We start from the raw sequence: 72,089 nt of genomic DNA, 5'->3' as shown, positions 1-72,089 counted from the left end.
AAGATTGAAGAAGGGTATGGGGCTTCTATCCCAGGGAATCTATGTTGTATTATATAAACATGTAGGCTGTCAGTTACTGGATAAAGTACCTGAGCAAAATCTTCTTATGCCTTGACCCCCTGAACTCACCAAGCCTGACCTTTTGGTGAGAACAAGGCCGTTCAAGTGAAGCTGATACTAAATTTTTTTGGCAAGTCCTCTAATCTCTGCAAAGATCATCTGTAGTTCAAATATTTCAGGTTCTTACACCTTTTTTTTTGACACTGTTTTCTGGGTCTTTTTCTCCAATACTTGGCCATTTTCTGAAGGAGGAAGTCCAATGCCAATTCTTTTGTTTTCTATGTTGGAACCTCAACAGAGTTCCTGGCCTTATTCAAAGAATATGTGTCTGAAGTCTCCAGAAGTTGGTTCCCTTCATCTGCAGCACAAGGCATTCTAAAGCTGTAAAATTTTTGCCTCAGAGCAGGTATAACAAGAACTCTTGTATTTCTTCAATAAAGTGACTTTTCATGTGAAATTTTAGCAATCATGTAGTTTCATATTTGTAGAAAAGGAGTTTCAAAGCCACTAATAGAAGATGAACAGAAAGTAGCCATTGTCAGGGCTGTCGCTGCATGTTGTCCTCTCTGTCACATGTTTTAGGAGCTGTTGCAACCATAGATCTAGGAAGAACTGCTAAGTAAAGTCAATCAACAACAAAATAGGTATCTATAAAACTTCCAGTTTTCCATGAGTCTCTCTAAAATCTTGGTTCAAAGAGAACAAAATACACACTCATAAAGTTATGGTGAGCCCAGAGTACCTAGATGACCAATTTTAGAGCTTCTTTATCTATTTCCTTGTGGTTCCAAGATTATCACTGTTCTATTTTTATTTATAATGTGGAAATAAAATATTTTATTTTAGAGTATATGATTTTCCAGGTTCTAGGGGCTTTATATGCATTATCTTATATAATGTAAGCTTTACAGTAAGCTAACTATGTAGCTGTATTTTATAGACGTGAAATGAAAGCTTGCAGAAGTTAAATGCTAGACCAAAGGTTACAAATAGCTAGTGGTAGGGCTGAGCCTATCCACTGCAGAGAAAGAAAATTGACAGTGGTAAAGGAGAGGCCTTATCAGAATGCTATTTGATTTCTGAAGGAAAGATGTTATGTAAGTCAAGAGTTACTAAAATTACATGTGCCTTTTCAACCTTACACAGATAAAAGCAACTTATATTACTTCAAATGTCAATCTGCTTCTGGAGACACACGCTTTCTGGAAACAGAATTGCTTAATAAAGTACTTGGCTACTCCATTTGTGACAAGTGCATTTAAAAATGTCGTGAAATAGCCATAGATTATGAACCTCATCACACACATGGCTATTAATGCAATGAGACATGACAGAGCATGAAATGCGCAATATTCATTCACATTGAAGGCTAAGTGTCATCAGTGCATCTATCTGTGAATTAATATAGTATAACACACTCCTGGCTATGGAATGTCACACAGTGATGGTGATTGGGATTGTAAAATGCCTTAATCAAATATTATTTGGAAAGAACAAGTATATGCTGTCACATCAATGACAAGGTTTAAACGTGTTCAGCTAAATAAATTATGCTGCACTATAGTCACAGCCCATTAATCCCATCAATTGTGTAATTATTTTGGATTACCTTATTTGAACTACATTTCAATTCTGAAGTCTTATATGAAACACAGGACATTGAAAAGGTAAATTAAAGTCAGCAGTATAGCTTTTTAATTCCATGCTCAGAAATTTAAGCATATGTAAAATATAAATTGGATCATATTCACTGTTATATATCTGAGGACAGAGCCACGCTCCACTGTAATTTTGCTTTTCTCTCTCTCATATTTGAGATTTCTCTTTTTTTATTAGCTACTTCCCCACAGTCTATGTATAAGTGCTTCAGTAATTTTCATATTTAAAATTTACCTCCTTAGGTCAGACAGGGCCCATTTTTCTACTGTTAACAGGAAACATTCTCAAGTATAATTCCCATTGACTATCATCACCACCTCACCTCCCACTCCATTGTCAACTGAAAACAATCATCTGTCTACCTAATACCTCTCCTCCCATCTCAAACCCCAATCATTAAACTGAAATTGCTTTAACTAAAGTCAACAATAATTTCTCAATTAATTATTTATGAGGAATTACCTTCAATTCTGTGAGTCTTGTTTGACCCCTTTTGTGTTTGACAATATCCATCACTCCCTTCCTGAAAAATTTCTCCTCCTTGGTTTCCATTACACTACTTCTAGTAGGTCCCCTTTGGTATCTTTGGTTATTCCTTCTCGGCCTTCTCCTCTTCCTCTTCACATTCTTTAAATATTCCTGTTTTCTACAATTCTGTTCTCACCCTTCTTTGTTATCTCACTGCACTCACGCTGGGAAAGTTTCTTCATACACTGAGTTTTTAGTGGTCGTTATTCAAACATGAACACTAGCCTACAGCTCTCTGAGCTGTAGTCTCATATATTTGCTGCCTATTAGACACCTCCATCTATGGGATCTTTAAATTCAACATGGCCTAAATAATTATCCTTCCATTTATCACTTCATTTATTTTCCTGTAATCCCCATCTTGATGAATTGTTTCACCGTTAACCCATTTATCTAAGCCTAATATTGAAGACTCATCTTGTTTCCCACTTTCTCTACCTCCTTCACCATAAAGGAGTCTCTATTGGCTACTTTCTCTAAGTAATGGAACATTAGTGGATTTGTGCTTGTACTCGTTAATCGATGATTTTTACTAGCTCTGGATGTCATGACTTGGCCTTTTACACAAGTAGAAATATTTTTGTGGTAGGTAATTTTTCTTTCAATGTTTTAATGTATTTTTAAATTTTGGTTAGATTCAGTGCATTAGATAAATCTATTACTCAAAATTAGGTTTTACATACAGCATTCCTAAATTCCTTATAGTGTTTTTTTTATTGATTGGTTATACTTTATCAAGGATATATTTTCAAAGCTAACTCAATGTTTCTCAATATTTTGTATTCTACCCAGTTTGAAAATGTCATTTTGTTGTGTGTGTGTTTGTGTGCGTTTGGGTTTTATACAATTTTATTATATGTGTAGGTTCATACATCTACCAACACAGTCAAAATACAGAACAGTTACATCACCAAAAGGATCCTTCATATCACTCTTTTATTGTCACACTCATGTACCTTCTTCTCTTCTCTGTCTTCTTATTCCTAAGCCCTAGCAACTATTGATCAAATTTCCATTTCTATAATTTTATCATTTCAAGAATGTTGTATAAATTGAATCATACAGTATGTAAATTTTTTAACTCAGAATAATTCCCTTGAGATTCATCCAAGTTGTTTTATATACCAATAGTTTATTACCTTTTATTGTTGAGTAATCTTCCATGGTATAGATATATGCTATGTATTTTAATAATCAGGAGCTATAAGATATTATAATATTTGCTAAGTTTGTTGTTATTATCATGATGGCAAGTTGCATTATGGAAGAAAATCACCAAAACATAAAATAGAAAGAAATGTCAATCATATAAAATTAATTTTCACATTAAAAATAGTGCATTAATAAAGAAAAATGGAACTATTACAGTTAAAATACTAGTTTTCAATATAAAATTAACAATTCCCCCCCAAATCAGTATGAGTCAAATATAAACACAAAATAAGAAATCTCATTTAATTTTTTTCATAACAATTGTGAAATTTAGGTAAGAATACTGTATTGTTTTTCTAATGATGTGTAACAAATTACCAAAACTTAGCAATTTAAAACAACCCTCATTTATTATCACAGTTCTGTTGGTCAGAAGGTCAAGTGAGCTCACCTGGATTTTTTGTTGTAGGTGTTACAAGACCAAAATCAAAGTGTCCACTGGGCTGGGTTTTATCTGGAGATCCAGGTGGAGAATCCACTTCTAAGCTCACACAGGTTGTTGGCAGGATTCATTTCCTTGTGGTTGTAGATGTGATATCCCATTCTCTTGACAGCTATCAGCCAGGCTCCACCATCTCTCCTAAAGGTACCTCCATTTCATCTCATGTGGCCCCTTCCATCTTCAAAATAGCAATGGCTCATTAAGTCTTTCTCACTCTTCAAATCCCTCTGACTTCTTCTGCTACCAGAGTGAGAAAACTTTGCTTTTAAAGGGACTTAAATTTAAGTTCCGTTTAGTGCCACTAACTGACAATGGGGTTAACAGACACCTTATATTGGGTGGGGCTTCTAATAAATTTTGCTTTGCTCAGCCTTAGCCCTGAGAACATCTGCTGGTCCGGAAGGAGGGACTCACTTTTCTGAACTTGTAAAATAGATCTTAGATTCAGGACAATAAGCTACATCTGATATGAAAGGCAAGGCAATCTTTAAAACTCCTCAGGAATTTGCTAGGGAAAGATGGAAGTAGATGGGATATCAGAAGAGAGTCTTAGAGTTCTGTGACAGATAGGGCTGCACAGGAGGGAGAATTGTGAGAGGCAGTCATATTGGCCATCACCCTCATGCTTTACCCTTCAGAATGTGTCCAGGTGTGTGTCAAGCACAAAATAGGTAAATCTACTGGGAAGGGAAGACAGGTCCTGGAAATGGAACGGTTAAACAGTAAAACTCCCAAGTGACTATAGCAAAGGTATATGTTTAATTATTTTACTTAAGAAATGGAATGTTAACCATGTTTTTTTGAATTGTGGGGAAAGAGTTTGAATTTCTGGACCAGTCCAAGATAGTCTTCTAATCAAAAATTAAGCAGGTAAGAGACCTGTTGTCACCACTGTGGGGAAAAAAATCAGACGCAGCTGCATGAGGAGCATAGACATATGACTCTTCAGGGTCAAGCACATAGGGAGAAGAGTTATGTCTGGATAAAAAGAAATGGACAGTACATCTTCTAGAGGGTGACTGAATCTCTCTGAAAATACAAGTAATAAATAGTATGACTTTATTTTGAGCAAATGTTTAAATGGATCTAAGAATTTTTAGCTGAATGTAAGACCCATAAGGCAGCAGTCCTCGACCTTTTTGGCACCAGGGACCGGTTTCGTGGAAGACAATTTTTCCACGGTTGGGGCGGGAGTGGGAGGGGGATGGTTCAGGCAGTAATGTGAGCAATGGGGAGCAGCTGATGAAGCTTCGCTCACTCACCTGCCACTCACCTCCTGCTGTGCGGCCCAGTTCCTAACAGGCCTCTGACCAGTATCGGTCTGAGAACCAGTATCAGTCCGAGGACCAGTATCGGTCCGAGGCCCAGGGATTGGGGACCTCTGCCATAATGTATAACATGCTTACCTCACTTTCCTAGTAGAGAACAATATTAAGCTGAAAAAAAAAGATCCAGAATATCTAGACAATATAAATGAGAAATTAAGACAGTAAATAGAGATATTGTTTAAGTTCACCTTGCTAAAAGTTTTAAGCAATTCCTAGGAGGAAAACATTGAAGATAGGAAAACATAATAATTCTAGGCTTTTAAAAAATTTTTTATTGGACTATAGTTAATTTACAATATTTTGTTAGTTTCTGCTGTACAGCAAAGTGAATCAGTTATACATATACAAATATCCACTCCTTTTTAGATTCTTTTCCCATATAGGACATTACAGAGTATTGAGAAGAGTTTCCTATGCTATACAGGAGGTCCTTATTAGTTACCTATTTTATATATAGTAGTGTGTATATGTCAATCCCAATCTCCCAATTTATCCCTCCTCCCTTTTAACCATAAATTTGTTTTCTGCATCTGTGACTCTATTTCTGTTTGGTAAATACGTTCATTTGTACCATTGTTTTAGATTCCACATATAAGTGATATCATATGATATTTGTCTTGCTCTGACTTACTTCATTCAATATGACAATCTCTAGGTCCATCCATGTTGCTGCAAATAGCATTGTTTCATTCTTTTTATGGCTGAGTAATATTCTATTGTATATATATACCACATCTTCTTTATCCATTCCTATGTTGATGGACATTTAGGTTGCTTCCATGTCCTTGCTATTGTAAATAGTGCTGCGGTGAACATTGGGGTGCATGTATCATTTTGAATTATGATTTAATCTACTGTTTTTGAAAACCTATTTGTTTAAAATATACAAATAATGACTATAGCATGAGTTAGTCATTCTCAACTACACTAAAGCACCCATGTATGTCTTAATATAAAACAAAGCTAATTGAGAGAGCCAAAGCTATCCTGGAATGGTCCCTGTGCCACATATATCCTATTCATAATCCAGTGTGGAAGGAAGCATTTGGGACCACTGAAATATGTACCCACACTTCCTAGATAATTTAAGAAAAGACAATCAGGATAAGTCACAATTTGCTCCATATCCTTGTTTACTTCAGTCGCCAGAAGATGAAGAACACCTGTGTCCACACCAGGGTCCAGAAAGGGGAAAGAAACTATACCAGTTATTTGAACAATGGGGATTCAATATAAATAATTGTTAACTAGATACAAAGTTGTTAATGAGATAACTGAAAGAGTAAAAAGAGAAAAAACATGTAGCAACTATAGAAGCAGCTATCAACTTGAGAGCTGAGGGAACAAAGAGAAAGGTTTGGAATTACTCTTGGTAATTTAGAACAATTTCCTCTTTAAAACGAGGCTAATATTCTCTAAAATATATGCTTTAGAATTCTGTGATTCCATAAATTACGCTCAATTAATCATTGTATAATAAAAAAGCTAGGGTCATTAAAACCTAAAAAAATAGTTAAAAAAATATAAGGGCTTGCATATTAGTATAATGCTATCTAATGCATGAAATAAACCCAAAATTATAATTGCCCAACCATTACTGAAGCATATTTCTTGCTCACTTAAAAGCTGTAAAAAGATATCTCTGGTTATTGAAGAGATACTCCTCTATTTACTGACTTAGGGACCCAGGTCCTCTCATCTACGGCTCCCCTATTCCACCAGTCAGTATGCTCATCTGCATCAAACTGGGAGGAGAAAGAATACCTAGGATTTATACATGGTTAATTTTTATGATCATGCTTTCAAGTGGTGCTCATTATTTCCACTCACATTCTATTAGTGAAAACTCAGTCACTGTCTAGACTAACTGAAAGGAATGTAGGATAATTTAGTCTAGCTCTGTCCCCAGTAGGAAAAGAAACATGTTTGGTTATCCCCTAACAATCTCTGCTACAGCTAGCTTTATGAAAATGTCTGAAGAAATTATATTTTGAAGTCTAAAATGTCTTAGTTAAAAATGTATTGTGTTTTTTTTCCCAAAACATATCCAAATTATTTTATTTTTTAAAAATTTGATTATCCCTTTTAAAACTTTTCTTTAGAATTCAATGTTTTACTTAAAAATTAATCACTATACATCAACTAATTTTGTCTTATTGTATTCAAAATGAAATGATTTTTAGTACCAAGTTATCACATTATATTGAAATATTCTATTTCTATATTAATCTCTCCTACTGAAATTTAAGCCATTCTGTTCAGGGACTATATCTTTCTCATCTTATGTATCCTTAGCATCAACTAATGCCAAATAAAACCACTTAAACTGTAATAAATGACCTTAAGTGAAGTAAATGCTTTAAATCTTCTAATTTATACATTTATCAAACATATTCAAGACTATTAGTGCTATAAAAGGTATTTTAAAAAAATGAGCACCATGAAATTAGGTACAGACTTGGAAACAATCATGGAATACAAACAGGATTGTCAATACATCTGCAGGAAATGTGTTCTTTCTTTCCCTAACCAAAATCTGGACCCAGAGCCAAAATTAATATGATACCTTCCCTCAGTCTCATACTCCATTGTGACGGTTAATTTTATGTGTCAACTTGAAAATATCACTGGATGTCCTAGTTCTCCAGTTTGTAGATGCAAGATTATAGGACTTCTGGGCTTTCATGATCACATGAGCCAATTCCTACAATAAAATTTCTCTCTCTATATATATACATATATGTACATCAACATACTGAGGAATCAACATACCCAGTAGGTTTGTTTCTCCCCAGATAAGGATCAAGAATAAACCTATTCACTATTCTTGAAACTTAACCTTTACCCTCATTGTCTAGGGTTAAAAAGGGAAATGGAGTTCCACTTCAGTGAAGGTGAATGAGTGAGCTGCCAGAAATGAGCAGCCAGTAGGCTCTGACTCTTGAAAGGAAAGTGTAAAGTCTAGAGGCTTGAAGGATGGGTTTTATCTAAAAGCTTTGTGGATTTTGGCAAAAAAACTATCTTTGCCTCAGTTTCTTCGATTTGGACTAAATAATTTCTAAGGTACCTTTATTTCTAAATTCTAATAAATGTAGTAGTTAAGAACTTTTGCTCTAGAGAGAAAGGACCTGGATTTGAATATTGACTCTCTGTAAGCATGCGTGAGTGATTTCATCTCTCTAAATCTTAATGTCCTCATTAACAAAATGGGGATTATAAAAGCACATTCCTTATAGGTTAGCATACTGACTCACCTATAAAAATAGCTGAATAAAATTTAGTTATTAAAATTTCTATTACTGGATGTCGATCTCTCCACCTTCTCATAAAGTAACACTTTTTCAAATACCTCATTTATGTAAAATCTGAAAATCAATAAGATTGTTATGAGGGTTACAGGGGAGAAAACATATGAAATAATTCTATAAAAATAAAGTATATGCATTGCTATTAACTGCAGAGTATTTATCCTTCAAGAATATGGCTTTACATGTAATTATAAATTTAGTCATCACTTTCTGCTCACCCCACATATATGTTATACTTGATGGGGAGAGTTTTGTAAAGATCCAACCTAACAGTTTGACTCAAAATGATTAATTTTTTTCTTCACTAGGATCAGAGACAAGAATTAATTGGGAGATACAAATGAATTATAGTCTTTCATTCACATAGGTGAATGTTCAGATGCTAAAATATATAGTCTTGAGAATAACACGAAACACTGCAAAATAGGTGGAAAATCTGAGTGGGCCTTTTGGGATAAGTAACACTTCCATAGCTATAAATGTTAACAATACTATAATAGAGTGGGGAGAGAGAAGGGAGTGGTGGCCGTGGAGAACATGCCGTGGCCACGAGAAAGCAAAGAATAAAAGGGCAAGACACACTGAAGAGAACTTCTGAAAGTAATTACAGTAATTTTCAGGCTGGAAATTTGTATTAAATGAAATCAAATCCCAACTTATGATTATGAAAAATAAGTGGAGTTTTAGGAAAAGCCTTTGTGGGGAAGATAAAAATGAGATTAGCAAACCAGTGCTGCTCAAATGAACAAGCAGGAAAAAAACAAGTATATACCAATGCTGTTTCTTACCTAGAAATTAATAGGTGTTTCAGTGAAGCTTTATCTCCAAAATGCTAAATTCCTAACTTTTAGTTTTGCTATTGTCACATCACAATAAATATTCACCAAACAGGAAATTTAAAAGAAATGTTGTGTGAATTAAACTGTACTTTCAAATCCCGGTTTTTGATACCCAGATGTATCTAATTTTGTTGAATGTACCAGGTACTCTGAAGTTAGATTTCACAGGAAGTTTGAGATTCTCCTTTCTTTCTTGAACTCAGTGAAATTCTTCAGCACTGTAAATCCCTTTGAAGTCAGGTCGATATGCCAATGTTGAATCAAATTTTGTGAACTTCAAAGCTTACTCTGTTGTAGAGGATATCTTGGTGAGGCTAGATATTGCAAAAAGAAATGAGAATACGACCTGAACATTTTAACTAACTCGGTTTCTAAAGTAGTCTGTTAGTTTCTTACTTGTTGAATATTCATCTTTTTTTATATACTTAAAATATCTAATACTGAAGTATTATTACTATCATATTCAAAAATCTTACTTTGTACTTATTTTATGCCATACAAGTCTGATGAACTTACTTTATATGGGAATTTTACTTTTTTCTTACATGAAAGGGTTTTGGAAGGAACATAGAATTTAGAATCTTAGAAGCTTCATGAAGACTTCAGCTATGCATTCTTGGGTAAATTCATTCAAAAATTAATAAAAACATATAATTACAAAAATTTTTATAAGAAAGAAATAACGTGTGTGTAAGTGTTTAGCATTCAATTATAATACATTTAGAGCATTTGACTAAAGTTAATTTCTTTCCTTTGTTTCCTCTCCAGGAAACACTGAAAATTTTCAGGGCCATGAATGTTCAGATTAGGTTACTTTGATTAACCACCCAAAGTGACAGATATTTGGGCAACATACTTCTCCCTTTTGTATTAGAATGAGATGCTATTATATTAAAATGCTATTGTAGGGCCATCATCAAACAAATCGAAAGCTATTATAAAAAATGACATTAAGCCTTATTATACCACTTGAGAGCAAACACTTGTTATTTAATTAAATGACCAGATCCATTCTTTATCATAGAAGTATTGAGAGTCAATTCTGTACTAGGCACTATTTTTGTCAAAAATAAGTGAAACAAACACCCCTGTTGTTGTGGAGCTTATATTTTAACTGTGATAAGAGGCAGTAAAGAAAAGAAGAAGAAATAAATTCTATAAAGTAGGAACGCTATAGGAAAAAAGTGCCCAGCAGAGTTAGGTGGATCAGTAGTGGAGGGTTTCCCTTGAATGTGGGTTGAATTTTGTATAAATTAGTAAGGTAAACATTACTAAGCCCGTAATGTTTGAGCCAAGACTTGAAGCTGAGAGAGCAGGGGCAAGCACTGTGAATACCTGGTGGGGGAGTCCATTTGAAGCAGAGGCAGTGACAGTGTGAAGGCCCTAAAGCAGGAAGGAGTATACTTCTAACGTTTGATGAGCATGGTTTGCTGGAAGCGAGGAGAATAGTAGGAGATGGGAAGGGGGGCTAATTATGTAGGATTAATAAATCTATTTTAAGAACTTTTAATTATACTGTAAGTGAATTAGCAAGAGCCGTGGGTGGGATTTGTGGAGAAAACAGAAATGCTTTGGTTTGTATTTTAAAAGGACAGCTCTGACTGCTGTGTTGAAATAAATAGTAGAAGGACAAGGATGGAAGCAGGGAGTGCTGTGAGGTGCTACTGCAGTCCTCAGAGGGGGGGATGAAAGTGGCTCCCAGGAGAGTGCTAGCAGCGCGGGAGGTGGGGAAGTAGTCGTAGTAGTCAGGTTCAGTACTACATTTCTGGGATCATAGAGTATTAATAAACCTACAAGGAAAGGCTTATATCTTCAGATAAAACTTGGCACAAAGTATGGTTTCTCATAGCTCATATTGAATGTAATTCTATCAGGCAAATTCAAAATATTATCTCAGATTTTTTTTCTTTATTAATGTTAATAGTTGGTATTTAATTAGATGGATAGGTGTTAGAGAAAGAATTAAACGTGTTGAGAAAAAATGAATTACTTGCCATGAAAGTGAAGTTTTAGGTTATTTTAATATAATGTAAAGTGTCTTTTGGATGGTATTGTATAGAATAAGTGAAATAAAATATCAAAAACAATTACTAATTTTTAAAGTCAGTTAATGCTAAAGCCAGAATCTTACAGATTATCAAAAGCAATTCAGTTCATAGTGGGTGAAGTAGTGGTTAAAAACTGTTTTTCGAGCTAGAAATATTTTGGATAAAACTCAAATGTTGGATTATTTAGCTATTTTTAGCTTCCTTCTCTTAACAAATGAGATGATAATGATCACCTTTATAGGATTTGGTAAAATTATTTGGTATGCAAATAATTTTAATAAAATTGCATGTAATTATGTGTAAGATACATATAAATTACTTGGCACAGTACATAATATCTAGAAAGTGGATACCCCACAACCAGCCTTCCTTTTCCTTATAAAATTAAATTCTGATTTTCTTTTGGAAGGAGAATCTGTTAGCTATTGAATAGAATCTGTTGAAACTATAGTCAGGAACTGTTTCAGTTAGGGCTGACTCAACTTCTATAAAAAAAATAAAACAAACACAAAAACATTAATAGCTCCAAATATAGTAGAAGTGTATTTGTCACTCACATATGAGTCAAGGGTAGGTGTTTCAGGATGTGAGAAGTTCTCCTCAAAATAGTGATTTGGAGATTCACAGTATTTCCCATTTTGCAATTCTACTACACCTTGAAGGTTGTTGGAAATCTGTATTCAGCCAGCAGAAGGGTAAATAGAACAGAAGGTCTCCTAAGAGACCACGGCTTCCTGCTTATAGTCCATTGATAAAAGCTAGTCATATGGCCACACCCAAGAGTAAAGGGAAGCTGAAAAATAGAGCCCTCAGCTACTTTAGCTATTTCTCAGCTATAATTTTATATACTGTGGAAATGGTAAAAGAATTTTGGTGGATAGTTTGTCATTGCCAAAGTCATTGAACCATAGGTCAAATGTCAGCACTCGAACTAATGTTGGACAAGTGGACGCTATTCTCTTTCTAGCATATGTTTTTTTGGAGTTATTTTCTTACTGGTTGATCTGTGGATTACAGCATACATCTCAATGTATCCAAATCTACTTGAGATTTACACGAACAATTGCAGTGAGATGTAGACAATTTGCTCACTATAGTTTTCTTCACTTCCCTGCCTTTGTGCTAGCATTGTCAAATATCTTATATCTATACATGTTATTAATCCAACAATACAGTGTTATAATCATTGCTTTATAAAATTTTAAGTTTCTTGAAGAAATTAAGAGAAGAGAGGAGAAAAATATATTTATGTTTCTTTTAAATTTACCTTTTTATTTACCATTTCTTGTACTCTTCACTTGTTCCTGTTGAATAGTGTTACTATCTGATGTCACTTCCTTACTTCACTGTAGCTTATACCCACCCCCCTCCTTTGTCCTGTTATTGTCAAAGAGGATATATCTCTATATGCTATAGGACCAAAAATTTCATTTTATAGATATTTCTTATCGTATTATTTTTAAGATCAATTAAGACAAGAAAGAAGAAGAAATATGTAATTATACTGTCTTTTATAGCTACTATGTAATTCTATGTAATTATCTTTATTGATAGTCTTTATATCAACTAGAATTACTATCTGGTGACACTTCCTTTTAGCACGAATAACTTCTTTTAGTATTTTTTTAAGGCACATCTACTAGCAACAAATTCTCTCAGTCTGTTTCATTGTACCTTCATTTTGAGATAGTGTTGCTGCATATAGGATTCTTGCTCTTTTCTTTAAGCACCTTGAATATGTCATCCTACTGCCTTTTGGCTTCTATAGTTTCTGATAAGAAATCAATGATCAATCTTATTGGCATTCCCTTGTACATTGTATGTTGTTTTTCTCTTGCCGCTTTTAAGATTTTCTCTATTTCATTAGCTGTCAACATTTTGACTATGACATGTCTAGATACGGATCTTTTAAAATTTATCCTACTTGAGATTTGCTCAACTTCATAAATGTGAAGATTAATATTTTTATCATATTTGGGAAGTTTTCAGCCATTATTTCTTTTAATAATTTTTATGCCTCTTTCTCTTTCTCCTTTTCTTCTGGTACTTCCATTAGGCATATTTTGTTATTCTCAGTGGTGTCCTAAAGGTCTCTGAGGTTCTATTTATTTTCCTGCAACTTTTTTCTTTCAGGTCTTCACTGTATGTTCCGAAAATCTGTCTTCAAATTTGCTTGTTCTTTGTCCTGCCAGCTCAAATCTGTCCTTTTAGTGAACTTTTCATTTCCGTTATTGTAATTTCAACTCCAGAATATCCATGTAGGTCATTTTAAAAAATAATTTTCACCTCTTTATTTATAATCTCTATTTGATAATTCACTGCCATAATATTTTCCTTTAATTCTTTAGATACAATTTCCTTTCGTTCTTTGAACATATTTATAATATCTGCTTTGTAGTCTTTGTCTGCTTAGTCTAAAATCTGGCTCCCCCAAAGCAGTTTCTATTGCTTGCTTTTTCTTCTGTGTATAAGGTACGCATAATCCTGTTTCTTTGTTTCATAATTTTTTTCTTGAAAACTGGACATTTTAGATAGCATATTGTAGCAATGCTTCCCCTCCTTCCCCCAGGAGTTGTTAATGTGACTGTTTTATGTTAGTTTATTTGTTTAATGACTTAGACTAACTCTATGAAGTCTATTTTCTTTGTAATGTGAAGCTTTAGATGCCACTGCTTTTTTTTTCCCCCCCTAATTTTTATTTTTACGCTTGGCTGCCTAAGAGCCACCCTAGGTCAACATAGCTTAATGTTCACCCAGTGATTGATTGGTCAAAGGTTGTGATTATGTGTTACTTTTTGTTATGATTAATTTCATTGTGCTATTAGCCTTCTCTTAATTTCTCACAACTCAGATCTCTACTGTTTTTTTTTTTTTGACCATGCCTTAAGGTATGTATTCCTCCACACTCTGTTCCAAATAAAGTAATCCACCTCAGCAAAGTTGTAGAGCTGCCAGTTCTTCTGTCTAACCTCTTACCAAGGCAGAACCTCTGCACTATTGCACTGGAAGTGGGGGTCATGGCCGGTTCCTCCCTCTACCCTATAACCAGGAACCAAGAAGGGATGGTAGCCCCTGACTTCTAAGCTTGCCTCTCCCAGCATACAACCTATGCTCTACAAGTAGGTACTGGGGAATGTGGGCAATCAGGAACCCAGTATTCTTGGTCACCCTGCTTGGGGTAGAGACTCTGCCCTGTGAGTGGAAACTGGGTGGGGAAAGGCCTTAAACAGTGGATATTTTCTATCACGAATCTGAATCCTTATAAAACTTGAAATTTCAGAATACTCCTTTGTTTACATTTATTCACCCAATTTTGTTTGCAAAACATCATCTTCTTTTCTCTCCTTTTTTTTTCTTTAAAGAAAAAAAGTCTGAAAATATGCCAACATTTTAATGCCAAAGGAAAGAATTTTAAAAGACGGAAGTTATATCAACTGTTTAGGTGAACACTATATACAATTGCTACTTTTTTTTTTTTCTCCAGATGTCTCATTTCCTTTAAATGAAAAATACATAATTTGCATACATTTGTCTCTACATGTTGCATCTTTATAAACAAGTTCAATAAAATATAAACCTTTCTTTATTTTACTAGATTTTAAATCTGTGAAAGAATAACAAAGCTTTTCAATTCCATGGGATATCAATTAAGTGCCTGCTGAGATTCTGCCCTAGTAGCCAGCTGAAGCATCACTGCTCTGAAAATTAAATGGGGCCATTCGCTCTGGTTGTAAGTTATAACTCTATGCCAGATAAACCACAAGTGATTGGCTCTTAAGTTATACAAGGAAGGTTTTGCATTTCTTTTGTGGGATTGATTTTCACAATTGGCTATTGAGAATAATATTATAAAGTGCCATTTGCAATCTTTCTTAATATAATGTGGTAATTTACATTTCTATCCTCAGGGACCTGAAATTTGAAATTTATTGAGAAGTTTTTGTAATTAACAAAGGATTGTATTATTTGAGAAGAAAGAAGCCAGTCATGGTTTTCAGATTGCTGTGTGACTATGTAAAACATATTTTGGGAAGTGATAGGATGTATTTATTAACTAAAGAATGACAGCCTGCTTTTTAAATCCACGATTTTAGCTTTCATGTTAGTTAAAGCAGTATGCACACTTCAACCAACTGAATCATCTGTGGAAGCAGACAGCTACTGTCAGACACACAGTATGGAGCCCCAGGCCCTTTTCCTTGCCAGCAGACCTGTAACTCCTTAGGCATTAAGTGTGACGGGAACACCTGCTTCTTTCTTCATAATTGTCCTTTCCTTAATAATGACATTCATTTGCAATATCATACCATATAAAACTTTGCACCCAGTAAAACACAGAGTTGATTAAAAGAAATGGAGATGAAGTTTTGTGCTACTATAAACTGTTTAATAGAGTATGAAAGTGAGGTGAATCTCAGTTCTGATTTTTATTATAAAGATTACATATCTCATGACATGATTTCAAAGGTTTAGAGCCAATAAACCTGACCTTGTCTTCAACGTGTCAAATAGAGAAGCAGCACATATTCATACTTACAGCCAAGGGCATAGGAGGCAAAGTCCCTACAACTCATTTCCATTTTCTGCTTACATAATTTTCTGTTGGCCAATTTAGATCAGGCGTCAATAAAAGTGAACACAAAGACAATCCTTCAGTGTGTGTGAGGTTATTAGAGATGGGAAATTGAGAGTCAATAAAATTAGTACCTTTAGTTCTTTTGTAGTCAAACAGAAACCTGAAGAACACAGGTATATGTGGAGTCCTTTCCATTTCACAAAGTCAGGCACAGTTGCATCCTCACCATGCATTAGGCATTGTAAAAAGTGAAGAGATAGAGTTCATTCAATGAGCTATCCAGTTACCTATTTTTTAATTAATTAATTCAAGCCAGATACTGTTTGTTCTTTTTTTTTTTTTTGACAGACCATTTTTATTTTTAATTTTTTTTTTATTGGAGTATAGTTGCTTTACAATGTTGTGTTACTTTCTGCTATACAGCAAAGTGAGTCAGCTATACATAGACATGTATCCCCTCTTTTTTGGGCTTCCTTCCCATTTAGGTCACCACAGAGCACTGAGTAGAGTTCCCTGTGCTATACAGTAGGTTCTCATTAGTTATCTATTTTATACATAGTAATGTATATATGTCAATCCCAGTCTCCCAGTTCATCCCACATCCCCCCCACACCCCCTTGGTGTCCATATGTTTGTTTTCTATGTCTGTGTATCTATTTCTGCTTTGTAAAATGGTTCATCTGTATCATTTTTCTAGATTCCACATATAAGGGATATTATATGATATTTATTTTTCTCTTTCTGACTTACTTCACTCTATATGACAGTCTCTAGTTCCATCCACGTCTCTGCAAATGGCACAATTCCATTCCTTTTCAGGGCTGAGTAATATTCCATTGCATATATGTACCACTTCTTCTTTATCTATTCCTCTGTTGATGGACATTTAGGTTGCTTCCATGTCCTGGCTATTGTAAATAGTGCTACAATGAACATTGGGATGCATGTATCTTTTTGAATTATGGTTTTCTCTGGGTATATGCCCAGGACTGCTAGATGATATGGTAGTTCTATTTTTAGTTTTTTAAGGAACCTCCATACTGTTCTCCATAGAGGCTGTATCAATTTACATTCCCACCAACAGTGCAGAAGGGTTCCCTTTTCTCCACACCCACTCCAGCATTTATTGTTTGTAGATTTTTTGATGATGAAAATTCTGACCAGTGTGAGGTGATACCTCATTGTAGTTTTGATTTGCATTTCCCTAATAATTAGTGATGTTGAGAAGCTTTTCATGTGTTTGTTGGTCATCTGTATGTCTTCTTTGGAGAAATGTCTATTTAGGTCTTCTGCCCAAGTTTTCATTGGGCTGTTTTGTTTGATATTGAACTGCATGAGCTGTTTGTATATTTTGGAGATTAATCCCTTGTCGGTTGCTTCATTTGCAAATATTTTCTCCTATTCTGAGGGTTGTCTTTTCATCTTGGTTTATGGTTTCCTTTGATGTGTAAAAGATTTTAAGTTTCATTAGGTCCTATTTGTTTATTTTTGTTTTATTTTCATTACTCTAGGAGATGGGTCGAAAAAGATCTTGCTACGATTTATGTCAAAGAGTGTTCTGCCTGTGTTTTCCTCTAAGAGTTTTATAGTGTCTGACCTTACATTTAGATCTTTAATCCATTTCGAGTTTACTTTTGTGTATGGTGTTAGTGAGTGTTCTAATTTCATTCTTTTACATGTAGTTGTCCAGTTTTACCAACACCACTTATTGAAAAGATTGTTTTTTTCTCCATTGTATGTTCTTGCCTCCTTTGTCATAGATTAGGTGATCTTGGTGAATGGGTTTATCTCTGGGCTTTCTATCCTGTTCCACTAATCTATATTTCTGTTTTTGTGCCAGTACCATCCTGTCTTGATTACTGTAGCTTGGTATCATAGTCTGAAGTCAGGGACCCTGATTCCTCCAGCTCCGTTTTTCTTTCTCAAGATTGCTTTGGCTATTCGGGGTCTTTTGTGTTTCCATACAAATTGTAAAATTTTTGTTCTAGTTCTGTGAAAAATGCCATTGGTAATTTGATAAGGATTGCATTGAATCTGTAGGTTGCTTTGAGTAGTATAGTTATTTTCACAGTATTGATTCTTCCCATCTAAGAACATGGTATATCTCTCCATCTGCTTGTATCGTATTTGAATTCTTTCATCAGTATCTTTATAGTTTTCTGCATACAGGTTTTTGCCTCCTTAGGTAGGTTTATTCCTAGGTATTTTATTCTGTTTGTTGCAGTAGCAAATGGGATTGTTTTCTTAATTTCTCTTTCTGATTTTCGTTTCTAGTGTATAGGAATGCAAGAGATTTCTGTGTATTAATTTTGTATCCTGCAACTTTACGAAATTCATTGATTAGCAATAGTAGTTTTGTGGTGGCATTTTTAGGATTCTCTATGCATAGTATCATGCCATCTGCAAAGAGTAACAGTTTTATTTCTTGTTTTCCAATTTGTATTCTTTTTTTTTTTTTTTTTGTCTCTGATTGCCATGGCTAGGACTTCCAAAACTATTTTGAATAATAGTGGTGAGAGTGGACATCCTTGTCTTATCTTGTTCCTGATTTTAGAGGAAATGCTTTCAGTTTTTCACCACTGAGAATGATGTTTGCTGTGGGTTTGTAGTATATTGCCTTTATTATGTTGAGGTAGGTTCCCTCTGTGACCACTTTCTGGAGAGTTTTTTTTTTTATCATAAGTGGTATTGAATTTTGTCCAAAGCTTTTTCTGCATCCACTGAGATGATCATATCGTTTTTATTCTTCAATTTGTTAATATGGTGTATCACATTGATTGATTTATGTATATTGAAGAATCCTTGCATCCCTGGGATAAATCCCACTTGATCATGGTGTATGATCCTTTTAATGTGTTGTTGGATTCTGTTTGCTAGTATTTTGTTGAGGATTTTTGCATCTATGTTCATCAGTGATATTAGCCTCTAATTTTCTTTTTTTGTGACATCTTTGTCTGGTTTTGGTGTCAGGGTGATGGTGGCCTTGTAGAATGAGGTTGGGAGTGTTCCTTGCTCTGCAATTCTTTGGAAGAATTTGAGAAGGATAGGTGTTAGCTCTTCTCTAAACGTTTGATAGAATTCGCCTATGAAGGCATCTGGCCCTTGACTTTTGTTTGCTGGAAGATTTTTAATCACTTTCAATTTCATTACATGTGACTGATCTGTTCATATTTTACATTTCTTCCTGGTTCAGTCTTGGAAGGTTGTACCTTTCTATGAATTTGTCCATTTCTTCCAGGTTGTCCATTTTATTGGCATATAGTTTCTTATGATCCTTTGTATTTCTGTGGTGTCCATGGTAACTTCTCCTTTTTCATTTCTAATTTTATTGATTTGAGCCCTCTCCCTTTTTTTCTTGATGAGTCTGGCTAAAGGTTTATCAATTTTGTTTATCTTTTCAAAGAACCAGCTTTTAGTTTCATTGATCTTTGCTATTGTTTTCTTTGTTTCTATTTATTTCTGCTCTGATCTTTATGATTTCTTTCCTTCTAACTCTGGGTTTTGTTTGTTCTTCTTTCTCTGGTTGCTTTAGGTGTAAGCTTAGGTTGTTTATTTGAGATTTTTCTCATTTTTTAAAGTAGGATTGTATTGCTATAAAATTCCCTCTTAGAACTGCTTTTGCTGCATCCTGTAGGTTTTAGGTCATCGTGTTTTCATTGTCGTTTGTTTTTAGGTATTTTTTGATTTCCTCTTCGATTTTTTCAGTGATCCATTGGTTATTTAGTAGCATATTGTTTAGCCTCAATGTGTTTGTATTTTTTACAGTTTTTTTTTCCTGTAATTGATTTCTAATGTCATAGTGTTGTGCTCAGAAAAGATGCTTGATATAATATCAATTTTCTTAAATTTACCGAGACTTGATTTGTGACACAAGATGTGATCTATCCTGGAGAATGTTCTGTGTGCACTTCAGAAGAAAGTGTATTCTGCTGCTTTCAAGTGGAATGTCCTATAAATATCACTTAAGTCTATCTCATCTAATGTATCATTTAAGGCTTGTATTTCCTTATTAATTATCCGTCTGGATGATCTGTCCATTGGTGTAAGTGGGATGTTAAAGTCCCCCACTATTATTGTGATACTGTCGATTTCCCCTTTTATGGCTGTTAACATTTGCCTTATGTATTGAGGTGCTCCTATGTTGGGTGCATAAATATTTACAATTGTTATATCTTCTTCTTGGATTGATCCCTTGATTATTATGTAGTGTCCTACTTTGTCTCTTGTAATAGTCTTTATTTTAAAGTCTCTTTTGTCTGGTATGAGTATTGCTACTCCAGTTTTCTTTTGATTTCCATTTGCATGGAATATCTTTTTCAATCCCCTCACTTTCAGTCTGTATGTGTCCCTAGGTCTGAAGTGGGTCTCTTGTAGACAGCATATATACGGGTCCTGTTTTTGTGTCCATTCAGCCAGTCTGGGTTTTTTGGTTGGAGCATTTAATCCATTTACATTTAAAGTAATTATTGATATGTATGTTCTTATTACCATTTTCTTAATTGTTTGGGGTTTGTTTTTGTGGGTGTTTTTCTTCTCTTGTGTTTCCCGCCTAGAGAATTTCCTTTAGCATTTGTTGTAAAGCTGGTTTGGTAGTGCTGAATTCTCTTAGCTGTTGCTTGTCTGTAAAGCTTCTGATTTCTCTGTCAAATCTAATGTAATCCTCGCTGGACAGAGTAATCTTGGTTGTAGGTTTTTCCCTTTCATCGCTTTAAATATATCATGCCACTCCCTTCTGGTCTACAGAGTTTCTGGCTGAAAAAAATCAGCTGATAACCTTATGGAGATTCCCTTGTACATTATTTGTTGCTTTTCCCTTGCTGCTTTTAATATTTTTCTTTGTATTTAATTTTTGTTAGTTTGATTAATATGTGTCGCCACATGTTTCTCCTTGGGTTTATCCTGTATGGGACTCTTTGTGCTTCTTGGACTTGGGTGACTATTTCCTTTCCCATGTTAAGGAAGTTTTTATCTATAAACTCTTAAAATATTTTCTCACACCCTTTCCCTTTCTCTTCTTCTGGGACCCCTATAATTTGACTGTTGGTGTGTTTAATGTTGTCCCGGAGGTCTTTGAAACTGTCCTCATTTCTTTTCATTCTTTTTTCTTTATTCTGTTCTGTGGCAGTGATTTCCACCATTCTGTCTTCCAGCTCACTTATTCATTTTTCTGCCTCAGTTATTCTGCTATTGATTCCTTCTAGTGTATTTATCATTTCAGTTATTGTATTTTCATCACTGTTTGTTCTTTAGTTCTTCTAGGTCCTTGGTAAACATTTCTTGTATCTTCTCAGTCTGTGCCTCCATTCTATTTCCAATATCTTGGGTCATCTTTACTATCATTACTCTGAATTCTTTTTCAGGCAGATTGCCTATTTTGTCTTCATTTATTTGGTCTTTTGGGTTTTTACCTTGCTCCTTTGTCTGCAACATATTTCTTTGTCATTTCATTTTGTCTGGCTTACTGTGTGTGTGTGATCTCCTTTCTGCCTGCTGCAGGGTTGTAGTTCCTCTTGCTTCTGGTGTCTGCCTCCTCATGTGTAAGGTTTGTCCAGGGGCTTGTGTGTGCTTCCTGGTGGGAGTGACTGGTGCTTGTGCTCTGGTAGGTGGAGCTGAGTCTTGTCCCTTTGATGGGCAGGGCGGCTTTAGGAGGTGTGTTTTTTAGGGTGTCTGTGAGCTTAGTATGACTTTAGGCAGACTTTCTGCTGATAGGTGGGGCTGTGTTCCTGTCTTGCTGGTTGTTTGGCATGAGGTGTCCAGTACTGGAGCCTGCAGGCAGCTGGGTGGAGCCAGGTCTTGGTGATGAGATGGAGATCTTTGGGAGAGCTCCCGCCAATTAATATTCCCTGGGGCTGGGAATTCTCTGGTGGTCCAGCATCTTGGATTCAGCGCTCCCACCCTGGAGGCTCAGTCCCAACCACTGGCTGGGGAACCGAAACCCTGAAAACTGAGCAGCAGGGCCAGAAAAAAAAAAAAAAAAAAAAGGTAAAGAAAACAAACAGACAAACAAAACCCAAGACCAATAGCAAAAGCAAAAACAAACAGTAACAATAAAAGAAAAAGGAAAGAAAACAAACAAACAAAACCTAGGACAAATGATAAAAGCAAAACCAAATTAAAAAAATAACAAAGAAAACAAAAAACAAGAGAACAACCAAACAAACAAAAGACCCCAAAAATGAAAACAAACAATAAAAACAAAACTAACAAAAACGAAAAACAAAAACAGACAGCAAACTTAAAAAAAAGCAAAGAAAACATGAAACAAACACACAAAAATGATCAAAAAAAGATAAAAAAAACAAAACAAATAACAAAAACAAGAAAAAACACAAAACAACAGAGAAGTAAAATAAAAACAGAAAAATTAAAAATATATTAAAAATTTTTTACAAAAGAAAATAAAAAATAAAAAATAAATAAAAATAAATAAAACAACAACAGAACAAAATGGAACAAATAACAATAATATTTTCCTGCCTCCGCTGTCAGTGTCCTTGCCCCCACAGTGAGCCACAGCTAACCCATGACTCCCCAGGAGGCCCTCCATACCTCTAGATAGGTCTCTGGATCCGCTGTTGGCACTGTGGCGACAGCTCAGACTCTAACCTGGCCCAGCTCCTGAGTGTATACTTGCCCCCAAAGTCCACAGCTGCTAAAGGTAGACTGGTCTCAGTTGTGGGAGCAGTAGTCCATTCAGATATTCCACAGACACAGGGTTTACCAAGCCAATCATGGGGATTTAATCCATGGATTTTGCAGCTGCACAGAGAGATTTCTGTTGTTCTTCCTTAGTCATACAGCACTTGGGGCTCAGCTTTGGTTTTGGCTCCACCCCTATGTGTGGGCCACAGTCAGCAGTCTGTTCCCAGGCAAGAGGGGGTGAAAGCAGTAGCTGATTGGGGTACACTTACTCACTCAGGCCATGGAGGGATAAGGCAGCCACAGGTGGGCATGTGTGAAGTGCCTGTGGTGGCAGAGACCAGCAGGAAGTTGCAACAGACTGGGGCACCCTCACTCTGGTGGGAGTCCCTCCCAGAGCCCCTGGAGGCAGGGACTGGCATGTGGGGAGATAGTCTGCCGTGGCAGCTCCACGGCTTGTACACCACTCAGCAATGGTGTCTCATTTCCAAAGCAGACCACTCTTCCTCTAGGAGCATTCCCAGCTGTGGAGTCCCTTACTCATGTCCCCTCAGGTTGTCTCTATGCAGCCAACAGTGGTCCTCTCCCTGGATCTGCTCTCCTAACCCCATGCTTTAGCAGTCAGCCCCTGCCAGCATTGGCGGATTCCCATCTCTGGCTGTGGCACCCAGGGCTGATTCCCGAGAAGGCTTTGGCATGGGCAGTGCATGCAAGCCCACCGGGGTCTATACAGCCAAAGGAGGCTTTGGCAGTGGCAGTACTCAGGACCCCAGGGCCAGCGTGGGTGGAGGAGGCCTTGGCTTGAGGGATGGGCGAGCCTGCTCAGATGGGTGCCCCTCCCAGTGCCCACAAATGCAGGGGCCGGTGGGTGGGGAGGGGGGATGTAATGTCGGCCCCACCCCTTGTGCACCACTCAACAATGGCACCTTGCTTCTGTGATGGCCTGGGCTTCTTCCACAAACTTTCCCAGTTGTGGAGCTCCTTAATCCTGTCCCTTCAGGCTGTCTCTTCACAGCCAACAGCTGTCCCCTCCCTGGGTCTGCTCTCCAAACCCCACTTTCCAGCACCCAGCCTCTCTCTGCACCAAGAGACAAATGACTCAGGCTCAGGTGTGCAGGCCTGTGGCAAGGACCGTGCACGCAGTTCTTACTTTGTCCTGTCTTCCGCAGACTAGTTGCTGCATTCCCCTCTGATCTCCCAAAGGTCTTTTTCTGACCCAGCTGATTTCCCTGCTTTTCTGAGTGCAGGAACGTCTCACCTTCAGCTCCCCACCAGGGCTGCTGGTCCCTTATCATTTCCTCTTTTCTTTTTTTCTTTCTTTCATCCTACCTCGTTGTGTGGAGATTTTTCTTGCCCTTTTAGGTGTGCGAGGTCTTCTGCTAGTGTTCAGCAGGTGCTCTATGAGAAGTGTTCCATCTGTATATGTATTCTTGACGTACTTGTGAGGAGAGGAGAATTCCATGTCCTTCTAGTCCGCCATCTTGACTCCTCCCTGTACACAGAATTTTTTTTTACCTTTTCCTTTGTGTGCAGTCTTTCACTTGCTCATATGATGCTGCATCCAGAAGCCTTGCACCCAGCACTTCAGACAGAGTTCCTAGTGAGAAATGGCTGTGCTGACACTTTCACTCGAAGGACACATGTGCAGAAGCACTGTGCAGGACACCTCGGTTCAATATGGCGGCCGTGTGTGGAGACACTGGGCCTGGCACTGGGATCTGGAGCCTGAGCAGCACAGCTGCACCCAACCTGCAAGAACCTGTTTGATGGTCTTAAAATACCATCCTGAACAAGCAGAAAAATCCCTGCTCTCAAGCTGTTTGTAAGATTAAGTAGAGGGTGAATTGAAGGATAACAAGGAGCCAGAATTTTTAAAAAACATGACATGCTGAATTAAAGAGATTAGATTTTATCAAGTAGATGATGAATAGTCATTGTCTTGCTTTTAAGCAAGAAGTAACATAATTAGATTTTCCTTAGAGAAAGATAAAATCTGATACCTATCTTGTAGATGATGAACAGTCATCAGAGTATTTAAAACAAGAGAATAACATAATCAGATTTGTATTGCAATAAAATAATTTACTCAGGAGTGGTTTGGAGATTGAATGGAAGGAAGGCAAAACTGGAAGGTGTAGGGGGAAGGATTATATTCATAGTGTTAGAGTAATCCTGGGGGTGGGGGACATAGTGGACTAGGGGGGTTTGAGAGAAATTACTTTATTTGCATTATATTAAGGAGATAGAAACAACAGGGTTTAGTAACTGATAGGATCTATAAAGTGGTGAGAAGATAGGTGAGGACAAAATAATGGGGGTGGGAGAATCTTGGGAATTAATACGACAAGATTGTTTTATGCATGTTTTCTCTCTTACATTGCAAACAAACAAAATTCTAAACACCAATTCTTTAAACAGCTACCACTTTTTCACTGTTCCCTTTTGCAGCAAAATTCCTGAAAAGAATTATCTATGCCTCCTGTCTCCAATTCTTCTTTCCCATTGTACCTTAAACAATCTAATCAAACTTTCATGACAACACTGTGGAAACTATGCTCAGTGATGTAATTGTTATGCAAGTTTCTACATTAAATGGTCAAGTCTCAATCTTCATTTTGCTTGGCCAATCAGCAGCATTTGACATAGCTGATTATTTCTTCAGTTTCAATAATATTTCTTCATTTGGATTCCAGGAACTCATGTTTTCTTCATTTTCTCCTACCTCACTGATTACTGTTTCTTTCTTTATTGGTTTCTTTCTCCTTTATTGGTTTCTTCTCTTTTCTACTTCCTAATGCTAGTGTTACCCAAGTTTCTCCTATTTGTTCTTTTCTCAATTTATATTCACATTCCTGATTACTTCCTCCAGGCTCATAGCTTTAAGTCTCATTTATATGCTGTTTATTACCAATTAGTATCTCCAATCCAAACTTCTTCTCTGAACTCTAGACACATATTCAACTGCCTCCTCAATATCTCCACATGGATTTTTAATAGCTGTTTTTAATTCAAAATGGAATTTCTAATCTATCCCTTCCCCTAGCCACCCACTACCACATAAATCTACTTTATTTACAGTCCTCTGCATCTCAGTTGATGTCAATTTCTCAGTGGCTCAGATCAAAAAAGCTGAAGTCATTATTAAGTCTCTATGGCTCCTATACCTCACATTCAAGTCCTCAGGAAATCTTTTGAGTTCTACATTCAAAATATTTCTATAATCCTGTTATTTCTCATTTTTATCCACTGCTACATTTGTGGTAGAAAGATCTTCAACTCTCATCTGCATTGTTGCATTGCATCCCAAATAGAATCCTTGTTTTACTTTGCCCTTGTAAAATCTCTTCTTAAAAAAAAAGCCAAAATGAACCTTAAAAAAAGTAAGTCAGTCATGTAACTCTCCTGATTAAAACTTTTCAATGGTTTCCTATTTCACTGAGAGTAAATCACCTTACATAGCAAACAAGACTCTATGTAATATGGTGACCCTAGAACCTCTCTGCCTGCATCTTCTACAATCCTTCCCTGCTTTCACTCAATTTCAGCAATACTTACATCTTTGCTCTCCTTTGAAAATACAGATATACTCCTATATTAGAGACTTTGCTCTAATTGTTTCTAATTCCTGGATTGTTTTCCCTATAAATACCTTTTTAGCTAACATCCTTACCTTGTTGATGGCTTTGCTCAAATTTTAACTCCTCAGTGAGGCCCATCTTGACAACCATATAACAACCTGCCTAAGATGAAGCAGTTAGGGGAAAAGAAATAAAACCAAGAGTGTGAGATGCCAGAAAACCTTTACCAAGAGATCAATTTTTTAAATTGAAGTATAGCTGATTTACAATGTTGTTTGTTTCAGGTGTGATTCAGCTATATATATATATATATATATATATATATATTCTTTTTCAGATTCTTTTCCATTATAGGTTATTGCAAGATATTAAATAGAGTTTCCTGTGCTATACAGTAGGTTCTTGTTGGTTATCTATTTTACATATAGTAGTGTATATCTGTTAATCCCAAACTCCTAATTTATCCCTCCCCACCTCCTTTCCCTTTTGGTAAGCATAAGTTTGTTTTCCATGTCTGTGAATCCGTTTCTATTTTATAAATAAGTTCATTTCTGTCATTTTTCTTAGATTCCAAATGTAAGTGACATGATATTTGTCTTTCTTTGTCTGACTTGCTTCACATAGCATGATAATCCCTAGGTCCATCCATGTTGCTGCAAATAGCATTATTTCATTCTTTTTTTAAGCCTCAGTAATATTCCATTGAATATATGTACCTCATCTTCTTTATTCATTCTAAAGAGATCATTTTAAAAATTAGTAAGGAATTGAAAGTGAAGAAAATACCAGACCATGTAAGATGAGGATTAAATGGATCAGTCTGGTTTAGTAGTAGAAGAGCTTATCTGTGATCTTGGCAAGAATAGTTGATTTGAATTGGTAGGTGAGAAATCCAGAGTGCATAGAATCCTTGTTTCTATGCCATGGTATATATACAATCAGTAAATATAAGACAATCTGAAATATCCAGAAATTCAAAGGCCATCTTGTTACCACCTGCCTCACTCTCATTCTTTTTTGTTCAGGAAAGGACACTGAAATCCTTTTCCCTCATTCATAAAATGGGAATTTTATGAATACCTGGTTGATAATTGTAGAATCTTGTCTGGAATCTTAATTTGAAAGCCACTGCTCTTCCTCCACACTGTTGTATTATTACTTATCTTTTGTAGGGGAAAAGCTGAGACTCTGGAACAAATAACATAATTAAAAATAAAGTAAACCTGCTATCCTTTGGAAAGTATTTACTTAAATTTATAGTCCTTTGTGACAATAAAATAGTCTCTTTGAGGCCACATTTCTAATAAACTCTATATGGATCACTTTATAGATTGATACACCAACAGAATATATTCAAAAGTGCCATTGTTTGTGGCATTACTTCACATGTTCAAAATATGGATGATCTTACCCTGTGTGAGTGACAGTTATTTCAAAAAGGTACAAAAAGTCAATAGCTGTAGCCAGCAGCCCTGCCTTCCCTTTTAGCCTTGGGTTCAGCCTGTTGTTTCTTCAAAATGAGAGACCATCTCCATTTGCTATAACTTTGTGGCTTTCATTGCTTCTTCTCTACTGATAATGTTATGTTTATTTGTTGAAATAGTGCTTCAGAGTGCTCTTGAAGGATTACTCTATGTATATTATGGGAAAGACACATAGGGAAAATAAAACACACATTGGGAAAGTAACCATCGAGGGTTTACATTGCAGCATCCATACTTCATATCACAATAACCTCCCTTTTTATGTAATAACCTTGAAATTTTCATTCCTAGATTTACCTATCCATTCCACATTAAAATTTTTTCCTAATTCCTGTACCAGAGAATGTATCAAATAAAAATGTTTTGCTGAGATATTTAGTAATCAATATTTACTATTTCTTAATAAATTTGGGTTTTGAAAGGTCAGCGATATGGCTTAAGATTTGAAGGCTTGGACTAAGCTGCTTTAATTATACCAAAGTATCAGAAATCCAACCATTTAAATACTTACTTTTCATTAAAGTACACCTTTAATTAAAATAATAGCATGAAGTACTTAACTGCCCACTCAATACTGAGTAAAACAAAAAAGGGACTGACTACAGAACACTTTTAAAGAAATATAACCATCTGAGTACAATTAACAACCTCCAACTTATCAGCCATCTGGCTGCAACATCTGTTGCCTGTTGATTGCCAGGGTTCATTTTCAAGGTCTGGATTACTAGGTGGGGTAAAGAATTTTTCTCAATTGAAGAGGACCATTCTTTGAACAAGAGTATACATTAACAGTGTCTCTCTTTATTTGAAGCTCATAATTTATTGCTACATTTAATTATTTTCTGTTTGGAGTAATAATCTGATCTGTCTTACTCTTTTTGTCCCATCTCGGTGATGACAGATTAAAATTATAATGGAGTAATCATAGTTCAGGCATACAAAATGGAGTTAGGCGGCCTTTGAGGATCTGGTTTCAGGCATGTTTCTGCACCACTGAGAACCTGAACTTTCTGAACTGTATCTAACCACAACCTCCTCAGAACACCAACAGCCATTTTTTTAGAACATCTTCTAGCTGCAGCCTTGTGGCCTCAAGTTTTCCCCCTTGCAACCATGTAACAATTTCGAACCCCAACCAATTCTTGCTTAACAAGCACCCTTAATTCTTACCAGCTCCAATCATGATTCTTGATAAACAACTTATGTAACTTACTTGTAGTTTTTGACTTTATAAGTTTTCTCCATTTTGTAGTCTAGAGAAACAATTCAAGTGCTTCTCGAATCTGTGTTTCCTGGGCTACAGTCTTAACAACCCCAAATAAACACTTCTTTATCTCAATCATATCTTCATTTCTGAAAATTTTGGTTAACATTGGATTAGAGACCTGCTTAAGCCTGCCCACAGGTGAATTGATATACAATTACTGAATTGCTTATCAATAAATAGCTTTAAAGCACTGCCCTTGTATCCACTGCTGTGAAAGAAGACACGAATATGTAGAAATGAACAAGACAGTGTCACTTCCTTCTGTTAAGGGTATAGACAATAATCTACAGTGCAAGGTGGATTGTGGAAGTGAGCTGGGCCAGATCATTGTTGTGATTTGAAGACTAAACTGTCTATAACTATAAAACATGTGATGTGTTTTAGTTATAGACAGTAAAGTTTACTAAAAGCATTTTAATAGAAGAGTGATATGAAATGATGCAGTTATAGAGTTTAAAATATTAAGGGAGAGTCAAGATATAGGGAAAGAAGCAAAAACCTACTGTAACCATCCAAGATAAATCAGTTCCTGTCATCCTGGAATTTGGATGTTGGATTCTTAGTCTCTATCTTTGCCCTTTCTCAGCAGTTTCTCAGTCAAATAATGACTTCTTTATCTCAGCATGGTTACCTAATGCTCCAGGTTTGCACATTGTCCCACTTTATTCTGCTTCAGGTCGGGGAAACTACTTTCTAGGGCTTCTACTAGGTTTCGTTTTATTTTATTTTTTAAACACTGGTTGTCAATGTTAGATTCAGTTCTTCACTCTCCCCCATCACCAAAATCTTCTTTGTTAGAACCACTGATGTTCCTTACCTAAATACTCAATCCTAAATAAATTCCCTGCACTTGACCTAGTTTCATTCAGCCCTATTTACAGTGGTTGGTGTCTATTCCTCCTACCCTCTGTCCCAGAAGAATTCTTCCTGCCACAGCCTACTTGGCTTTCAATTTGAACTGTTGCCTAGAATATTCAAGTGCTTATCTTTTCTCTGCTTATCAAGTGGATCCCTGGATGCACAGATTTTAGAATAAAATACTTAGAGATTTTAGAATCATATCTGACATGTGTCATGAGACTGTCTGATCCCCATGTCTGGTTCCTTCTTTATATGCTGGTGAACTGTCCCAGATTTTACTCCACACTAAGAAATGTGTTATTGCCCATGTCCCTACCATGAAAATGCTTTGTATATGATCCTATAAAAGCAATTTTTCATTAAGAAAAAAACCTTTAAATTATAACTTAGCCATTGTAGTGAACAGCTTTCCTTAGGCATGCTTTTATTTTCCTCTTACCCCCAAGATTAGGTCCTGTATAACTGTTCCATAAAGCTCCATTTAAGTGCCAAACATATTTAATTGAATGATTTTGCTCTTTCAAGGATAATAGATTCACATGACTTGAGAAAGGTTATATACTTACGTGAAGCCCCAATACATAAAGTAGGTGAATAAAGGTATATCTCTTCTATATATTCAAATACAACAACTGCAACAAAACAGCTTCCAGCAATGGCAGAGTAATTTCTGTCAACCAGATCTTCCACTGAGAACAACCAGGAAAAATATTTTTCAAAATCTGTTTGAAAGCCTTGTCAAACTCAGAGAGAGCAAGAAGCCATGGGTCTAAAACTCTGAGAGTAGAAAAGCACAGGATCTGAGCCTGATATTTGACACCATTTTTCACCTGTGGAATTCACCATTTGATATTGCAGATAAAAAGCTGAAAAGTGGAAAAGGACTTTAACAGTTTCACTGGGCTCAGTGTACAAAAGTTGGAATTTAGGAGCTGACAAGGAGGAAAGGCCCTGATTAAAATTCCAGGCCTTTGGATAGGACTCTGAAAGCAACATCCTAAGAGTAAGCAGGCAACACTTTGAATCTGATCAGTCCCTGATTGAATTAATGTTTCCAGTCCCAGACTATTTGTCTTACCAGAAGAAAAGATAAACACTTTTGGAGGAAGTAACATTATCTAGAGAAACAAATTTTCTCTATGTTATTTTAACTATAATGTTGATCATTTAATTAAAAAAATAGTAATGAGGCACACAAGAGAGTGAGGACTGACCATGTATTAAGAGAAAGAAAAAGAAAACGATGAAAACAGACCTACAATAGATTTAGATATTAGAATAATCAGATAATGACCTCTAAAATGTGATTAATGAAAAGAAGAAAAAAATTCAGACAACTAGAAAATATGAAAAGAGAATTATATATGCAAGTAATAAGGTTAAGAAATACAATAACTGAAACTAAGAATTAAAGGGTTTAACAGAAGATGAGAGATACCTAAAGGAAAAATTGTTCAACTGTAATATGTCAGAAGAAAACTTCATGATTGAAGCAGATAGATAAAATGATGGAAAATTACAAAAGAATAAGATGTATTCGGAACATACCGTAAAGAAAAAAAAATCCATAATTGGAGTTGAAGAGAAAAGATTAAGTAGAGATGAACCAATATTTGAAGTGATAATGGCTGAGATATTTTTAAAACTAATAATATTCAGCCACAAGTTTAAGAAACTCTATGAGCCTCAAGCAGAACAAATACAAAACAAACAAACAATAAAAAACAAAAACAAACAAATTTATTCATACAATACTAAAAGTCTGAAAACAAAAGACAAAGAGAAAATCTTAAATGTGTGTATAAATTAAGGCATATTGGATTCAAAGATTGACAACTGACTTCTTAACACAGACAATAGAAGACAAAGGTAGTGATTACTTACATGTGTTTATCTTAAAATATTAAAACTACATTTATGAAACCTGAGATAATCTGGCTCTAAAGAACATGTTCTTTTTACCATGATATTATTGCATTAAAATTCATTCATCTATAGTCTTTCTCTGGCAAAAATTTTCTTTAAACCTGAAATTGAAATCTCGTTTTTGACGCTATAGGTCTTAAAGAAATATTTTTAAGTTCCTGTGTTAACTTCCTTACTAGACAATAAAAAGGAATAGTCACATTGGGAGAATGCACTCACATTTATTGTATGTCTGTGGTGAAACTTATAATGTATTAAGATTTTTTAATATCAATATGAACTAATAGAACTTAAGTTTTAGAGCTGAGTAAGTAGAAAATTGACACCCTCTAGGTCTTTGTCTAATTGGGTAACTCTGGGTATTCCAATTATTTTTTTATTTAGGAGTTTTTGTTTCCTTATTTTAAAAAGGAAATTTCTTAGAAGATAAAATATATGTATAATTTAAATGTGTTTTATTTTCTCTATGAAATGTTAAGAAAAATTCCATCATATAAACAGTACTTTGTTTATAAAATTTTATTTCTTACTTACCTAAATTTGAGAACTGAAATTGTTTTATGTTTATTATTTTTTCCTTTTGTTTATAAAGCAATGCATTTTATTGTAAAATATGCACAATACATTAAGAAGAAAATAAAGAAAATTCATAATTCTACCACAAACACACACATGCACACTGTTTTTATTTTAAATATGTTCGTATATACTAATATACATGTATAGACATATATGTATACACCTGTATATATATATTTATGTATGTATTTAACCCTTGTCTGATCTAATAAAATGTATCTTTTTGTTAAATTTTCCATCTCTTGATTTCTGCTACAATTATTTTATCTTAGGTGAATACTGGGAGGACTGATTTTAAATCTGTACACACAGGTCTATTCTCAGTGCCAATATCTGAACTGTGCCAGTACTAAAATATTTATTATTTTCAGATTTATGCAACCATAAAATACTGAATTTTAATAGTCTATGCAAAACTAGCCTATAATCCATACAAAATTTACTAACCATTCTCAACCTTAATTTCTTCATCTATAAAATTGGGATCAGTAATACCTTATCTTTCTGTTGTTGGGTGGATTAGAAATATCTTATGTAAATCACTAAAGTCTTGTTGGGGGACGTCATAGAGGATGTGACTGCTGGTTGACTGGCAAGCTGATCCTGGGCAATCAGAGGCTCCTTACCCCCTCTCCTCCCCTTACACCCCCATACAATCTGTGTATGTTCTGCCCACTGTTCCACACTATAAGCCATTGCAAGGATGCAGCCTTGAGAAAGTAATGTGTAAGCAAAAATTTACAAAGATGCAATTATTAAAATCTAGAATAAAAGACAGGGTTATTAGCAACCTTACAGAAATATTTTTAAAATTAAGGGAATACTATGATGGATTGTATGTCAACATATCAAATAATCTAGGTGAAATGGATAAATTCCTAGGAAGGCAAAGGCTAAAATTAACCCAGGAAGAAAAATATGAAAATATGAATAGACTTAAAAGAAGTGAAAATTTTGAGTTAAAGTAATCAAAACATTATACTTACACACACACACACACACACACACACACAACAGCCAAAAGCAGATGAATTCACCCGTGAATTCTATCAAACATTTAAATAATTAGCATAGATCCTTGACAAAATTTTTCATTAAATAGAAAAGGGGAGAACACATTTCCTAACTCATTTTATTAGCCCTGATGCCAAAGACATCCCAAGAAAAGAAAACTTCAAACCAATATCCCTTGTGATTATAGATGCAAAAATCTTCAACTAAATATTACCACACCAAAACCAGCTGCATATTTTAAAAGATTATATACCATATCCAAATGGTATTTTTTCCAGGAATGTTAGGCTGGTTCAACTTATAAAAATCAATCAGTGTAATATACCATATTAATAGAATAAAGGAGAGAAAAAACACACATCTATCTCAATAGATCCAGAAAAATCATTTGACAAAACCCAGTATCCTTTTATGATAAAAACACTCTACAAATTAGGAAACTAGGAATAAAAAGAAACTCTCTCAACCTGTTAGAAGGCATGTTGGAAAACCCCACAGCTAACCTCATACTTAATGATGAAATACTGAGAGTTTTCCCCATAAGATAAAGACAAGATAAGGATGTTTGTTCTTATCACTTTTATGCAACATTTTATTTAATGTTCTAGTCAGAGCCATTAGTGAAGAAAATGAAAAAAAAAAAGATACAGAGATTGAAGAGAAAAAAGTAAACTGTTTCTATTTGCAGATGACATGATCTTATATAGAGAAAATACTGAGAATACACACACACATACACACACATACACAGATTATTAGAGCTGGTAAAGTAGTTCAACACAGCTGTAGGATACAAGATCCATACATAAATATCAGTTGCATTTCTATACACTAGAAACATATAATCCAAAAATGAAATGAAGAAAATAATTTCTATTATAGTAGGATCAAAAAACATTTAGAAATAAATTTAACCAAAGAAGTACTAGACATATATAGTACTGAAAACTATAAAATAGTATTCTAAAATTTTATATTAGAAAAGAAAGACATCCATGTTAATGGATGGGAAGACTTAGTCTTGTTAGGATGACAGTAATCTCCTTCTTGGTCTATAGATTCAGTGTAATCCCTACCAAAATCCCACCTTCCTTGCTTGCAGAGATGGACAAACTGATCCTAAAATTTACATGGAAATTCAAATGAATCAGAATAACCAAAACAATCTTGAAAAAAAAAAATGAAGTTGGAAGAATCACACTTACCAATTCCAAAACTTACTACAAATCTACGACAGTGTGATACTGGCGCAAAGAGATATATAAATCACTGGAGTACAACTGAGAGTCCATAAATAAACCCAATCCATGGTTAATTAATTTTTGGCAAGAGTTCCAAGACTATTCAATGGGGAAAAATAGTCTTTTCAATAAATAATGCTGGTGCAAGTGGATATCCCAGTTATACTCTCAAAACAATGAATTTGCAAACTTACCTCATGCCATTACACAAAAATTAACTCAAAGTGCACCAAAGACCTAAATGTAGAGTTAAGACTATAAAACTCATAGAAGAAGATGTAGGTGTAAGTGAAGACAAATTGAAATTCATTAAATTAAAACATTTTTGTGTCAACAGACACTGTAAAAGTTGTGAAAAGATACCAGATAAAATGTTTATAAAATTTTCTCTGATTCTGTGTGTTATGTTCTCACATTTTTATAGTGTACATGGTTTTTATGGCATGTGAATTATGTAGCATTTAAAAAATAAGAGAGAGAGGGAAAGATAAGGCTGAAAAATAGGAGACTGTCAAATCATGAAATCTTTTGGGCCATACTAAGGAGTGAGAATTTATTCTGTTGGTTGAGGTATTTATTTTTTAATTAATTTTAAATTAAGTATAGTTTATTTACAATGTTGTGTTAATTTCTGCTGCACAGCAAAGTGATTCAGTTTTGTATATATATACATATATACATTCTTTTTTTATATTCTTTTCCATTATGATTGATCACAGGATATTGAATATAGTTCCCTGTGCTATACAGTAGGACTGTGTTGTTTATCGTTTCTGTATATAATAGTTTGCGTCTGCTAACCCCAGATTCCCAATCCATCCCTCCTCCAGCCCCCTCTCCCCTTGGCAACAAGTTGTTCTCTATGTCTGCGAGTCTGTTTCTGTTTCATAGATAGGCTCATTTGTGTCATATTTTAGATTCCACATATAAGTGATATCATATGGTATTTATCTTTCTCTGTCTGACTTACTTCACTTAGTATGATCATCTCTAAGTCCATCCATGTTGCTGCAAATGTCATTATTTAAATTTTTTTTATGGCTGAGTAGTATTCCATTGTATATATGTACATCTTCTTTACCAATTCTTCTGTCGGTGGACATCTAGGTTGTTTCCATGTTTTGGCTATTGTGAATAGTGCTGCTATGAACATAGCGGTGCATGTATCTTTTTCAACTTTAGTTTTGTCTGGACATATGTCCAGGAATGAGATTGCTGTATCATATGGCAACTCTATTTTTAGTTTTTTGAGGAACATACATACTGTTTTCCATAGTAGCTGCACAAACTTACATTTCCACCAACAGTGTAGGAGGGTTCCCTTTTCTCCACACCTTCTCCAGCATTTGTTATTTGTAGACTTTTTAATGATGGCCACTGTGACCAGCATGAGGTGGTACCTCACTGTAGTTTTGATTTGCATTTCTCTAATAATTAGCAATGTTGAACATCTTTTCATGTGCTTGTTGCCCATCTGTATGTCTTCTTTGGAGAAATGTCTATTTAGGTCTTCTACTCATTTTTTGATTGAGTTGTTTGTTTTTTGATATTGAGCTGCATGAGCTGTTTGTGTATTTTGGAAACTAAGCCCTTGTTGATTGCATAATTTGCAAATATTTTCTCCCAGTCCATAGGTTTTCTTTTTGTTTTGGTTTCCTTTGCTGTGCAAAAGCTTGTAAGTTTGATTAGGTCCCATTTGTTTATTTTTGTTTTTATTTCTTTTGCCTTGGGAGACTGACCTAAGAAAACATTGCTACGATTTATGTCAGAGAATGTTTTGCCTAAGTTCTCTTCTAGGAATTTTATGGTGTCATGTCTTATATGTAAGTCTTTAAGCCATTTTGAGTTTATTTTTGTATGTGGTGTGAGGGTGTATTCTAACTTCACTGATTTATATGCAGCTGTCCAACTTTCCCAATACCACTCACTGAAGAGACTTTTCCCATTGTATATTCTTGCCTCCCTTGTCGAAGATCAATTGACTGTAGGTGTGTGGGTTTATTTCTGGGCTCTCTATCTTGTTCCATTGATCCATATGTCTGTTTTTGTGACAATACCATGCTGTTGTGCTTACTGTAGCTTTTTAGTATTGTCTGAAATCTGGGAGGGTTATGCCTCCTGCTTTGTCCTTTTTCCTCAGGATTGCTTGGGCAATTCTGGGTCTTTTATGGTTCCATATAGATTTTAGGATTATTTGTTCTAGTTCTGTGAAAAATGTCATGGGTAATTTAATAGAGATCACATTAAATCTGAAGATTGCTTTGGGTAGTATTTTAACAATATTAGTTCTCCCAATCCAAGAGCACTGGCTATCTTTCCATTTCTTTGAATCATCTTCAATTTCCTTTATTGTTGCTTTATAGTTCTCAGCATATAAAGTCTTTCACCTCCTTGGTCAGGTTTATATTCCTAAGTATTTTATTTTTTGGATGCAATTTTAAAATGGATTGTTGTTTTACATTCCATTTCTTATACTTCATTGTTAGTGTAAAGAAATGCAACTGATTTATGTATGTTAATATTTTATTCTGCTACGTTGCTGAATTTGTTTAACAGTTCTAGTGGTTTTTGTGTGTAGTCTTTAGGGTTTTCTATATATAGTGTCATGTCATCTGTATATAACAACAATTTTATGCTGGTATTAGATATTCATTAAAGCATTTAAAGCAGGAAAGTAACAAAGTTTCATATTTAGTTAGAGGGCAGTACCTAGGAGATCTGGAACAAGATGTACAGGTAATCAGGATAAAGAACAAATCAGGAAACAGCAGGGACACATATAGAAAACAGAGCTAGATGGATTAGGAAATAAGAAGATTGAGCTGAGAAAAAAATGGGTAAGTCAAGGTTTATAAACCAAATATGTTAGTAGATGATATGTCATTAATTCATAAAATGATTAAAATTATCCAGTATTTTGAATTATGTGGAGTAATTAATTCATATTTGAAAAAATTAACAGATGCCAAATTGTCAAATTAAAAAAATATATGTTTTAACAGGTAGTGATCAAGTGAAACACAATAAATGATCAAATTGTATTTATCATAGATCATTATTAGAACATATTTTCTTCAATATTAACAAACAAACATCACAGTTTGAAGAATCACAGAGGAGTCATTATATGTTTTAAATTAATTTTCATAAATATTTAAATGATACCTAACTATGAATCCTTTGAGGGAAGGAACAACGTATGTTTGGTTTAGACTGTAGTTCCATTGCTCAGTCATGAGCCTGGTGTCTCAAAGGTGTTTTATTTAAAGTATTGTTCATTTTAAGAAATGTATAATAAATGCTAAGTTTGAGTTAATAATTGAATAACTCTCTGTGTCCTGGGTATTGTGATAAGGACACTGAGAGCATTATCTTATTTATTTCCTTCAAAACTACCATGAAGTTTGAGGAAAATATTACTAATATTTACTTTACAATGACATAACTGAAACCTCAAGAAATTTAGTGACTTGCTCAATGTCACAATTACTAGTGGGTGGGGAATCCTAGAAAAAGACTCAGGGCCAGGGCTGGGATAAGGGGTGACACGTGAGGCAGGGTTTTTCAATTCCAGGACAAGTTCCTGCCCTTATTTAAGTTTGATATTTTGTTCATTGTGGGCATTTGGCATTCATTTCTATTTTTTGAAATATTACAGTAAACGGTATTATTTTGATTATGAGGTTTTTGGGCACCTCCTTAAATTTTGTGCCTGAGTTAAGTGCTTCACTTCCCTTACCCTTGTCCCAGCCCTGCCCGGGTCTGTAATATTTAGACGTTCTCAATGAGTAACTATTACAAAAATGCAGCAATTAGCTAGCACCTTAGAGAGATCCTGGAGATCTTTTAGAAAACCAGCAGAGTTCAACTGATTGGAAAATTGAGGTTCTTAGGAGGATTTGTATGGGGAGAGAGGCAGGAGCAAAGCACTCAGATAAAGTAATCACATCTCGCCCCCACCTCTATCACCAAACCTGCACTCAATGAAAGCACACTTTAGTTTGTAAGGTATTTTCTCTTAGCATAAGTGTGTTTGCTAGATTATGATATTTTTCTTTAAGGTTAAACATTTATAAATACAAATAACTGCCACCGTTATATTCCAAAACTTGTTTTCTATTTTGCTTCTTATAATGTAAAAATCAATTTTCCATAACCCTTTACATTGATTTTGTTTAGCCTTAGGTTTAGAGAAGATTTATTTTCACTAATAGACCTTCCCAAATGACTTAAAAGTAAATATATTATTTTGTAATTTAAAATAAAATTTGCAAATTTTCAAAGATTGGAACATGCCCCTGTATGCCACATGTTGTACTGTACTACTGTACTTTTCAAGGTACTGTACTGTAAGATTGAAAATATTGTCTTTATTTTTTGTGTTTGTCTTTTATGTATTATTTGTGTGAAAAGTATTATAAACCTATTACAGTACAGTACTGTATAGCCTATTGTGTTAGTTGGGTACCTAGGCTAACTTTGTTGCACTTAACGAATGCGCTCTTGGAACAGAACTCGTTTGTATATAGGGGACTTACTGTAGTATAAATATATATTTTCTTATAATAGCAGATTCCTAAAATGCTCAGAATGTGGTAGGAAGACTTGATCTCCAGTTTAGCTGGCATGCATCTTTCCTTCTTAGACTGCAAGGTGGGTGATTATCTGCCCTTTGATTAGGAGAGCTTTTGTTTAATAATAAAGATAAGAGCAGAAAAATTGTGTACATGTAAGCAAATTGTATTAAAATTGTGTTTGTAGTGACCTAATTACTACTTTGGATGAATGTAGCAATTGATAAATTATTACAATCACAACTCTCATTTATCTTTAACAAAATGGTAACATTGCCAAGCTCAGTTTCACTTAGTATATTTATTTGATCCATTATTTTGGCTTCTAGAAAGTAAATCATATGAGAATCAATGCTTATTTTGGGCTGTATCCACGTAAATAAATCAGGCTGATAAAATCATTTGAAATTAAGGTTTGAAATCAAGAGACCAAATACAAATGTGTGTGTGTGTCTGTGTATCTGTGTGTGTGTGGGTGTGTGACACAATGAAGTACTCTGACATCTTTGTCCCTTTTGTTCCTGCTCACCCTCACTGCTGGTAGGAAGGAGGTCTTTCATAATAACTTATTATGGTCTTCCATTAAAAGGTATGTATCATAAATGTTCTACTCTAAATGTAAGAAACTACCACATTCCTTTAAAGACAGAGCCAAGAACAGCTGTTTCTCACCTAAGTTGTAAAGGGTGATGGGTCTTCTTAATCAGAAGGTCTGATGCTATGAGAGAGGTATAGGGTTAGAAAAAATATGAGGGAGGGATACAGACTATTCAATCACAGTGCGCCACTTTCTTTGCCACAGTAATTGTCTCCAGGATAGGGACATAATCCACATTACCTCATTATAAGCTTCACAAAATGCTAATGTGAGGATGGTAGGACAGAGCGTTTCTTTTCCTTTAGGATAATGGTTATATATGGGGTATATGTACGTTCCAGATTTCCAAGGAATGTCTCACCTGGTTTATACCTCCTTTCTTAGCCTAATTTTAATATGACCCTTTTCACTCTGAAAGGTGTCTTGGTTTGGATAATAATTAATGTAGCTATTCTGGCTCAAAGGATCAGGTAATCTTGGTGCTGCTAATGTCCATTTCTCCTGATAAAGTAAACTCAACTATGTACAGATTAAAATCAGTCTCTGAAGTGTTACCAGGCAGTGAGATATGGAGATACAGACCCCTGAGATGACCAGAGCTTCTAAATAGGATTTATGTTTCAGGCCATAGCAACCTGTTTTGAGCCAATTATTTGAATCAATAAATTTCCTTTTTTTTTTCTTAAACTTGCCACTTACAACCAGAAAGGTAATATATCAATTCTCCCATTTTTGACCTGGGTCAAGCTACCTTTATCTAGTCTTCCATATTGTGTAACTCCTGTGTTAAATTTAATATTATACTTTATTGCCATCATCTGTTTACTTATCTGATTCCCCTACTAGTCTGTGAGCTCCTTTAAACAGACCATGTCATATTTGTCTCTTTATTTTCAGCTCCTAAAAAAGAATAGCTAGTATTGAGTAGGTGCCCAGTAAATATTATTGAATAAATATAAGAATCAATGAATAAGTGAGTGAATGAATGAATGGTTGATGTGTTCAAAAGGGGATGAACAAAATACAACACCCAACTGCTTTCCTGTTATATTAGTCCAATGATGAAAAATAAACATATGCATAAGATCCTTGTTTGTCTAGATCCTAAAAGTTTTAAGACAAAATTTGAGGAGTAATAATCTCTCTTTGTTACTGAGTCCAAGCTTATACTGCTCACCACAGAACAGGCCAATAAATCAAGGAATGAGGTGTTGGGGCAAGGAATACTGACCTAGGAGATGGTGGACTAGTGTCCCAAAGAACCATCTAACCTGAGTTAGAATTCAGGCTTTATTTAATATTTAAAGGGGAGGGAGTGTGGCCAGCTGTTGCTAAATATACCCTCAGTTCTACATTGTTCCTGCTTTTCTCTTACTATGTCATATACTTCCCACATCCCTTCCCTTCTGCATCTATTGTATGCTGTTTCTAAAGTAGTTTTAACCTGCCCTATGATCTTTTTCTCAAAGACCCTCTCTGACTCCCATTCTTCCCTCTATTCATATAATCCTATTATCTCTACTACATATCCCATACTCTCTTTCTTTTCTGTATATTGTAATCTGCCTGCTTCTTCTATTTCCTATAAGTGTCAGCCCACTGGTATTTACTTCTTGAAACTTCATCTTGAAACTACTCATTCTTGTACTTGCTTTGCCTTTAATTTTTACAACTCATTATCCATGTTTAATAGTTAGCTATTATCAAAATAAGTGCTGTGTAACCAACCAGCCCCAAACTCAGCAGCTTACAACAACCAGTATTTATTTTTCTCACTAACGATCTGCATATTCGTTGGCGTACCTCTGCTTCAGCTTGTAGGTTGAGCTCGGGTCTGCTCCCCTTGTTTCTACATTGTTCATGGATCAGTGGAATAAATAGAGGAAAATCTTCTCATCATGGATCTAAGGAACAAAAGAGGACAAGTCAAAATCTGTGGTTACAACATATATACTCACATTCCGTTGACCAAAGTGATCTATAGTTTACCCCCGAGGGAGGGGAGTATCATTAAACAATAATCCAAACCATTACACTATCCTTTCTCTTTACTGTATTGCTCATTATAGTCTATCTTGTCCAGTTGATTCTTTAGCATCAGTGTAAATCCAGTGCTATTTTTTCAGCTCTCAGATGCATCCAGGGTCCTCCAGTCCCACTGCATTTTGCTTTGTGAAAAAGCTCTTTGTTGTAAGTAACTGGCCTCTACGTAACTAACTTGACAAAGGGAAATTTATTAGCTCATGTAATCCATAGAATAGTTTACAACCAAACCATGTGAAGGAAAAAGCACAGCTGATCCTCGGGAACAACGGGATTCAGCAACTCAGTTGCTGAGAGAAGTTTACCTGTTTCTCATCTTTGCTTCTCTTTGTCTGTGGGTTTCATTCTTTCTTATAGCTTACTGGCTTAGTTAACATGGTTGGAAACACAGGGAATTATCAAATTTCACATCTTGTGTTTTTCAACCCCAAAGAGGATCTTCATATTTTCCTCTCCAATGAGTTTAAGCAAATCAGAATGCCTGTTTGGGACAGGTGGGCATCCCTAAACCTAGCAACCATGTCCTATATATAAGGATAAGACAGTGTCAATGTGGGTAAATGGAGAATTTCACAGAAGAAAAGGAGGGTGTGTGAGTGTGGATCTCTTAATGTCTTTCAAATCCTTCTTAGTATTTTTCTCCGCATTTTATCTCATCTGTAAGTATAGCACCAGCTCTTATTCTAGCACAGCTGTTCTTGGCTTGGTAATGAACGTTGCTTATCATGGTGGATGCTGCTATAGATAGCATACTTGGGTTAGCAGTAATCCATCATCAGTACATAGTTTCTGTATATAAATAAGCTTATCTATATGATATAAAACAAATCATTACTAATCCACTTTGTTTTAGGATGATACTATGGAATAGTACATCAAAACATAATACTATTTCTTAAGAGAATATAAAATTTTATATGAGGTCTGAGATGTCATCCAAGTCTCCTTGAAAAGAGAACTGCTCTATTCAATAAAAACTGAATAATGTTTCTTCTGTAAATATAGATATCACACTTTAGGGAGAATATATAAATCACACCATCAACTTTAAAACAGCATGACCCTCAAACTGTGAGTCCATCTCATTTGTTGTATTACACACGTGAGAATTATATATTAATCTGACTGCTATTACCAGTGATAACCTCCATAATAGGTGCCTGAAAAGGGGGAATGCCAAGTACTTTGAGTGAGCTACAGAAAGCCTGTTAAGTGGTGAAGTATGCCTGAAATACACCAAGGGAAAAATATAACCCTCAAAAAAAAAAACAGAGGTGTTCCTTACAGGCAGTAAAATAAAATCCTCTGTGGCCATTTCTGCTTTATGTTATAACCTGAATGTTATGAATAAATGTTTAACACTGAGTTGAAATAATTTCCCATCTGGTAGCTGACCATACTGTCTTTTCCTTTTGTTGTTAGCACAGCTGATGACTATTTTGAAACACAAATGAAGGATTTGTCAGGTGGGCTGCAAAGGAGAGTCCTACTTATCAAACTTGGAAGAGCTATTCTAAGTATACCCACAGTTCTACATTGTCCCAACAACTCAAAAACCCAAATACAAATGAAAATTAGACATCGTTAGAGGTACTATCTGTATGTGTTTGTATTTCTACTCAGAATTATATTTCCTAGCTTACATATTTGATTATATTGGGAAAATGTTAATGGTCACCCAGTAATAGTGCCTTAAGGAATCCGCAAATGATAAACATACTACACCCACATATACGCACACAAAACTAAATTAATTTCCACGGTTAAATATATCATTGATTGATGTCCAGGTGCTGTTATGTATATTTACTTAACGCAATTCAACATTTATTTAATAAACACTATTATTTACACAGTGCTGCACAATGACTTAAAAGCAGTTCAATTCCTAGCTCAAAAGTCTGCATTTTTCATTTGAAGATTAGATAACTATCAGGTATTTGTAATAAAAGGCAGAGTTTATGCTATGTTAAAATAAAGCTTTATCCAAAGACCATAAGAATTATGAGCAACTAAAGATCACAACTAACTGGGAACATCACCTTCTTGGCGGTGGTATCATTTAAAATGAAAATTCAAGAATTTCTAGTACTTTGATAAGTAGATATGATAACAAAATAATTACTGTATAAGAAATTCATCTGACATATAATCAGTACTTAATAACTGCTAATTAAGTCTGAATTCAGGGTTCCAGACAGCATAAGTTAAAAAATGGAGTTAGTAAAGAAAAAACATATTTGAGGAGTATACAAATTTCTCGGACCACAGGCTTCATGTAAGGTAAGTCTTAGGCAGTAGATTGGAGATTATAGGTGAGAAGCCACATTGTGGGAGGCCTCAAATACGCTCTGAGAATCTTGTATTTTATTAAAAATAAAGGAGGGAAACTTGGAGTTTTCTGGGAAAGAACAAAATAGCCATAGTCATACTTTAAGTAGATTAATCTGATCATAGATTAGAATGGATTCTGGAGGAGAAATCTGGAGTCACAAAGATCAGTTAGGAGGCTTTTGCAATGGTCCTTTTGACAGACAGGTTGCTCACAAATATGCTTGCTCTCTTTCCTTTTGAGTAAATGGTTAAGATTCCATTTCCTTGTCCAGTTGAAGTTAGAGTAGGCATGTGACTTGCTCCCCAGCTGCCCCCCTCACCCCTTACAGTATATATATATATATATAATTTTAGAATTAGGACATGTTTTGTGGCTTCTCATTACCACTGCCATTTTACAAAGTGGCTTCCCCATTAGTATTGATTGATGGAGTAAGGATGACATTCATGCAAAGCAGTGCCCTCATCTAGTTGGCACTTCACCTTTAGCATGGGTGAGAAAAAGTCTTAAAAAAAAATAAGCCACTGAGATTTGAGGGTTGTTTTTTTATTGCTTCATAACCAGGCCTATATTGACTGAACCTAGTGAAAGGTATTGGGTTGGCCAAAAAGTTCCTTTGGGTTTTTCCATAACATCTTACAGGAAAACTCAAACGAATTTTTGGCCAACCCAATAATTAGAACTTGGACTGGCATCAAGTTAGGGAAATAGAAATGTAAAAATAGATATGAAGTTGTTATTTTATGGACAGAATATTGTTTTGATTCCATCCTCTGGGGTTCTGGTTATCCTCTAGTATTACAGCTTCTGGCTCTTAGCTCCTTCTAGGTTTCCCTGAGATATATAATACCATTTTGGATGAAACCACATGACAGTGGGAAGCTTAAAATCATGCAACATTTAGAAAAGAGATAAGCAAACAGGAAATTACAGCCCATAATAATCAAAGAAAACTTAGAAAAAATTGAGAAGCATGATTGTTAAGTTACACTCTTCTTAAAATTTTTCTGACCCTCTGTTGTTTTCTAACAGGTGAAGTTAGGGTACCAGCTTCCTCAGAATCAGCTGGAGTCTTGATAGAAATGCAAATTTATGAGCCTTAATGCAGCTGCAAGTATTATGATCTCTGATGGTGGAGGCCAGGAATCTGTACTCTACATTAAAATTTCAGAAACCTGCAATGCCACACTAAATTTTAAGAACCGCCACTAGTGTTAATATGCCCTCCCTTCTCTAAATTCCTAAGACATTTTTTTCTTTCTGCAGTTATTACAACCTTGAACATGATCTACCTAATTGCTAGGAATTTATATGTCTTACATTTTTAGCTGTGTGTGTGCTTCCAGGAGCCCTCAACATGTTTACATCTTTATTCTCCATAGTGTGTGGCACAGTTGTCTCAAAGTAGAAATTAAAACAACCAATATTCCACGTACAGTTCGTTGACCTTAGTCACAAAAAAAGAGAAGAGAGAAGAGCTGTTAAATGACATTGAACATCTCATGGAAACTTTGTGAGAAACCCTACAGAAATCCTAGAGGTGGAAAGCTAGCAACAATATCCAATCATGACCTCAAAGTCCCTCTAAGGAAATACTATCATCTTTGGCACTGCAATAGCTCTTGACATTTTATAGCTGGGGTTCTACAACCTCGACCCCTGAAAAACTGGTACTTTGAACAGTATATTTGACAGACAGTAACTTCTGGGAAACATGACTAACTCCTTGCCTTGTTCACTTTAACATTCAAGTCTTTCATGAATATCTATGGATAGAAGAACTTAAGTCATATGCCTGTATCCATGCAAAGGAGACATATGCTTTGGTCATGCAGAACTCATAATGTGAGAAATTTCCAAAATAAAGAGAGGTTCTCAAATAACTGTAGCACAAATGGAAAATGTCAACTCTGTGGTTGAATATAACATTCTTTTCTACCTAAGACGGTGATTTTATAGGTGCTCTAGTTTATGAGAACATACAGGGACAGCCTTTTTAGCTCTCTACTAGGAGGTAACTGCCAGACAATAAACACCACTGAACTGAGATCTAGGTTATGAATGTTCTCTATCCAGTACAAATTCCTTAAATTCTTTTCAGACTCTGGTGTTTTTCCCTGTAAACTGAAGATCTTAAACTATACTGTCTGGAAGATCTCTTTTTGCTCCACAAATTCTGCCATTATTTAATTAATATTTATACAATAGAGAAGTGAATGTGGTTTCAATGACAAAAAGATTCTTGTACACATACATGTTTGGGACCACTAGGCATTAATTAATATTCACTCCAGTTCAGCCTATGTATTCTATTATAAATGTAATACATAAAAATATACAGGTCATATATAGGCAATGAAAATGGGACAAGAAACAAGTCACTGAGGATTTTTCCCTAGGAAAATGAATTTTGGTTATTTAATCTGATCACAGACTCCCAGAAGTATCACAAGCCTGGAGTGTGATTGTTATTTTTAATGCAACGTTTCTCTTTTACTCCTTGTGATAGCCCAACTATTCAAATTTCTATCTCCTTCTCTACCTTTTCCACAGCAGTGGGAAGCCCTTTGTCTAGGTCATCTATAAATGTGTTATGTAGCACATGATTTGTGACCATAGAGTTCAATAGCTTTTTCCTGTTGCTTATTGGTTGTAGGCTTACCTTTTGACCTTATGTAATATTCCATGTGATGCCAAATCAGCCATTTGGGGAGAGGGTTAGTGACCTCACTGACAATATAAAATGGCCAAACATGTTCCCTGTAACCTCCAATAAGTAAGATAAAGAGGGGGCAAATACTTAAAATGGAAATATGAGCAACTATTCTTTTCAAGAAAAAGAAAAGCTGTGGACATTAATGAAAACATTTTGTAGCATTATGGTTCATGTATTTCTATTTTAATATGTATTTTTGCTATAGCATTAGTTGCTAGAATAACTGTGTGCTTTGTAGTCACCAAAATAGGGGGGGTATAGATCCTAGATGAAATTTTCTGTGATAAGATATATTAATAAGATACATTAAATAATTGATAATTCAATATTGGTGGAATGAAATATCAGAGAAGGAGATGACAGTCTCTAATGAAATAATGATACCTAATGAGACTTCTGACTACTCATCTTCACTTTCTAGATGAAATACATTTTTTAAAATCATTACTACCACAATTTTACAGCTGCTGGTTCTTCATTATATCTATGGCTATTTTCTCCCACTTAACCTGAGTAAGTGACTATTAGAGTTCAGATCAATTTCACATGAACTTTCATCCAGTACCTGCATGTCTAGTACACCTCCCTCCCCCTCAACATCGTATCATACACCAACTAACTTTACCTTGCATGGACCCAGCTCCCATGAACTTATGACCCCTCTTTTATCCCAGTTTGTTCTTCATATAACTATATAATATAAAGATGTTTAGGTTTATTTTATGTCCCCATCTCATCTCTTTCTCAACATTTAAATTCTTGAAGAGAAACTTCAAGCTTATTTTTTATTATTTTTCTTCAATTATTGTTCTGTAGGTAAAATATGGTGTAAATATGTGACTGAATAGGCAAGTATTCAGCCCTTTCCCCTCAGCCTTTTACTGATATCTGAAATTTTATTCTCAACAAAATTTTAGTTATATTTTAAACATTAACTTCTCAGGCTGGACTTCTCTCAAAATAGTTTCCTATATTGGAGTGAAAAACACATGAATTCAAAATTACCTTATTAAGAATGAGTATCATCAGCACCTTTATCGAGTTCAAAAGCCTGACTGCTGAGCACAGGACACTGCACTGAGGGCAAGTAGCTCAGAATGTGAGGGCTACTAAAGCTCCCACATGGAGACAGCGGACACATTTCTATATAAGAGGTGTTTAGAGATTAGGTTCAAAGGAGACATATAGGACTTGTCTTGAAGCTGCATTTATTTTTAGATTTGTTGTTTATATAAGAAGGTTTGGGGAGAGATCTGTTGAGACTTTAAGGCGCTATAGTTCCTTCCAAGCCACACTTTGGTACAGCTGCTGTAAATGCAAGTGCTGAGGGGTTAGGGAATAGCTCTGGTCCCTCCAGCTTATTCATTTAGTCAACAAATATGTTATTGGTGTCAAGAATTGGTTTAGGCATTAACAGAACCATCAAAAACAAAACAGTTTATTTCTAAGCAATCCATGGAACTGAATTCCAGCTCTTTTGTCTTGGTTATCATATTCCCTTCAAAGCCTTGTGGAATGTTTCTTTCCTCACAACGTTTCTGAAAATTAAAATAGCCATTCCAACCCCTTTTCCATGAGAGGTTTATCAGATAATAGCACAATATTGAAACAATAAATCTGCTCAGTAAAAATCAAGCACAGTAGCTACTCCATCACAATGAGTTGCTCTTCTTCTCATCAGAATTACTGCCCTTAGGAGAGAGAAGGAAATAAGCCTGTATTTCCTGGGGTCCTAGATGTGTCTTTCTGGGGATGAGGTTCACAGGTAAATGGTGAGAAGTGGATTTAAAGCACACGAACAGAATTAGTAAGGGAATGTCGTAAGCAGGAAGAAATACCAAAAATACAGAGAAGGCTGATTATGGGTTATCTTCATATAAAGAAGTGTCATGAAATACTTTTAACACATCTCAGACTCATCTCTATCTTGTGGGCAGCCCAGACTTCCATGCCCAAAGGAGTACAAAGAATTTTTTTCTAAGAAGCACATGAGTCTTTTTCTTTTTTTTAAACAAAGTACTGATTTAAAAACAAACAAACAAACAAAAAACCCCAAGAACACAAAAACCAAATACTCCTCAAAGACAAATCTGTGTCTTTATTAGACCAAATCTTTACAAAGAGGATAAACTCTGCATGACTGGTAAAGAAATCCTCTGATTTTACTTCAGAGAAAAGAAGTCTATTATATTGTGAACATTAAAAAAAAAAAAAACTTTTTAAAATTTCAAAATATAGTATCATACAAACAGTTTTTGTGTAATATTTTAAATAGCAAATAATTATAAAAGAAAAATGAAATGCTTACCACTAGTGTCATAGTTCACAACAACTCATACTGTCTTACAGTTTCTGTGAGACAGTAGTCTGGGCACAACTTACCTGAGTCCTCTGCATCAGGACCTTTGCTTCAGGTCTCACAAGCCTGCAAACTAAGTGTCAGCCAGGGCTGCAGTCTCATCTCAAGGCTCAGCTGAGGAAGTATCCACTTCCAAGCACATGTGATTGTTGGTAGAATTCAGTTCCTGTGGTTTAAATGACTGAGTGTCTCACTTTTCTGCTGGGTGGTAGATAGAGGCTTCCCTTATTTCCATGCCATGTGTGTCTCTCCATATGACAGCTTAAAACACAGCAGCTTGTTTCATCAAATCCAGCAAGAGAGAAAGAGTCTACTAACAAGGTTGATTATAATTTTATGCAATGTAATCACAGAAGTGTTATCCCATTACCTTTGCGGTATTCAATCTATTAGAAGCAAGTCATAAGTTCTGCCCACACTCCAGGAGAGGGGATTACACGGGTGTGATAGAGAAAGTATAAGTGAGGATCATCCTAGAGCCTGGCCACTATAGTCCACCCTCTTATCCCTTCCATCTGAACAATACATTCACCTCCTTCCAACGTCTCCAAGTGTCTCATCCCATGACAGCATCTGCTCAAATGCCATCATCTAAATCAGGTATAAGTGTGGGTGAGGCTTCTCGGGTGTACCTTCTCTTGTTCCATGGACATGTAAAACTAGAGAGACAAGTTATCTTCCCTCCACATTCAAAATACAATGGTGGGACAGGCATAAGGAAACATTTATAGAGGTTCCTGTTCAAAAATGGGGACATGAGCGATACAAAGGAGTCATCAGTCCATAGCAATTCTGAAATACAGCTGGGCAAAACTGAATCTTCTTAGATTAGGTTTTAAAGGCCTGGGGATAGTTCGCTGTGACTCCTGGTTCCACCCTGAGTCATCCTTCTGTTTTTATGAATAGTAGCATGCATAGGCAGCCAAGTGGCTTTATCAGTCTGCTTGCTGATGGTAGAATTTTAAGGATCCAACAACTCCTTTTCATTCTGCACTCTCACTATCCCTCTCAGTTCAAGTTTTCAGTGTTGTGTTTTATGTGTTTCTTTTTCTTTTTTGACTAAAATAACTTTCTCAAAAACTTGTGGATCTTCTGTGAATTCCACTTGGGTTCCCTCCATTAGACAACAGCCGCACCCACTGAGCTCTTTGAGACCAACACTTTCCTACCTTGAGCTCCTGCTGAGAAGGCTGAGACACAACATTATTATTTTTCCTAGAGGCCCCATTGTTAGAGAGGCTCTAGAAGGCACACCTTTATCTCTTTAATGGGTCCTCTGATTGAATACTCTGACCTTTTGATCTTTGTAAGATTGTCACAAGACATATAGTCACTTCCTCAGCTTTTTCCCTAGACTATGGCTTATCTCAATTCCACTTACTCCTAATAATGTTTAGAAGCTATTTCTCAACTTCAGCATCTTATGCTATGTGGAAAAGCTGAGAATTTTCAAAATAGTTGAGTTCTGGTTCCTTCATGTTTAACAGTTCTTCCCTCAGTTTATACCTCTCCTCTCATATTTTCCTATAAGGAGGAAGAAACCAGGTAACATTTTACTTGGAAATCTCCTTAGCTGGATAACCAAGTTTATCACTTCCATGTTCTGATTTCCACATAATTGAAGGATAGAATTTCGTTATGCTTTCTGTTACTGTATAACAAGGATCTCTCCTTCCTCTAGTTTCAATAACAAGTTCCTCACTTTTCAGCCCTCACTAACAACATCCTTGAAGTGCAGAGCTCTACTAACAGCTTATTGAAGGCACGTTAGGCTTTCTCTATGATTGGCGCAATTGTAATTGGAAACATGGAGGTCTGGGAATCCTGCTAATGCAGCTTACGTGTGCTCTCTGTTCCTACTCAGGTTTTCTCCCAGATGTGCCATTTCTGTCTTATAATGGATTGTTTCTGAACCCATCCTGCCTTATGTCTTGGTGTATCCAACAGAGCCAGTTCATTGAAGACAGTTCTACACACATTCTCACATGGTGCTCCATGATCAAGCATTCTATACCTACAAGAGCCACATAACATAAAATATATGTTTATTAAAAAGTCCATAATTCTTCTTTTAAAATTTTTTAAATATTTATTTATTTATTTTGGCTGCACCAGGTCTTAGTTGCGGCATGTGGACTCTTAGTTGTAGCATGGGAAGTCCCTAAAAGTACATCATTCTTTAATGAGGAAACCTAGGAGTCTGTATTGTGATTTTCCCACTGGAGCATGTTTTCATTTTTCACCTGCATCTTTTGCTGCCACTGACACATCTAATGTCATGGAGTCTGGCTGATTGTATGGCCCATGTGGCAGGAATACTTGCACTGAATGTGGACCTGCCGCAGAAACCTTTCCTGATCTAGGCCCCACTTAGTGTCAGCACTCTTCCATCAGCCATCTAATGTATCAGTCAGATTCATTCTTCCTAAACATAACCCAAAGATGCCTAGCAGGTGCTGTGCTTCCTTCTTTGTAGTAGGGAATAAAATCTGAAGCAATTTGTCTTTGACTTTGAAGGAAATGTGCTGGCATACCCTTTATTACTGGATACCTAAAAACTGAAGTGATGTCATAGGTCCCTGAATTTTCATAGAATTTGCCTCCCACACTCTGGAGCACATGTGTCTTCCCAAGGCTTCTAGCATAGTAGCCACCTCTAGTTTGTCCCGTCTAATTGATGGTGTCATCTATTAGTATGTAATGGATTAGTATAATATTTAGTGAGATGCCCAGGACATTAAGATCTGTTCAGACTGCATCAAGGCAAAGGGTGGTAGGCTTAACATGTCCCTGAAGCAAAACTATAAATGAATGTTTTCTATAGCATGTAAATGCAAACTTTCTGATTCTCTTTTCTAACTGGAATCTAAAAAGAACATATTTGCCAACTCAAGTATTGTGTGACATCTTTGTACAATTTATTAATTTGCTTTAGCAATGATAACACATCTGTCAGTCTAGCTGCAACTGAGGGAGCCTGTGATATCCTACAGTCATTCTTCAAGTCACTGTACTTCCTGCAGGGACTAAACTGGAGATGTAAATGCTAGAGATATGAATGGAACCACCACCCCTACACCCTTTAGGTCTTTAATGGTAGTACTAATCTCCACCATCCCTTTGGGAGTGCAATATTGTTTTTAGCTTGCTATCTTATCTAGGGCTTGAAGCAGTTTTAGAGGTTTCTACTTGGCCTTCCTCATCCATGGTAGTCCTTACCTGATACATCAAGGACTCAATATGGACATTCTTCCAACTGCCATGTATATCAAATCCAGTTATACTTTGGGACTGGAGACACTACCAATGGGTGGGTCTATGGACCTAATGAGCCCTTTGTGAATTAAGTTTTAGCAAGAAGTCCATTTAATACTTTTTCTCCTAAGCCTTAAGCCTACACTGGGGAGGGCGATTTGTGAAGAGACTTTGGGTCTGTGGGTAACAATACCAACTCAAGCCCTTAAAAATTCTGAATAGTCTCCTTTACCCAATGTTCATTCACTTCAGTAATGTTTATCTGTCTTTAAGGAAAGAACTTGGGGAATCATTAAATATATACCTGCTGCAGTGTTGCAGGGTCTTTTCTCCTAGGAAACTGACCGCCTTTTCAGTCAATGGGTTCTGGACCTAAAAATTGACTAATATCTAGAAACTGATCTGGAAATCATGATTTTGGGGGCAACAATCACCCTAAGTATCCTGATTCCTTATTCTTACTCTTTTTTTCTGGTTATAGATGTTCTCTAGAACCTTTGTAGGCTGTACCGTTTGGCTCCATGTTACACTAAGAGTCTCTGTAATTTCTTGCAAGTCAGAGCCCACTGGCTGCTCTTCCAACCTTTCAGGTTTTTTCAGTAATTGTGGTCTCTGACTTCTAGAGGTTGTGTAGCAAAACCTGGCCTTTATTACTTTGAGATCCCATTAACTGCACTGATATTAATACAATCAGTGACCACTTCTATTATTATCTCTAGCCTGAAGAAAACAGCCATCACTGAACTTTTTCAGAGTTGCTGGTGTGCCTTTCATTAGCACATTTCTGATGGCCTTGGAGGATGGCATATCCTCCGGGCCCTCCTTTGGAACATAATCCTCTGATAGATCTGCTTACCTAGCATAATATATGCAATATAACCATTCCCGATCTTAGGTTTTCCCAATCAGAACACTGATGTTAGCATAATAGATGGCCTTGGTGAGAGTCTCTGGAGATCTGTAACTCTATCAGATTCTGAGTCTGCTGCACGGCTGCAACAGCTCTTCCACTGCAGGAGACAACTGCCTCTTTGTAAACTGCCAAAAAAGCCCTCTGTCTTCCTACTGTCTCTCATCTTATGTCTACTGTCTTATTATCCTTCAGTGAGTCATCAATGCTACTTACTGAGCTAGGCCACAGTTATTGTAGGTGTTATCCTTTTCCATAGTTTTTGAATTCCTGAATATTGCAAACTAGCACAGATGTTTATCTCCACTGGGATATTTTCAGAGGTCTTCATTTCAGTAAAATATTTACAGTTGGACCCAACCTTAGGCTAGGCACTGAGCACTGAGACAAGAATGGGCTTTTGTCCCCAGGACAGCTGCCAGCTTCAAAATTTGCTTACCTCCAAGGAATCTGGCCTTCAAAATTTTCCTGACTTTGCATCCAGCTCAGTCATTCAAAGTTTCCTCAGTGAATGGGTTTCTCTGATCCTCTTGTCCACCATGTATTTGGGAACCAAGTCTCATGGGCATTGTTATGTTTATGGGAATATAAGGATATATTTCTCCCTTATTCTTACCTTCTTTATTTTTCTCACCCTTAGTGTGAGAAAGAATGACAAGTTGAATGTCTTGTTAAGTTAATAATTTGATATTATGCTAAAAAAGAGGGTCCTTATTGGCAAGAAAAAATTTTTCATGTTTCTTGAATGCTCCAAGACTTATGCCTCTTCATACCTGCCCTTCCAGACTTTGTGACTCTTACTTAGGAGGTACATATAACTGATAACCCTCTGACATCTGTAGATATCATAGCATCCTTTTTGATATCTTTAAAAATACAAATAGATATATTTCCTTGATAATTTCATAGTAGTAATTAATATATTTTATACTTTATAAGTACTCATACATTTAAGAAGTTTATATGGAATCAAATTAATGTCCTGTATTAGTTTTCTGTTGATGTTTAATTAATTATCCCAAAACTGAGTAGCTTAAAGCAACAAATATTATCTCCATATTTCTATAGGTAAGGAATGTCGGTATGGCTTGGCAGAGTGCTCTGGCTCAGGGTCTCTCATCAGTGTTCAGTTGAGCTGTCAGTTGGCCTATTCTGAAGCTTGACTAGGGGAGGATTTGTTTCCAAGCTCTTTCATGTAGATATTGGCAGAATTCAGTGCCTCACGAGCACCAAATCCTGTAGTGAGAACCTCAGGCTGTAGAACTGAGAACTTTGGTTTCTCACTGACTGTTGGCCAGAGTCTCTCTCAGCAACCAGCCACATTAACCTCTACAGAGGAGCTTACAACATAGCAGCTGGCTTTCCTAAGAGGCGATGAGCCAGAGAGCAAGCAGGAAACCAGCACCCAAGATGGAAGCCACTATCTTTGTATGACCTAGTCTCTGAAGTGCCATCCTGTTACTTCTGCTGTATTCTAGTCATTGTGAGAGAGTCAATACATCTATCCCACATTATAATCATTTAAGACATTCTGGGTTTTTCTATATTTATGCCACTTGCTAGCAGTGTGATCTTTGACAGATTATTTAATTTGGGGAAGCCCCATTTCCTTCTGGAAAATTCAGGATAGTAATATAAGTCCTGCCCATACCTATGGTCATAACTACAATTTTTTTCTCAGAGTGGTCCTCAGTATGGATTCAATTTTCATTTGCTAAAATTCAAAAGATGGCTATTAGTAATTACTTTCTTTTTATGAAGTAATTAATTATTCACTAGCACATATATCAGTTCTACAAATTTGTAAATAACAGTTTTTTTCTTCAAACTGAAATATAACTGAAACTTTATTAGTAAATATACACAATGGATGGTTTTTTAAAAATATTATTTTCCATTTTTAAATATTATTTGTCATTTCAGTGAGAAGTCACATCATGCTCAGATGAAGTGAGAAATCAGTTCCATCTGATATCCACTCCCTTGGCCCTACTGAATTATAAAACTGCAGGGATAGTGGGTCAGGAAGTGCTGGCTGCATTACTGCTCTCTCACACCCATCCATCCCCTCTGCAGCTTGAGAGACCACTGACCGGAGACCCCATAACCTCTCAAGGTCTCCTACTTTCATTTGCAACATGATGGGGGTGGACAAGGGGGTTGGAGACATCCCTCTGAGGTCTTGTCAGTTTCCTGGAAAACGATTATAGGCTGCACCTATTTTCACAAATAACATTTCCTAAAGCCAATTCCTATACAGAGAAATTCTTAACAATTAATTCTTATAATACTGACTGCACATAAGGGTTTGCCTTAATTTATTTCAGGAATTATCATATTATATTGATATGTTGTTAGATATTTCAGCAATGATAAGAAATTTAGTTCAGTATCCAGTGTGTATTATCAAATTTATTTATTTAAATGTTAAGAATATTTTAAGCCATCTGGATAATCTGAAGGAAAAGTGCTAAGACTTGTAAACATATTTTTATTAGATTTTATTATGTTTTCCTATTGTTGTATATGTTATCTTTTATACTGGTGACTACATAATGGTATGATAAAACAATATTACATATTAGAAGGTCAAAACACATTAGTTGTCTCTGTATTTTTTAACAAGTTAAACAAAAATATATATTCACTTAGAAATCTGACTTTAGCAGTCATCTTGTTTTGTAGTAGAAATGGTTTTGTGGTAGAAAAAGTAGAAATGAGATTTTTGTAATGTGTTTTCCACTTGTATTTCTTCCACTTTGGTAAATGCTGCTGCCATTCTTTTAGAAATGAGATCCTGAGGTATCTTTGACAATGTCCTATGGGGCAAATATGGAGAATAATATAATCTGACACTTAAATAACCATAAATGACTAAGTAAATGTCCAAGTCACTAGGGGAAAGAGAAGGTCATAGAGTCTGTATTTCAGCTGGCACAGCAGGAATAAATTACGCCCTAGAGAATTCAGCTGTGTTCAAGGAAGCAGAGCATTACCTATGCTAACATATTGACAGAGGACAAAGAAAGGTTCAATTAACTCAATAGCTAACCTTAAAAGTTTAAAAGAACCTACCACTGAAGAAGCAGTATCAAATTCATTATCCTTTTGGAGGAGGGGGTCATTCATTTGTGTAACAAGGTGGAGCACCAACCATGTGACACATTTTCATGGAGTTTACAGTCTAACTGGAGAAACTGAGCTTAACAAAACTATTAAGGAAATAATTGCACAATTACACACCTAAATAAGTGCAGTGTGTTATGAGAGTATTGAAGAGTGGAATTAGTCTTTGGAGGTCAGGCAAAGGTGACCTAAGGAAGTGACTCAAGCCGAGAGCTGCGTATTGAGGTCATTTACTAGCTAATAGACAAAGAAGGGGAGGGAGAAGAAAGGATTTGGGCAGAGAGAAAAATCGGGTCTATGCCTTATGGTCGGTGCTGTTCCAGCAGAAGCTGGTACCACTTGTCCTGAAGATATTCCCTTCAAAATTCCCTGAAGTTGCACAAGCTGCCCCAGTGCTTGGCATTTGGAGCAAGGAATTGAAATCTGGGAAGCAACGGGCTCCATACAGTAGGGTAAGTCGCTCTGGTTTGTACAGCCGGAAACTTTATTCCTTTCCACTTGGGGCTTTTTTTTCCTCTGGAATAAGCCAAGTTGTTTTGTATTTGAGTGGGGTACCCTGTTGGAGAGCGGAAATAGTTGCTGGACTTTTATCCAATTTGTAAACCAGTTCGTTTGTTTCTGTGGCTGCTAGAATTTGTGGGCACTTTTTGTGTTTTGTTTTTCTTGTATTTCTGTCTTTAAAGGATGGGGAAGGTTTCATCTATCCCTAAAGAAAGTCCTCTGGTGTGCATCTTGGGTAAGTGGTCTGATTACAGCTATGAACCCATGACTAAAAGGAAGATGATATTTTATGGCCAAGACAATGTATGGCCACAGTACCTGTTAGGTTCTCCTCAAGGGGTTTATGCAGGGTTATTTTGGGACCCTGTGCACAATGTACTGTCACCCTTGCTGTGGTAATTATGTCATTTCGGTCTCCTGTGTCATTGTTCTGGATCAAACAGCTCTCCAAGGAGACACATTGCATGAGGATTGAGTTGATTGTTCTTGTGATATGTAAAACCCCGAGACAAAACTTGAGGTTTTATGTAGGGTTTTCTGTTTACCTTTGGGTTTTTCATTTCATTTTGTTTTGGAACCATTTCTCCGTTTACAACGAAATCAGTTTTGTGATGTTGAAAACTTTTACTGATGTCAAGTGGAGGAAAGAAACAGAGGGAAAAAAAAAAAACAAAAACAATTGTCTGTTCTTGTCCAAAAGTGGAACATTCTGTGGGAGAAGAGAAAGTTTCCACTCAGTTCCAAAAATCACCAAAAAGCCCCAACCCAGAATTCAGCCTAGTTGGTTGACACCAAGGCAAAAAGACATCCTTTTAATGGTTACAGAGAATCAGTTGCTATTTATGATTTCACAGTAAAATGCTGAGGAATGGTGGCCTTTGAATGGCTCTATATAATCCTGCAATTAGAGCTTCTCTGAGAAGAAGCAGGGAAGAATGATGAAATCCCCTATGTGTAAGCATTTGTGCTATTACATCAGGGAAAATAAGAAAAAGAAGGGAATGATCTTGAGGATACGTTGCTTCACTGGCTGAGCTGGCTGTCCCTGCCACTCTGGCCACTATGTCAATATAGCCACCTCTTCCACCACTCCCCATTCCTGTACCACCAGCACTGGGGCTTAGAAAGTGGTCGGGCTGGCTCCCCATCCTTTTAGGGATCAGTTAGAAAATCGTGTGTTAGTTCTCAGGGGCCTGGTCTGGTATCACCATCTAATATCTAACAGGGCACCCAATTTGGACCAGGAGTCACTCCCAGCTCAGAGCAATTCTCCTTACACCGTTAACCTGTAGGGGGCCTAAATGCAAACAGCCAGCAAGCTGGGTTTCTATGGGCACCCTTCATGGGCAGCAAAAATATTTGAACAAAATTCAAGAAATTCAGCTAAATAAATAAATAAATAAAAATGAAGAACCCACTGATTCTTTGGAAAGGATTTATCAGGCCTACAGATGTTATACTGATGCAGATCCTGAGGCTCCTGAAAACGCCAGAATGGTAAATATGACCTTTGCTGGGCAAAACACCTCAGATATCAGGAGAAAATTGCAAAAATTAGATGGTGAATTTGGAATGAATCCATTTCAGTTGGTAGACATTGCTTTTAAAGTATTCAACAGCAGAGAACAGAAACAGAAAAAGGAAGATGCAAGGCAAAACGCCACTTTTCTGGCTGCTACACTGGATTTTTGAAAGACAGGAGGCCCTAGGAAAGTTAGGCCATCATTAGGTAAGGACATTGGAAAAGGGACTGCCCCAAATTAAAGAAAAAGAGGGCTGAGGAAAAGGAAAGGAGTGGGGCCTCTCAGGTGGTAGAGAGGGAAGAACATTCAGGTGAAGAGTGAAGAAGTCCAGGGGATCCTCTCGATTTTTCATTAGACTGTGGCTTAATTTCAACATCCCCACAGGAGGGGATTTGGCTTGTCTAAAAAACTGCAAATGAGGCCAATGAGCCTAGAAAGGAGTAGACATGGAGATAACTTGGTGGCCAAAACACGTATGGTCTTTTAAGTCATAAAAAGGATGATGGGGGCTTCCCTGGTGGCGCAGTGGTTGAGAATCTGCCTGCCAATGCAGGGGACACGGGTTCGAGCCCTGGTCTGGGAATATCCCACATGCCGCGGAGCAACTAGGCCCGTGAGCCACACTACTGAGCCTGCGCGTCTGGAGCCTGTGTTCCGCAACAAGAGAGGCCGCGACCGTGAGAAGCCCGCGCACCGCGATGAAGAGTGGTCCCCGCTTGCCACAACTAGAGAAAGCCCTTGCACAGAAACGAAGACCCAACACAGCCAAAAATAAATAAATAAATAAATTTAAAAAAAAAAAAAAAAGGATGATGGTTGGGTTTATTTTGAGTGAGATGAAAGAACTTTAGAAACTTCCTAGTAGAGACATTACATAACTTGACTTCTGTTTTTAAGGGATTATCAGGGTCACTTCAGCTGCCATGAAGGAAACAGACTGTAGGGAGGCAGATTTTGAAATAGGAAGAAAAGTTAAGAGACTATTAGCGTAATGTAGAATATCAAAAATGGCTGTTAGACTAAGGTATTAATAGTGAAGATAGTGAAAGGAATCATAGGCAATAATTGTAGACAAATTTGTTAATTTTATTGAATAGAGTAGGGGACTGGGGAGATAGATGTAGAAGGATGTAAGCTTAGAAGTGTGTGTGTTTTATTTGGAAGTGTACTAATTTAATATGTGAGTAGCTTCTGTTTTATATGGTTAGGAAGTGGGTTGGAGACAACCAGAGAAAGGGCAGGACATTGAAGAGGGGAGTCCTGAGAAAGCAACTGTGGCAAAGGCAAGGAGGACAGGGGCAGGTCTGTCATCTTGTGACAAGCAAGTTCCAAACTTCGTGATAGTAATTTCTATCCTCAGTAAGGTTAAAGCTGAGCTGATAATTCCTTTTAATACTGAGCAAATTCTTGCTTCCCCACTGAAAGGAAGACTAAAAATAATCGCATCATTTTGCATGGAAAGACTTTTTGGACAAATCAGAAATTTGTCTTTCTATTTTCAAAAGACTTTGGACAATGAAAGCTTAATATTCTCTATGAATACATAAAAATCAGCACACACACACATAACTCCCACTTTTCAAAATCTGAGTGTGTAAAATACCATGTATATTTGTGCAACACTTAGAAGGAGAGAAAACATAGAAAACTTTGTCTTCTATGTTACTGACATTATGTTATTGACCTCCTCCCTAGTGTCTACATACGTTAAAATATTTTTTCTTTTATAGTGCCTTTGGAAAACTCTAAATTTGAATCTATCTCCATGTCATGTGCCCTAAATTACATCCTTTCAGTAGTTATGTCATAGTTAATGAACTCTATCTATGGAGAGGTGTATTGTTGGTACCCATTCATGCTGAGATGAGATAGTTGCTATAAAGTTACCTATTTAGTAGTTTTAGTAACATACCTCTTTGGATCTTGATGGTACACAAGATTTTGCTAATATACAATACATTCAGCACTATGTCAGTTCAATTTTATCAATGTGGTAATATGATGCCATTTTTATAATGTAAAATTTTTAACTTTCTAAATTAATTTGCTGAAATAATATGTTTACCTAGTAAACAACCAAACATACTGAGGTGCTCAACAAGTGATAGTTATATTAATAATATTACCTTAGCATATCATAACAGAATATTAGTCAAATATAATAGAGTCATATAATAAACACATCAAAATCCCTAAGTTTCTAAATGAACTTAGTGTGATGAAAAATGGATTTCTAATGTTTGGAACTATAAAATTTACTCTCAATCATATAAAACTTGATTGTTGTATAGCTAAAAAGAAATTCCAAATATAAAAACAGAAAATAAGGGAAACATTGAAATAATGTAAAGTCAATTTATATTTTATTTATCTTAAAATAAGCCATCTTTCCTTTATTATATTTAGAGTAAGTATGCTTAATTTTGTACCATATTTGAGCTCTGGCATAGAACCACCACCGAAGTATTCACTTATTTTTTCATTGGCTTACCACCCCGTGATAATGCGGTGTTACAGATACAGAAAAGAGTATCATTCTTCAGAGGAGTTCTGAAACTACTATTAAATTCATAGTGTTTTTAAATTGAAACTTTTGACTTTTAAATTTTGCTTAAGATTTATTTAATGTCAGTCATTTTAATTTTAGATTGATGTAGTGTGTGGTGTCTACATAACTTGTTGTCGGTCTGTGCAAATTTTGCAACACCAGAATGAACTCTTTGAGATAGACAAAGTGATGTGGTGAAGCGAGCCTTGGGTGGGTGCTCTGCACTTCTGTAGGACCTGTTGTAATACAGAGTGGAATGTTCTGCCTCTGACCAAGGGTAAGTTGTCCACAAAAATGTAATCGAGTTCAAAGTCACTTTGATATTCTCTTATTCATCTTGAATTTTAAAACCAAAAGGCCTTATAGCTGGTGTATTTAAATGGACAGCATGGATATGTCTGCAAGGAGCTTAAGTTTTACACACAAATCCTAGGAAACTTTCAAAATGAAATTTGAAATTTTTATGCCTCACTATTATGCACTTCTCATTAACATCCATACTATTTTTTTTCTTGTCCAACAATAATAAACTTTCATAGAAGACATATTTTCCTCTATTTATGGCTTTTTCCTGATGAATAATAGTATTTAATACATATACATATGCCATTTAAACTATCACTTGTAAATGAAAATTTTGCTTTCTTTGGGAAAACAGCCTGTGCTATGCTTGTGCAATTTAAACAAAATCTCTAAGTGGGACCAGGACACAGAACATCAATGGTCACACTGCCATCAGTGAGAAGGTTTCAGGTATTCAACAGACCCAAAACAACAAAAGGACAACATCTGTCCTGTAGGCATAGCAATTATGTTATCGATAGATAGAAATACTGTGATTTGAGAATATTGAAGTGCATTTGACTAAACATCCAGTGTATAGATGGACAATATGAGGTATAATATGGTATATATGTTCACTGAATGTGCAGAATATTGCATGACTAAGAGTGTGCTGTTCTTCCCCAGAATCTAAACAGGTTAAAAAAATGTGTGGGTAATAAATAATAATTCCTACTCTGCTTCTAGATTCCCCCAAAAATTTACCTTTTAGAGTTTATTATATTCGATACTTTCTCTAACTCTGTTACTAAATTTACCATCATTACAATGCCAGCCTGCCTAGGGAAGTATAGAAAAAAATCCCTCAATCCAAGATTAAAGTAAATTCTACAAATACTGCTCAGCTTCTATTTGTACTTACTCTGTCTTCACACAGACTACTACGTATGGTTGTCGCATAAATATGTTCTAGAAAAAACAAAAACAAAAAACAAGCGTCTGTTATGTTGAAATTAAATTCGGTTTATTGTATTTCACAGAATTACTTTATATTTTCTTTGATTTTGTGGTCTTGCAGTCATTCTTAATTATTGCCTTTCTCTGACCTCACATCTGATATGACAGGAAGTCCTTTTGACTCTACATTGAGAATATAACTGATCATTTCCACTAGTTCTGCTGGTTCCACGCTGGTCCAAACCACCATCATCTCTGACCTAGACAACTGGAATTGCCTCTTAAAATGTCTGTCTTCCTGATTGGATCTTTTCAACAGAGCTAACAAAATGATGCTGTTTAAACAGAAATTAAATCATGTCATTCTGCTCAATGCCCTCCAAGGGCTCTCTTTCTTACATCAAATCCAATCCACAGTTCTTATAAAGGCTCTACCCAACAAACCCCATTATCATTCATTGCATCTCTGACTTTATCACTTACTCATTTCCTACCTGGTTATTCTCTTTCAGTCACCTGGTCTCATTGCACTTCTGTGCATTGTAAGACACTTAGCTGCATCCTTTACTCACTAGAGGCCCTAGTTGAGAAAATGAAAAATGTCTCCAGACATTGTCAGATGTCTCCAGTGGGGCAAAAACACCACTCCCCCAATGGAGAACCACTGATTTAGAGGAACTTAGAACTCATTGTAGTGTCTAGTTACCATGTCCTTGAATTCATGTTCATTTCCAGGTACTTTCTATAATTCATAACTGACTGGCTTCTAACTTTCCTAACAAGGTCCATTTTCTTTTGGAGGGGAGATCTAAAAGTAAAATTTCGCTATACTATATATCATGAAATAGACAAACTGTGTTGTCACTAAAATACTATAGAACCTAACCATGTATAATCAAAAATTATTACTGAACTGATAAAGATTAACACAATGGAACTATTTTATGAACATTGAAAATGTGCTTCCAAAGAGAAATCACAATTATAAGAAAAATAAAATAAAAATTAGGCTCTACTTAATAATCTTTTAAACATAAAACATTTTATATAAAGTACTTGTATCAGGGCATTGTTGTGTAACAAATCACTCGGATAAAGCAATAAGCATTTATTTAAATGCCTAAAGCAATGAACATTTATTTAGTTCCCAAGTCTACAACTTGGTTGGATCATTCTGCTGAACAGAGAGAGATGGGCTCAGCTAATATCAGGGGGCAAACTTTTGCTTCTGTGGTCAGCCGCAGGTCAGCTAGGCAGTTCTGCCGATCTTGGCTAGACTATCACACAAGTCTAGGGCCATGGCTAGGAAAAATGAACCAAGTTGCCCCTGCTGAACAAAGCCTCTGATTTTCAAAAAGTTTAGCTTGGGCTCTTTCTCATGGCAGAGGCTGAGTTCCAAGAGACAGTGAAACCAAACAAAGCCTTTTTCAACTCAGGTACAGAAATGTCACAGCATCACTTCTGCTGTGTTCTATTGGCCAAGGGCAGTCCAGATTTGGGGCTTAGCAAGGAGGACTCCACAGAGTGGTGGGAGGAGTCAAAAGTCCCTTTGCAAAGGGATACAGGGAAACTACCAATGTTATCAGTACCATGTACCACATGAATATATTGTTTAAATGTTTGAAAATTCCCACCTACATTCCCCTTTCTTCTAGTCTTTAGGGTTTCATATAATATATTTAAGAGCAATATCAGTCCAGTGTTGCTCAATCAGGTGGACACTGGACATCCTGCTTACTTTGGTGTTTGGTAGCATACAGAGCATAGCAGAGCCCAATGGCCAAAAGAAATAAAAAGAACTTCAGTTTTGCTTGGAAGTCACCAGTGATCTCAGATATTTATACTCCTATAAAAGGCATATTTTACAAAGTAAGTTTGAGCATTAATGTCTACTTTGAATAACGAACGTTTATGCAAAAACAATTATCAATGTAATACAAAAGGAGAAAATCTAAAATCACTCCCAAGAAAATAACTTTAATGACTTTTCATGACTTAATATTTGCTTTTTTAAGGATTATCAGCCTCTTCAAACATCTGGCATTTGTGTTTATGTAAAGAATTCTTATTTGGGTGTTATTTATTTAGAATCAAACATTTGAATATCTTTCACTAGCACTTGGAAAATAATCCATGCCAATTGAGAACACAGCCAAAATACTTTAAAGTTAATTTGTGAATATTTGAAACCATAGTAATTCTTTCCTTAAAGACACAAGATTTTCAAATAATATAGTCACACAAAAATTAGTAATTTAATTTTTCTCCATTTAAATTTTATACAAAATTTGAGAGGTGAATGCCATGAATTAGGATAGTTCATGATCTTGTCCTTAATTCAAGTATTTCATACAATACATAGCATAATTGGTTCCTCTCTTTACTAGCAACATATTCTGAAAATATGACTAAACTTTGATAAAACTGAGTTCACTTCATTATAAGTGTATAATATATATAATACATAAATGAAAGAATTTTATAAGGAAAACCAATACAAATGTATTAAAAATATATTTAAGATTTTAATAAATTTGGAAGAAAATGCTAAAATAGATCACTAATTTTCTTTTTTGTATTTTTCTATTTTATTTTTTCCACACTACAGTTGTATTCATTTCATAATCAGAAAGAAATAACAAATTGATCATTTAGCAAACTAAACAAAACCAACAGATGCTCTTTTCAGTTGGCATACAATTGCTCATTTTGTCACATGAGATCTGTTTAAAAAGGTTTTTATATTTATACACATTAGCAAATGTTTCCTATTTCTTTCTTAATAATAGCAATAATAATCATAATAACACAAAGAACTATAGCAGCTAATGTGTGCTGACTACATTCTATTTACCTAGCACCGTTCTAAACAGTTTACATGTATCTGCTCATTTAATTTTCACAATATAAGTTGTGATTATTATCTCCATTTTACAGATGAGAAAACTGAGGTAAGAGAGGTAATTTAACTTAACTTAATCAAGCTTATAGTCAGTAGGGATGGAAGAAAAAAAGCACTTTTGAACTAATGAATGTTTCTTCTAATGCCTCCTTAATTGTTATATGCATGTTTTAGAAAACATCTCTAAAGAAAACACGTTATTGCACACGTATAATGTATGATTTTCTTGGACTTGTTCATAAAAGTTTGACAGAAACACTAATAGAAATGTTTTGATTTGAAGTCAGAGTACCTGCAATATGAATCTCAAAAAAACTTTAGGTAGGATTTTAGTGTATGTTAAACGTTTGTACCTAATTAATACATTATATTTGGGACTATATATGTTATAACAACAAATAATAAAGAACATATATATGTTATAATACTGTCTATATAGCCTTTTTAGGGATAACAGATTATGCAAACAAAATTGTTTTTATGCCCCATATAATACTTGAAATTTTTAAATATCTGTGTTAAATTAATAAAAACAAAGAGAGATATATTGTATGATATAATTTACTCATTTAAACATTTCAACAATTTATTTGATAGACATTGTTTTAGTTATCCATTGCTTCTTAATGAATTACCCTAAAATTCAGCAGCTTGAAACAATATTTATTATGTCATAGTTTCTATGGATCAGGAATCTGGGAACAGTTCAGCTACATGCCTCTGAATGAGAATCTCTCTCAGAGTTGCAATAAAAGAGTTGACTACAGTCATCTCAAGGCTCAGCTAGGGGAGAATTTGCCTCCAGAATCACTCTCATGGCTGTTGGCAAGTCTCAGGACTTTACTGGCTACTGGCCAGAGACATCAGCTCCTTGCCACGTGGCAGAGCAAAATGCAACATCTGGCTTCCCTGAGAGCAAGTGAGGAGGGAATAAAAGAGGGCAAGCAAGATGGAAGCCCCAGTCGCTTTGTAAACTAATCCCATCACTTTTTTTATATTCTATTCCTTCGAAGCAAGCCCCTAGATCCAACCAGGGGGTTGCACAAGAGTGTGAAGAGTAGCAGGCGGGTTCATTAGGGGCCATTTTAGAAGCTGCTTATTAGAGAGTATTTTTTACAGGTGAAGAAAGTGATTCAAACTGAAATGCTAAGAAAAGGGTGGAGCTGAGATTTGTGCACAAGTTCTACTCCAAAAGTTATCACTTCATCATATTTCTCAAAATTATTGATCGTGTTTAGAGAAGACAAGAGATATAAAACTAACTATAAAATAGAATAAAATCAATATATTAAGAGCATTGTGAAGGATTCCTTTTAGAATTTTATGACAATATACCGGGTCTGGCATAGTCAGCTGGAAGAGGAAGAAAAAGCCTGAGCCTCGTATATGGATAGATCAACTTCAAATGTGACTTTAAGTAGAAGTGGAAAAAGCCTGCATAGAGATACTCAGTGAAAGCCTTGAAAGAGAGTAGAGAGAGAAAATCTTCCTAATGGGTGCAGCTACAGGCAGGGCATCTGGACACCTGCTTTGTACGGAAGGAGCATTGGACCATTGTGAGAATATTTGCATTTTCTTGGGCAATGACCAATGGCCTGGCTAGCTAGCTGATCAGGGACCTGTGAATAGAAGGACTAGAAGACCAGAGACAAAAACATCTAAGTATGCATGTGTGTGGGTGTATGGGAGTGGATGCAGATGTAAGAATTTTTGTATCAAATGTTAATACTAGGAGGCATTCACAATGGAAGGGTTACTGAACAAGACCATCCCAGAAATGGCATGGCGTGTGCATGATGGATTGAGCACAGTGGTGGAGAAAAAGGCCACTTACTTATAGTACTGACAGCATGGATTTATACTTACCAAGTATAATGTAGTTAGTATTGCTGTCAAATATAAAACCCGACAGCCACAGAGACCAATTCTGAGGCCCCTAGGTTCTAGTTTTAGGAGACTAACCTGCTACTTGGTGGTAAGTTGACCATGTTGGGATTCTTTAATCCTGGAAGGCTAGCAGTTTGTCCTTTCAAAGATAGAAATATATTCCAGATACGGGATTTTCTTTTTCACCCACAGAGTCTCAGCCAGCATCACTATCCTGGAGCTTACAAATTGCCTGACCCACAGGCATTAAATCACACACAACCTAGCATCTGACAAGAGGACTCATTTCACAGTGAAAAAGTGTGGGGATGGGCTAATTATCAGGGGACCCACTGATCATATCACATACTGCACCATCTATAAGCACTAAGCCTATGAGAATGCTGGATTGTCCTATCAAAGGCACAGCTGAAGTGCCTGCTCAGGGACAAAATGCTCCACAACTATTTGGTGTCATCCTTCAGGACCCAGTATATGCACTAAGCCAGGACCTCTGTATGGCTCTGTGTCCCCTAAAAGAAGGACATGCAAGTTAAGGAACAAGAAATAGAAGCAGGGATGGCCCCACTTATCATTGTCCCTTAGGTTCCAGTGGGACACTTTGTATTTCCTGCTTTGCAATTCTGAGCTCCATCAGGTTGGGAGTCATGGTCGCCACAGGGGCACTTTCTTGCCAGGGGAAACACATAGGGTTCCAGTGAAATACAAGCTCTGGCTGCTGCCAGTGTAGTTTGGACTCCTTGTGTCCCAGGACTAGCAGGAGAGAAGATTCACCAGGTCAGCAAAAGTAATTTACCCTGGTGCAGAGGTGATACAGCTATTTTTACCTTCACACAGGACTCCTCTAATGGGCTGTTTTTTGTTTTGGGGCTCCCCATCATCTGGTCAATACTTTCTCGTAGCTACACTGCAGCCTGAATCTCTCTAGGGCTTATCTGTCCTTCACTCTCATCCCAGGCATCAGACCTGCATCATGATCTGAGTCACCTCTTGCTCATTCCTACTTCCTTCCCCCTTTATCCTTTAAGGCAATTTCTTCAATAACCATGCAAGTCTAATTCTGTCTTGTAATCTTCTTTTAGGAGGGCCAGACTGACATAATATACAAAGTTAGACAGGTAATTTGACGTAGAAATGGGATAAAAACCTAGCTTTAAGTTAGTTAAATCCCATGCTTTCATCATCAAATCATAGTGTTTATTGTTAACTTAATTTCACTGAAAAAAAAAGGCTCATTATGGTCATTCATATACCTCTAAATATAACAGGTAGTGAAGATCAAGATCAGATTTATGCAACACACACACACACACGCAAGTACACACACAGAACTGAAGGAACAACATAAATATTATAACTGAAGTTTTCAAATTATTTGACCATTTTAAAGGCCCTAAATAAAAAAGGTCATTAACAAGAACAACAAAAATAACAACTTATGTGTGGTACAAAGCTCCTCTCCAAACTTAATTTTGAAAGAAATCATTCAAATGGACTTTGTGATAAAAACTACTTAGTGCAAGTGTATGCACTGATCTCAAGAATACTTCTAATCTCTTCTTCACACCATTCACAAAAATAAATTACAAATTGTTTAAATAAAACATACAAAAACAAAAGTATAAAATATTAAGGGGAAACGTAAGAAAATATTTTGTGAGTTTAAAACTCTGTCCAGCCACCTAACAGCTCCTAGGTGACGGGCAAGCTATTTCACCCTTTTGGGCCTCAGTTCCTTATCTGTAAAATAAGATCACAAATTGATCCTTTAATATGTGGTGTATCAGGGAGTGTAAGACAATGCATATAAAGTTATAGAAGGGTTTCTGAAACATAATAAGCAATGAATAAATTTTAACTCATTATTTTTAAACAAGACACAATAACCATGGTTAATTATACTTCATCCAAGTAAAAGCTTCTGTGCCACAGACATCATAAAAAAATGTGAAAAGACAAGTGACAGAGTTTCCAAATGCTATAAAAGCCCTGACAAAATACAAAATTGATAATAATGGTTATTTTTAGGAAAGTGAGAAGAGGTCCATGGTTAGTGGATTTTTCAAGACAATATCAATACTATTTCTATGTATTTTTTGTTCCTTTAAATTTAATTCATTTTGAAAAAGTAATATCTGCACAAGATAATAAATGGAAAGGGTATATAATTTTAAAAATTAACAATGTACAAGACATATCCAACATACCCAGTACTGAAAATATCGGAAATATATGTGTGTGTGTATGTATAAATACGTCTTGAAAATCTTTTCCTATCCGAAATTGCTGGGTTAAAAGATGTATACATTTTTAGTTTTAAAGGTTATATATAGCCCAAATGATCTCACAAATATTATACATATTTACATTCTTGTTACTTTTCCTTTTTATGAGTGAGATAGAGTACCATGTCATAATCCATGTTTATGACATGGATTCCTGATTCTTGCCTCTAAATGCTGCACATTCTTTAGGTAAAATACTGCAATCCATTAAAAGGGTTATGCTATTGAACACAATACTATCACAGGTGTTAGACAAATATATCAGGCTTGAATGAACTGTTTAGATAATTTAAGAGGATTGCAATGCATATCATGAAAACTAACTCCCTATACTGTTATGATATGTATTTTTCATGAAATTTAACTTCTTATACTAAACCATGATATGTATCTTTCCCACTTAAAGCCCAGGAGAATATCCCTAAAGTGTGCACTCCAGGTCCTGACCTTGCTGTCTTGTCTCAAGTCCTTAAGTTCGTCCCAAAAGTACCTACTTCTTTCATTTTTGCTGTTGCACCCACTTTTGGAAAACCATATTCAATATTCACAAATTTATTCTAGACACAATTCAATTTTCTTCTAATAATAAGTATATTTTTCCAAGTAGGTGTTGGTTCACAAACTGGCCTCTATATACAGAGGGCAAGGAGAAGCTGAAGAAAGAGGTAGGCCACTCCAGACTGGTAGGTGGTAGGCTTAATAAGCAAGGACACTTACACATGAGGCTTGTCTTGGGTGGCCACAAGACAGAGCAGATCTCCACACTTGCCCTCCAGAGTCTTAAAAGTTTGTGTAGAGGCCTTAAAGGGATTTAGTTTCGTACACAGTCCAGATGGTCTCAACAACACCTTACTCTTACGCCAATGTCCTTGAAATGGCTCTGGCTATGGAAAGAGTGGGCAGAACATATATCCCAAGGACAAGGGGGGTGGTAAAAAGCCTCTAATTGCCTGGATTCAGATCCAGGGTCAACTGGTAGTCACATCTTCTCTAGGACCTTTTCTAATATTCCATCCCTTTTAACCAGCTCTTATAATCTCTCATGCCCCCCTCTTCCGCAATGTGCCCTGAGTGGCCAGCAATGGGTTTCACTAGCGGGGAGGTGGCTCATTTAACAGCTATCTGGCTGCACTGGAGGCAGATACCACAGCAGCAATATTGGCACATATAAGAGAAAACACAGATTAAGATAAAGAGTCTAAACCAGGCCCCCAGTTATAACCCTCCCACAGGGCCCTTCCAACACCTCACTAGACTGAACAGATTTCAAACTCCTGAGAAGGGGAAACCCTTTTATTCCTGATCAGGAGAAGAATGGATGTTTAATGTCATGCATTAAAGGACATTTTCCTGTGAGGGTAAGATGTATATAAACGTAGAGGTATTTTAAAGTTTTTGTCCAACTAGGCTATTAAATCAGTATCATTTAGGATCAAAAACAAACAAACAAACAAGATAAAGAGTCTCAAAATAGGTAACAGTTTTTTCCACCAAGAGCCCCATGCTCTGAACCACTGATTTATTAAGTCCCTTAGGTTGGGGGTCAGATCACTCAGGCGTTCACTTGTATCCTCATGCAGTATAACAAAGATGATGCCTTATCAGACTCGTAGGGTATGAACACAACACATGTGGATAATGACACAGGTGCCTCCTTTTGAGTCAGTAATAATGTCCAAACCCATCTTATTTTGGAGGACGGCTTTTCTCATTAAAGACATTTCAGTGTTCAGTGAAGACATGCTTTGTTGGCTATCATTTACAGCTTGCTGGGTGAATTCAGTAAGGGCTTCTATATGTGCTATAACATCTTCCAGGCCAATGGAGGGGACAGAGATGGCAGACAAATGATTGTACCAGTGGAAAACAGAACGTGCTGTCTGACTTTGAAGAGAGGGAATTTGGCAGCTTTAGGAATTTGACCTGGTTGCACATACCATACACATTGGCCAGGGAGGCAACTCTGTCAGACCTGAGGAGATGGACTGGGGCGGGATATACCAGACCCGGACTCCCACCTTCTCCTTTCTTTCAATGGTGCATGTTCTATTCCAGGTAGAGTGTGTTTCAGTGGGTCCAGCTTGCAGCAGAACGAAGGGATCGCAGTGGAGACTGAGTACCTCCCCCTCACCTGGAGGTATAAAGTAACTCGCCAATCCTTGTGGAAGTCCCACAGCAAATTCCAGTAGATAACACCTTTCCCAGGTGTGATGGGATTTGGTGTTCTCAGCAGCATAGTACATTGATCCACAGTGAAAGTCAAGGCAGTGGCTGTTTCCCAAGATTTCCATACCTTTATGGAACTAGGTATCTAGGCAGGGTTCCCCAGTCTGACATAAGGGGAAATACGCTCTACTGGGTGGTCATTCAGTTGTATTAAAGCCTAAGATAGTACTTTAGTCCACCTGAAAAAGGTGTTTTTACTTGTTAGTAATTTAATCTGCTGCTTTAACATTCCATTCTTCTTTTCTACCAACTCTGCTGCCTAAGGTTATAGGAGAGATGGAATCTCCATTCAATGTCAGGATTCCACGTCTTAGCAGCCCAGTCAGGCTTTGTCACAAGCACTTGGACCTTAATCCACAGTAGGTTGCAGCCTGCTAGCTTTGCAAATGGCACGCTAAGGTCTCCAACTTGTTTTTGTTTAAAAATTAATTAATTCATTGATTTATTTATTTATTTTTGGCTGCATTGGGTCT

The sequence above is a fragment of the Balaenoptera physalus genome (assembly GCF_965194825.1).
Source record: "Balaenoptera physalus genome assembly, chromosome: 1".
NCBI lineage: Eukaryota > Metazoa > Chordata > Mammalia > Artiodactyla > Balaenopteridae > Balaenoptera > Balaenoptera physalus.
Note: the sequence above shows the minus strand (reverse complement) of the source record.